The following is a 72,089-nucleotide window of genomic DNA, read 5'->3' as shown; positions in this document are numbered from 1 at the left end:
TGCATCTTGAATTCAAGTGTTTCAGTCGAGAAACATAGTCTCTCATAGACTCATCTTCTTTCTGTTTGATGTTATGTAGTTGGGCCATAGGGCTCCACCTATCACCACTGTGTGCAAAGCTGGGCACAAAAATGTTTTTTAACCTGGTGAAGTTAACCTTGTCCTCAGGCTTAAGGGTTCTGAACCAGTGATGAGCTTTTCCTTCTAAGGTCAGAGAAAAAGCATGTATCATGGTCACATCAATGACTGGTCCGCAGGTTTCACATGTAGATTCAAAAATCTCTACATGGTGCTGGATAGGATCTCCATTCCCAGAGAATTTTTGGACAAGTTTTGAGATGATATGGGGCTTCATCTGGGAAGGTCAAGGTTCTAAGGTAGAACCCAACTCCCTAGCCATCCCCCTACCCATCTCAGCAGCAATATTTAACAAGTCTGTCCTTGTGGCTCCATTAAGGTCCATGGCTGGATCGTTCCTAGGTCTCTGGGGAATCTCCCCCCCTTCCTAGACCTCGTCCCCTACCCATATTGGCTCTTCTTGGTATCTCAGGTTTGTGGACTTGTTCGATTGTGGTATCCTGGTGGTGAGATTCCCCAATAGTATCTTCCGTGCTTCTTTGTGTAATTAAGAGCTCCATATCTTGTAGTAGGAATGTAGGGTGATTGATCATTAGCTCTATGTCCTTCTCGGTATAGAGCTTGGTATAGAGCCGGTCCTCAACTTCTACAGCCAAGTTGGCTATGTTACCCTCTTCTTCTCTGGTTGTAACCCCTTCCTCTATTCTGGGTTCCTCATTGATGGGTTTCAGGTTTGAAATATCCCCATTGCCTCTACCTGTAGTAATTTCAGATTCCTTTCCTCGTGATTGGAGATGGTTAACATTATCTGTCTCCTTTCTCTCAGCTCTTGTCCTGTGAATATCAAGCTTCTATTTTCTTAAGCTCAATTCTCTTGCCTATTTCTCATGATAGCATTGGGATTGATTGTTATGATTTCAATTGTTTATTTAACTAACGTGGATTATGTTTATGAGTATAGATGGTGAGATGCATTAGGGTACTGATTGAGGTGTTGCACTATGTGAGGGTACTGACGGAGGTGTCACACAAATGGTGGAAGAAGCGATGGTGTGAAGACAAAGATCGTGTGTTAATAATAATATTTTTGAATTAGTATTTAATTGATCATTTATAGCCAATCTTATGGGGCTAGAGTTTATGTGCGTATGAGCACAATATTACTTAGTGTGCATGTGTACACAAGTGGATGAGAATATATAGGCCCATTTGTATTTTTTATGAGGCAATGTTTTTATCATGTGTAAACTTGAGGAACTTAGGATATGGTTATTTATATGTAAAGACAAAGCCTAAAGGTGAAATAGGTGTTATTTATGGCTCCATGGTAAAATCATGAATATGATTAAAATATTGTGTGTGGGAAAGGGAGCCACACATGTCTGAGGGGGAGAGATTGCACCCAATGCTTTGTTCTTGGTGTGGTTAAGTATTTTTATTCTTATTCTAAGTTATGGTGAAGTGATAATCTTGGATGTGTAATTTGCATATAATTGAGAGAGCTCACGTGATTGTCTTGGAGATAAGATCTTGTTACACATACATGTACAATGTATGTATGCATATACTCACACACACACACACACACACACACACACACACACACACACACACACACACAAAGAATGCATAGGAAGTGGTAAGATACCCAGACACTAGCTAGGAGGGTTGTTATTGGAAAAAGACCCTCTTCACCTTGTTCATGGCATGTGCAACCTACAAGATGTATCCCATACGGCCATTTTCCATCCCCATATTTGCATTTAGGGCTATGCTAGACCTAAACCACACATTTTTAGCCCAAAACTTACTCACTTATGTAGATACCATGCTCTATAAATTACCTCTTAGCTAACTACTAACTCACATGTTACAATTAGTAATATTTCATGACTTATATAAAAGTAGATACAACATGCAGTGTATACAAGATAACACTCAGAAGAAGTAGGATCTTTCATAGCACAAAACTTTAAAACTCAAATTTCATAATAACAGAGATAGAGAAGAATATTATATTACTAATGTGTAACAATAGATGGAAAAGCCCCACCCCCATGTACTCCTATGAAGGGAGCTTTGATGGTTGATCTAGAACTACTAAGATGGAGGTTGTATGATAGTAGAAGCTAAGGAGTATAATCGCAGATGAAGCATGTGGACAAGGGGATAGTCGTCTACCTTTATAGGCCTATATATGCACAATCACCATTAGATGACCATGTAAGTTCATGGATCATAGTGTATGCCACCATGTATGGTGTAGACAAGGTGTAGAATTAGCCCATAAAAACATATTAGAAACTCTACACTAGTTTTTCCACCTCTTGTGCCCATCCAAGCTCATGTTGGGTCTTGTTCGAGCTGGCACAATGTCGACACATGTGGGCTGTTATGAGATAACAATCCAATGTAGCATTAGCAATGTGCCAAATCTAATCTAGGCCATCTCTAAAATATCTCACCTCTTAGACCACCTTTTTATATGAATATAGGGATATCGTGTGCCTGGGCTACTCAACCATGGCTACCCCTCATAATGGGTGCCATACAAACATGAGCTAGTTGGTACCTAGATAATACATTATAAGGGTGGAGCAGTGATATCAAACACTAACTATAACCACATAACCAAAATATAGTAAGGACCTAACTTTCTTTCTCCCTTAAGAGCTCACCCTGTTGCCCAAAATTGCTTTCACTAGGATATAGTACTTTTGGAAGAAACAAGATCTTATAAACTAGTGTGATACTAGCATAGGATACTTGCATAAAATTACCACTAAAGATACCTCAAATAAAACAAGATCCTTTATATATAGATCTTACAAACTAGTTTGATACTTGTATAAAATTACCATTCAAACTACCTCAAATAAGAAGTAAAGTTAACTGTACTCTTGTACATAACTTCATTTCTCTTTAGCTAGTCTTGTACACTAGAATTACCACTAGAGCTACCTGAAATAACAACTATTGATTAAAACTCCTCTTTTACATAATGTCATTTCTCTTACCTAGAATGTTTCAAAAGAATTCTTTTTATAAAAATACACTAGAGCCACCTCAAATAAGAAGTAATAATTAACATTAGTCTTGTACATAACTTCATTTCTAGAATGTTTTTTTAACTACACTCAACATAATTATATAAACTATAAGAAAACAGTTCAAAAGTATATTTTTCCATGGTCATAGTTTAGTCATTTTTCAAGTTTAAAGGATATTTTAATCACACTACAAAAAATAATATAAGAAAATGTGTGTGTGTGTGTGTGTGTGCACATGCACATGCATGTACATGCATGCGTGTACATGTATGCACGTGTGTGTACATGTGGTGTGTGCATATGCGTGTGCGTGTGAGTGTGTGTGTGTGTGTGTGCTTGTGCATGTGTGTGTGTACATGTGTGTGTGTGTGTGTGTGTGTGTGTGTGTGTGTGTGTGTGTGTGTCTGTGTGTGTGTGTGTGCACATGCTCGCACACACACATACATACAAGTTTCAAGTGTGCGAGTATAGGATTAGTGTTAAGAGTGATTTATGTGGTGAACTTTTTAAATAAACCAACATTTTTAAATCCTTTAAATAGACCTACCGATGTGTTGAATGGTCGAGTCAACCTACATATGTCCAAGATTAGATATTGAATTTCATGAAAAACTAATGTATGCAAACCATCATCAATTAAATGAAACAAAAGATGTTCTCATGACTTCTAAATAATCTAAAATAATATTTCCAAGAATAATATTTGATTCTACACTGATAAATTCTCTTTTGAGAAATCTTTGAGTATAAACATTAAAAGTGCATTCATAATATTCAAACAATATACTGCAAATTAAGATTTGTATTTTTTTCATGTGCACTCAGTCCACTATGTTTTTGATTTTCATATTATCTTTTTTTAGAGAAAAGTTTATATTATACTAACCCCCTTTAGCACAGACTCATCTTTACATAAATTACACAAGAATATCAACAAAAGACTCATCAATAATGACTCCTAATTATTTTAGTATTGACTACAACAAATAACAGCCACAACAAAACATAAATCAAGACTTTGTAGGAGAAATCATGCTCCAAAAGGAACCAACAAGACATTAGTCAATTTAAACATGTATGCTTAGAATCTCTACATGTATGTATTTAAATGTATGTGTACACTTAACTTGTACACAAATGCTTGTATAAGTACACTTAACTTGTACACATATGCTTGGAGAAGTATACTCACTCTTGAAACTTATATGTGTACCTCTCTTAAAACTTATATGCATATGTGTACCTCTCTTAAAACTTATATGCATATGCTTGAAAGAGTACACTCGCCCTCAGAACCTATATGCGTACCTCCTGGAACTTATACACAGACTCTTGAAACTTGTATGCATACACATGAAAGTGTATGCACGTACCACTTGAAACATGTATGCATACACATGAAACTGTATGCATTCCACTTGGAACCTATATGCATACAAAAAAGGTTGAAAGAAGCATATCACTATGCGTACAAATTTAATTATATGAATACCATTATAACCTATCTACTACAAGCAAACTCGTGTCTAGAAATTAGTGCCTGCTATGAACCTTCCTATAAAACACTAGGCTTCCTTGAGGGAGAAATCACCAAATTCAACTCTCCCACTACAAAGAATATTGTAATCACTAGTTATTAGAATCCCATTCATTAACCCATATTAAGCTTTAACAAGTCCTTCCTTGATAATCCCTCTCACTAAAGAGCACCTCATTCCTTGAAAAGCAAATATCCCAAATGCAAGTGAACCTAATGATCCCAAAGATAGCACAACATTCCTTAGAGGGACTAACATACTTCCCCAAAATTCAATGTGTCCATGTGCATTTATGACCAAAGAGATCCCTAGTCCATGTACTGGTCTGAGTCCAAAATTCCACTTAGGGAAAACCCCAAAAAAGATACCAAGGATCTTCTACTCTAGTGCTACATCTACTATATCTTCTTAAGCCCATTTTTCTCTTCAACATTTTCATAATAATGGGGAGAGCTCCCATGATCACTCTTCCATGTTTCGCTTTTAACATTTTCACACCCATGTTTCTCTTCAACATTTTCACACTAATGGGGAGAGCACCCACAATCACTCTCCCATGTTTTCTTCAGCTCTTGTGGGAGGTTAACATGGACCCAGATAATTGATTTGCAACAACATTAAATATCAAGCATAAATAGAATAAACAATTTCTCACAAGATTGGGTCCAATTTACCCCCACACAATAGTGAGCCCATGCTTCCTCTTGGTGTACTTAAATATATTTCTTGAGGAAACGTGCTTTTATAAATATGTCAACTTCTTCAAGAATAGCTAGCTTCAAAAGTAGCTTGCTTTAAAAATAGCTTGCTTGAGCAAGCAAGCTAAACTACTTCAAAATTATATGTGAGTCTAAAACCATATAAAGGTGTATGTATCTTGAAGAATTAAATATGCAGAAGGAAGCTTTCACATGTCCCAAATAATATATACATCATTAATAAATATGGATGGTGCTTCCCGAAATGGCACTTGTTGTCACACAATTAAATATTATTTATCGACACTCAAAATTGATCATCTCAAAATATTCCTAACCACCACTAGCTCACCTCCATTATCCAATCAAATGATATGCAATTACATCAACTAAGCTAATCAATTAATAAATTAATTGATTAAAAATATAAACAACCATATAAAACTTATATCATCAAGACAATGCAGCCAATACTCCCACACATAAATCTGGATTCACCCACGTACACATAAAGTAAGCTACGATCACCCGGATTTAGAATGGCATCCTAATCTAAACCCATCTAGGAGATTTCATAAAAGTGGGAAACATGGGAATATATATTCCATGGATTAACTCTAAATAATATAAAATGTGGAAATATATATTCTATGAATTTATGCCTTATAACATTCCTCAGAGGTCACAAGCAATTGTCCTCAATTGTCACAAAAATCATAAATAATCATTATGGGCTAGTATGAAGGTGAGATGGAATCAAGGATGGATAGGCAATGAGGGCATAATCAAGCAGTCATTCCTTATAAAGTAATGGGTGTGTTTCTAATTGTAACTTCTTTTAAAACCGCAAACTCCAAAATAAAATCATATGTACTACCATCATCATGCAACACAGTAATATCATGACCATTAATTTTACCCTTCATTTTAAGCAATGAATAAAATGAAATAGGGTTACCTTGCATATCTCTTTAGTCAGGGTTACCATCATTATGTAGCGTGTCTTTGGACCAATATGGAGCGTAGTCACCATCGTTGTTGGGTACCTCTTCGATGTTGTGAATTTGAGCGATTGGTGGTTTGGTAGTCTTCCAACATCGAGAAGCAAGGTGGCCTAGTTGGTTGCACTTGTAGAATGTAGGGCAAGGTTTCTTTGCAGTATTAGTGTTGTGACTAATAGACTTGGGTTGAGATACACTATTTTGATCATTAATAACTTTACATTTTGATTGGAATTTGTGCATGCATTACTAGGTACTACCCAAGGCTTCTATTTGCATTAAAATTGTTAAAAGACCGTGGTCCAGCAGGAGTACCATAATGACGAGGAGAGGGTTATCAATTGTTGTTGAATCTTGAGATTTGACAATTATTAGATAAAGAAGTATTGAATTGATGAGGGGGTTTGTGCATGTTGAAATTAGGGTTGTAGGAAAGCACACAAAGCTTGGAGAAGAAGAAGCAAATTCTCACACAACACACAGTGTTTTAGATTGTGTCAATATACAAAGATAAGTTAGCCCTAGAATAATGGGCGTATCTACAAGCCGGGGGAAAAAACCTCCTAAAGAGGGAAAAAGTGCCCCGGCGGTCCTGAGTGTGTTCACACACATCACTGCCTATATATATGGCAAAAAATCCTCCCTGGGAGTGATGGTGTGAACGAGAGCTAGCACTCATGTATAGGGAAGTGCCATGCCCAAAGTAGATCAATCCACAAAGGGGAGCAAGCCCAAAGCTTTGTGGAAAGCTTCAAACTTCTCACGAGGAAGCGCCTTTATGAAAAGATCGGCGAGGTTGTCCTGTGTTGGCACATAGGCCAAGCTGATCTCTCCTGTTGCGCCTGGTTTATGCATGATGATTATCTAGAGAGATCTTAGGGTTTTAACAGTGGTATCAGAGCAATCTCTAGTTAATTGTTGTTGTTTTTCTTTCTTATTCTAATTTTTAGCATTTTTTAAAGTAAATTTTAATATTTACTAAATAAAAATATTATTTTTTTAGTTTATTTTGGTGATTACGCATGTGGATTGTCGATATGGCAGTTGGGACGTGTGTTTCTTCTATTCAATGGACGAATCGACGTTGCAGGGGAATTTCATGAGTTCAATACTATTTTTTTTAATTTTTTAAGTTTAAAATAAGCATTTATAGAATTTTTTTACCAAAATACTGTACATTTTATTACAGATATTCTTAGTAGAATGAATTCCCTGAATTTCTAAAAATTATAGAAATTCTCCTTAATTATTTAAAAAAAATTAGAGCATTTTTATGGTAAAAAATATATTTTTGCATTTTGGCAGGTTTTTCACAAAGATGCTATCAAATTTCTACCAAATTTCTACTGAAATGTAGTATGGGGCAGCCAATTGATACATTGAGTGCTCTCCCGTGTGTGTGGGATTCTTTTCTCCTCTCAAAACTAAAATTTTATTCAATTTTTCTTCTCTCGCATGAATACCTCTAATAGGGAAATTTAGATTAGTGTTAATCATAATTATGTAATTATGATTAACTATTAATCATAATTTTTTAATTAATCTCCTCTCTGTTAACAGAGAAGGAGGGGATGGAGAAGAATGAAGGAGTAGTTTTGAATGGATAAAGAAGAGAGGAGAGAGGAGCCCTCCTCTCTCTCTCTCAATTTTTGCAACACGGGGGGGGGAGGGGGGGGGACCGTCGGGCAAAAAAATGCGCCCCCCATAAAATCATTTTATAAGCTTTTTTAAATAAAGCTTATGGTATTTAAAAAAAAGATTTTTTTTTATTTTTTTTAAAAAAATTCAAAAAAGCTTGGAAAAAAAATAAGAGATTTTTTTAAAAAACAATCCTATGAAATTTTCTTAAATTTTTTCTCTAGGAGCCTTTTGGCTTTCCATTTTCTCGGGAAATCTATTGACCTTCCAAATTCTGGGGATCTTTTGACCTTTCAGATTCCGGAAACTTTTGACCTTTCACATTCCGATTTTTTTTGTCTTTTCATTTTTCCGAAACTGTTGGCTTTCCATATTCCGAGAAGACCATTGGGATTCCAAAATTTTTGGACCGTTCGTATTCTGATGCATTCGGGGTAAATTAGAAATTTTAAAAAAATTCATGGAAATTAGTGAAAAAATAGACAAAGGTTATTTTAATTTTTTTTAAAATTTCCTTAAATTTTTTCTCTAGGAGCCTTTTGGCTTTCCATTTTCCCAAGAAATCTATTGACCTTCCAAGTTCCGGGGATCTTTTGACCTTTTGGATTCCAGAAACTTTTGACCTTTTACATTTTGATTTTTTTTGACTTTTCATTTTCCTGAAACTGTTGGCTTTCCATATTCTGGGAAGACCATTGGGATTCCAAAATTTTTGGATTGTTCGTATTCTAATGCGTTTGGGGTAAATTAAAAATTTTTAAAAAAATCCTAAAAATTAGTGAAAAATTAGACAAAGGTTTTTTTTTTTTTTTAATCTGGGATTGGTGATTGGCATGTGGTGTGTCCATTCAAGCACCAGTGATCATTTAAATTCCTTTATATATCTATTTTTTACCCAAAATTTTAGAAAATCCATCAAAATTATAAATTTTTATTGGATTTGAGAATTTACAGGTGGAATTAGAAATTTCATGACCGATGGGATTCTCAAGAGAAATTAGAAATATTCTAGAAATTATTTTTAGAAATCTTAAAAATTGATATTTTTAAAATATCAATGGTATTTTGACAAATCTAATTGTTAATTTTTTTTTAAATATAGGTTTGGAATGCCATAAGATAGGTTTGGTGGAATATTTAAGTGTGGTCTATGCTTAATTTCCTAAGCCTAAGACAAATTCTATCATGGGGGTTAGCTGATCTGTTTGTTTTGGTGGATTTTATTGGATAGTTTCCAAGTTTTATATGGACTCATCGGGTTCTGCCTAGATCACTTGTGTCTAGGGGTTTTTAATGAGTGCTACACACATGTGTTTCACTTTCTTACTTTGGAGTTTTGCTTGAATAACACCATGTTCATATACTCCATATTTATGAGTTGGCCATCAATTTTAATGCTTCTTTTGGCATGATTAATGACCATTAGATGGCATGCATTGATTTTTATGATCAACTATGATTTTCATGGATTCAAGGTGCTTCTATGCTTCTATCCATGGTTTTATGAGGATCTTTTGGATAATATCATGTGCTTTGAAGGTAGCATTTGCCTTCATTTTTGCACGTAATTTTGGACTATGTTCTTGTACTCTTGTATATATTCCAACTTAGATACCTAGTTGCTTATGTATCTAGGTGAATTGGTATTTTGCTACCCCAACTTTATTGTGTTTATTGGGTAGTTATCATTAGAAAGGCGCCAATAGTTCAAATTGTTTTCTAATGGTGCACTCAGAAAGAGTTATTCCTTTATGTGGTCTCAAGTATATAGAGACAGATTTTTTAGTATGTAAAAGTCTAGGATAAGGCTATCTCATTCCTTTTATGCAAGATTTTATTCATATTTCCTAGATCACATACTAGGGCGTTCCAAATTGGTAAGGTATGTATGGGTGGTATCATGGTGATATGGGATGCTAGTTCTCCCTCACATATATTATCTTATCGAATAATTTGGGCTCAGGATTGTTGTCTTGCTTACATCACTTGGCATGTTGACCCCAACATTCAAAGACAATCTCATTTTTTGACTTCACTTGAAGTTGTAGTGTAGGCATTCTCTAGATAAACTTCTTTTGTCTATACCTTGCATGTTTTGATGAGTGTAATCTTATCGGCATTTTCTCGTTGAAATCTCTTTCTTTAGAGTTCAACATGTTTATCTTGTTGTGTTCAGATTAAGGAATTTTGGATTCTTCCTTGTTGGCATTTCTTTCTTTAAGTTCCTTCCTTTAGGTGATTTATACAGTCCACCTGATGATTTATGGATGTACATATGTGACTCATCAAGACGTTGATGACTCCCTATGTTGATATGGGTAACTCAGGACGCTGATAATTCCCTGTGCAGATGTGGGTACATCACCGCCGATGGATGCCATGTATTCCTACTTTATTTCGAGGAACTTTGAGTATGAGTTTCTCTGATCATCCATAGTCTAATAGGCAAACATAGCATGTGAATTAGATTGTAGAGGATATGCTTCGTGCCAAATTGGAAAAAATATCTTCCAATGATGGAATTTGCCTATAACAGTTCTAAACATATGGCTACTGGTTTTAGTCTATTCATGCTTATGTATGGGTATCAACCCAGGAGGGCACCTATTAATGTCAGTCTTAAGGACATTGAGCTTGATGCATCAAGGGATTTCTTGCATGATATGCAGGAAATGCTGATCCAAGCTCAGGATTCTATTAGGAGTGCTCAGGATAGAGCACGCTTTTATGCTGATATAGGGGATGCTCACCTTGGTCTTTTGAACCAGGAGCATTGGTTTATTTGAAAGTTCCTAAAGATTCTCAGACTTTGTCACTAGGAAAGTGCTTGAAATTGAAAGAGAAACTGAGAGGTGAGGATAACATAGTTACTCCTCAAGAACTCATTGAAGTCAAAGATTTATCCTATGTTCCACATGAACCTAAAAAGGTACTTAAATTCAAGGAAAGGAAACTTCGTAAGTCGACTAATCGCTGAGGTTAAAATTATGTGGAAAGATAGGGAAATAGAGAATTCAACTTGGGAGTCAGTTGAGAATGTTCAACACAGATTTCCTTCTTTTCATTATTGCAAGAGTGCAATGTTTTGAGAGAGGGGAAGTATGCTATGTGTACATTATATATTCATATACTAGGAGGCTAACCCACATTAGGCTTGTGAGCATGGGAGCATGGGAACAAGCTCTAGTGGAGCATGGGTTAGGGCTAACCTTAAGGGTTGAGGTTAGGGTCAGGCATCCAAGGTTTACACATGGGAATTGGAGACTCAAGAGTCACTTGAGGGTCCTCCTATATAATAGGGGCATGGGGCACACTCAAGGGATGTTCTCTTGTGTAGAGGATTGTATCTGGCCTCATTGAAAAAAGGCATTCCCCTTTCTTCTTTAGTAAATCCAACCATTCTTTATTCTAGATGAATGATTAATGGATAAAATCAAGTTTTTCATAACGTTTCTCTTAAATAAGTAAAAAATGTTTACATTAGAATGATTTAAATACTCTTGGTGAAATTCTAATTAATTTTAGAGAGTTAAAAATTAAAAAATGGTCAGCCATACAAAGGAGGTTATGGTGAAATTTTCTAAAATTGCGTAAAATAAATTTTACTTTTTATGTAATTCCCATCGTATATGTATTCTTAAAGTGTTATTTTTCATCCTAGGTATAGAAAAATGCATACTAAAAATATTTTATTAAAAAAGTGTTACTTCTTTAGAATTAAATTCCATAAAAGAAAGTTTTTATTTTAAAAGAGTTATTTTTCATTGGATTTAGTTTTTATGCATGGGAAGATGCATAAGAGAAATTCTTTTATTCTAAAAGTGTAATTCCTACTAAATTGGTTTTATGCATGGAAAGATGCATAAAGAATTTATTTTTAATCCAAAAGTGTTATTCTTATCAATTTTGATTTTATGCATAGAAAGATGTATAAAAGATTTATTTTTATTTTAAAAGTATTATTTTCATTGAAATTGAATTTACTTATAGATAGATGCATAAAAGATTTATTTTTATTTTTGAAAGTGTTATTCTCATCAATTTTGATTTTATGCATAGAAAGATGCATAAAGAAATCTATTTTTATTTCAAAAGAGTTATTTTCATCAATTTTGATTTTATGCATAGAAAGATGCATAAAGAATTTTATTTTTATTCCAAAAGAGTTATTCTTATCAATTTTGATTTTATACATAGAAAGATGCATAAAGAATTTTATTTTTAATTCAAAAGAGTTATTTTTATCAACTTTGATTTTATGCATAAATAGATGCATAAAGAATTTTACTTTTAATCCAAAAGAGTTACTCTTATCAATTTTGATTTTATGTATAGATAGATGCATAAAAGATTTATTTTTATTTTTGAAAGTGTTATTCTCATTAAAATGGAATTTATGCATAGTAAAATGGATAAAAGGTTTATTTTTAATACGAAAGTGTTATTTTTCTTAAAATTGAAAGTGTTATTCTCAATAAACCTCAATAATTTGATCAATTGAAATCGAATTTTGGTAATGCTTAGAATAAGAAGAAAATTTGAAAATCCTTAACTAGGTCTGATTGTGTTTGAATTGCAATAATACTTTTCCATAGCATGTTGAGAATCATCTCCTTTAATGAGTGTTATATCCTTTTGTATGGACTAAACTAATTTGAACCAATCAGATTGTTGAGTCGTATGGGCTAAAGCACCCAAATGAATATACCAATCATCTTGTAGCTCTTGTTGTGTGTGCTCCCACACATAAAAATAAAATCATATTTAATTAAAGTGATGAGTCATATGGGCAATCTGATTTAAACTAATCAAATTAATTAGCCATATGGTTTGAAGCACCCAAATGAACATACCACTCATTTTGCAACTCTTGTTCCATGTATGTAGATATAAACATTTTTTTGAGAAGTAGAAGCTTCATTATTTGGTTGGCTTGAAGTTAAAGCTTTGGGCATTGTTGGTTGGCCCATTTGTAATTTGGAGTCTTAGATTAGTTATTGACCCATCTAAGCCATCTTCTTCCTAAATTCCCTTTTCTAATGGATGGGAGTCTCACAATAGTTGTATGCACCTAGTTTTCTTTGTCCAAAACCTCTCCCTTTAATTCCTTTATAGCTACCTCTTCCTCTTTGAAAATGATTTGATGAAGTTGGATAGAATGAATTTGTAGGTTCATTACTAAAGTTACATTTGGATTTAGGCTCCTTAAGTAGTTGTTAAAATTACCTCTACTTTTTCCACGCTATTGTCTATTGAAGTTGGCTCTTCCTCCTCGTACCATTGGAAGTGCTAATTCTTACATCTTGATTTAGGATCCTTGATACAGGGTCTCAATAACTTTGCGATAGCATTCATTGAAGCTTTTTCCTATTTGTGCCTCAATAACTTTGTGATAGCATTCATTAAAGGAGTAATGTCTGGACGAGTAGAGGTGGTCATGAAGCTTTTTTCTCTTCGTGTCTTGTAAATTGTCTAAAAGTTCTCAATAACTTTGTAATAAAATTCATTAAAGGAGTAATGTCTAGACTAGTAGAGGTGGTCTCATGAAGGCTTTTTCTCTTTAACACTATAAGGAATCTCAAAATAAGGGATTCCTTATCAAGTCATTTATCTAACACTACTTCTCTACACTACATCCCATGTGGAGATACTCGGGTCTCTAATCGACTCTCCTTCTTACTTATTGATAATTGGGCTCCACCTTACTATGCTTGGGGAAAATCCGATCGAGAAGGTGGATCTTTACAATAGAAAAATATTTTTTTTCAACTGGTTGGGGAGATTTTGGGCTCCACCTTGATCTCTACTTGGAGAAAATATGATCGTGATGAGTAAGAAATGTATTTTTCCACATGATTAGGAGATTTGGACCATTACTTGCCTTAAGACAAAGACCAACAAAAGACAGTGATCTTTGTTAGGTCATCAACTCTTTCAAATTCTTTACAAATTTGTTCAAACATTTCCAAGTATTAGATTGGTCATTATTCCCTTTGAATTTGGTCATAATATTTGAAATATGAGCACGCTTTACTCCACCCTAATTTCTTCCCAATTGGTTTGCTTTTTGCTTACATATGCTCGTAACATGTCTTCCAAGACTTGGTTGACTCTCTTGGTTTGACCATCGCTTTGAGGATGATCAGTCGTACTCATACATAGCATGGTGTCTGATCTCTTGAACATGGCATGCCAGAAATAACTATTAAACTTTGTATCTCTATCACTAACTATATCGGTAGGTAAGCCATATAATCGATAGATATTCTCAATAATGAACAGTCATGGTGGCTAACTCAGGCGTAGTCACTGTCATTTTTGTTGGAATAAACTGACACATTTTTGTCAACCTATCCACGACCACCCAAACCGAATCGTGGCCTCTATTTATTTTAGGTAATCCAGCTATAAAATCTATTGAGATACTCTCCCACTTGCCATTTGGGATCTCTAGTGGACTTAGTAAACCACCTACCTTCAGGCGTTTTACTTTATTAAAACTGGGCACTTTTGGCATTTTAAGACATAGTCCTGGATATCCTTACTTAAGCCAAACCAATAAAATTGTCTCTTAACTAGTGCATATGTCTTCTGTATTCCAAGATGACTAGCACTTGGACTATCATGACACTCATAAAAAATACAATGCCTAATGTCTAAGTTCGAAGGTATACATACTCTACCTCTGTAAAGTAGATAACTGTTATTGATGGAAAATTCTTCCAATGATTTCTTCATCACTTGTAAGTGACATGTCTCCTTGAGACATTTCTCGAGACTTACCGCTAGTGGAAGTGTCTGTTGTTAACGAGGCTATCTTCCAATGATTTCTTCATCACTTGTAAGTGACATGTCTCCTTGAGACATTTCTCGAGACTTACTGCTAGTGGAAGTGTCTGTTGTTAACGAGGCTATCTTTATTTATTATCAAGGGATCCCTCTTCTCTATGACACTCCACACGTGGGCATAATGCGGATCATCAATGCACTTTCCCTTAAGTGATTCCAAAAAATCACTCTTAATTTGAGTAAAACTCAACTCATTAACCATTGGCATGAGAATCAGTGAATCAGCTACATTGTAAAACTCAACTCATTAACCATTGGCATGCGATTCAGTGAATCAGCTACATTGTAACGTCCTTTTCTATATCTCAATTGAAAGTCAAACTCCTGGAGCAACTCTTCCCATCCAGCTTTATGTCCTTTCAACTCTCTTTGACTAAATCGCCATTTGATACTCTCATGATCAAAGACTATCTCAAATCTGGCACCATATAAATAATTCCTCCACTTCTTTAAGGCATGAATTATAGCATATAACTCCCTTTCATAAGCTGAATAATTTTGTTGAGCTCTGTCCAACTTTTTACTTTCAAATGCAATAGGTTCCCCCCTTGTCTATTGCATCATTACTAGCATTCGTCTCTACCACACAAAAGGTTGATTCGAATCGACAACTTGGAGAATGGGAGCTGTAGCTATAGGCTACCTTAAGTTTTTTAAAACTTCTCTGTGCTGAGAATCCCCCCAAACAAAGGTCTTTCCCTTTCCTTTAAGTCATCATCGGAACAACTATCTTAGTATAATCTCAAACATAATTTCTATAGAATCCAGACAAACCAATAAAAATTTGTAATGCTTCTAAGTTTGTGGGATGTGGCCATTTCAATATGGCTTCAACTTTCGCTGGATCCATACCAATGCCGTCTTTTGAGATTATATGGCCTACGTATTGGATTTCATTACAAAGAATTCACATTTGATGTCTTTGGCATAAAGTGAATGCTTTTCTTGAGTAACTCAAATACTTGTGTAAGTATTTGAGATGTTCTTTCTTAGCGCGACTATAGATGAGGATATCATCTAGGAAAACCACGATAAATTTTCCTAAATAGGGTTTCAAGACACTATCCATGAGTGTCATGAAAGTGGCTGGAGCATTAGTTAAACCGAGGGGCATAACTAAAAACTCATAATGATCAAACTTTAGTTCAAAAAGCAGTCTTTTGGACATCCGCTTCCCAAATTCTCACTTGATGATACTCGGGCGATTGAGTTCCATAGAGCATATAAGAGGTGAGGAGGGTACATCATGTTCACCTTGCAAATGCACTTTCTTATCATCTACTTTAAACTCAAAAGAATTATGCAAATAACTTCTAGACAAAGATGAACCAATGTTATATAAGCACTAACGAGTCCTAGAATAATATCTGCTTGAGTGATATGCATAACTTGAAGAAAATCCAAATGCATCTGATGACATTGAATAACTAATGGGACATCACGAACCACTGTATCCATTACATCTTTATCATAGTCGTTAATCAAAGAAACCATATACTTATGGTCACTTGAACTTTCCAGCAACTTTAATTTCTTGACTAAAGTATAGTTCAAGAAATGTGGCACTATCATCAATCATAACTCTTACCTTGTTACCCTTAACATAACCATACATTTGAACCAACTCATGTGGTCCAAATATTGGCACCCACATCAATGATGTGGCATAATACACATGAGTAGAATCAGCATGGTAGACTTGAACATCTTTAAACTTAGGAGAAGTCTCTAGAGGGAGCAGTTGAATAGTGTGCACTTGCTTTTCTTTACTTTGATCACCCATATTCTTCTCATTTTCTTTAAGTTTAGGACACTGTAGTTTACTATGACCCTTTCCCATGCAGTGAAAACATAAATTTTCTTTTTTAGCTCTATCAAAATCCTCATGCTTCAGAAATTTTGTGGTCCTTTAGACTTCTCAGATTGGTCGTTCTTTTGGTTAGGTCCCTTCCTCTTATTTTGACCTTGATGCTTGGAACCCTCGAACACACTAGGTTTCCATTGTGCATTCTACGCACACTTTTTCTTTTTGACAGTGTCATCATCAAAAATTTGAGCAAACTTAATTGCTTCTTATAAAGTTTTTGGCTCATTTTGCTTAACTTGATTCTTATAGTTCGAGTCTAATCCGCAAAAAATCCATGAATCTTTTGAAAGTCGTCCTTTCCTTTCAACTTAAGAATGATTTCTCTATAATTGGAGATATACTGAGTCAATGTGAGATTTCTCATCTCACAATTGTCCCATGCTTTCCAATTACGATCCATCTCATTCTCAAAAGAAATTCTTTCATGAATGCACTTTCAAATTCAACCCATGTAGTAGGCCGACTTCCGAACTCCAAGCTCATCCACCACTTGTATGCTTTACCTCCTAGAGTTAAGATCACTTCTAGCGCAATTGATGCAAATCCTACCACTTTTGTAAAAAAGTGTTGAACGCATCCTTATTGCGTTCCTTCTCCTCCCCATTAAAAGTTGGAGGTTCCATACCTCTTAGAATAGCAGCAGCATCTCTAGAATGAGATGTACCAACATTCATGGAGCTACTGGTATCCCTCCCATTGAAGCACTTATGATGGTAGAAGTTTACATATTATTCTTTAACTCCTTGAGAGAGAGAAGTATCTTATCGTACTTGGCCTCAATGTCTAAAGTACAGGACTCTAGAGCCTTAAAATATTTAGTACTGACCAAATGATCATCAAAAGGTCATCGTCTATCATCATGACGTCAGGATCAGCCCACTGCCTTTTCCGTGTGTCCGCCGACAAAGGACTTCGACCTCCACTTCCAAACTCCTTAGGGTTAGTAAACTCCATATGGACCCTATAAATGTGATGCAAGAGAATGAGCACATATGGACCCTATAAATGTGATGCAAGAGAATGAGCACAAGAACCAACCTCAAGTCCAAGCTCTTGGAAATTAATCGGATTATTAGCTCGAAGTGAAGTTGTCGATGCAATATAGAAATCTAAAAGTCGTAATTGAGAAGCACCTTCCAATCTTCGTAAGAAAAGCTCAAAACTCTACTTGAATACTCCACCGCATGAACAGCCACTTAGGTGCAAAGGTATAAACCTTTGTAAGGCTATAAAAGAAATTTGATTTTCTTTTCTTTCTTTTTTTAACAAAAATCTTTGCATTGAAGCTGTAATGCAACCCACCACTATCAAGCCCTGCCCAGATGGTATTCACAAACCTCTCACCACTCCATGACTCTATCATCTCGGATTAGCCACCTTCAACGGAGATTGGTGCAGAACAGGCTCTAGAACAATAGGTGCCCCAAACATATGTAAGTGCAAGGTATGAAGAAGCTACATCAGCACAACCAGAGGCCACAAAGGAAGACCACGAAGTTGAAAAGAGAAAGAGAATAGAGGAGCCTAAAAGCCCCAACAAGAAGAGGCAAATAGAAGACAAGGGCATAATAAGAGAAGATTCCTTCTTGCATAACTTAGAGGCTGATGGATTCCTACAGGAAACCATGGAAGGCCTCGACAACATGTTGGAATTGTAATTCAGCAAAACAGAGGGCTCGGCCCTCCACAAGTTCCTCTATTTGGGAATAAGAGCAAAAGGTATGGCGATGTCAATTACTTACTACTTACATGCTCCATGACAGGAATGCCAACCTATGGAAATAATTACAAGAAGTGACGGACCAAGTGCAAGCACTTAAGGAGCAAATGGATGCAACACACACAGTCAAAAAGCTTAAAAACAACACGAGTAAGAAAATAGATTCCAAACATTAGAGGAGCACAACAAACTACTCAGTAAGACAGTGGTTTAGAGGATCAAAGAAAACATGGAGCTCAAAGCACAAGTAGACCAAGCCAAGGAGTAGCTTCAAAAGGAAGTGGCACTTGTAAGAGGAAAGGAAGAACAACATACATAGCAACTTAAGGACGCCCTTGCCACGTTCCAAGCCAAGGAAGAAGGGTTTAAGGGGCACATCACTTAACTAAATGAAGCCATTCTTGCAGCTAAACAAAGAGTGGTCAGCCTTCAAACCGAAAGGGAGCAGATAAACAAAGCCCATGCTGACAAACTCAAAGCCTTAAATGAGGCGATCCAAGCAAGAATTGTGGAGATTGATCAAATGCTGGCTAGCAGGTGTTTGAACATGTACATCAGTAGTAGCTGGAGCTTGGCAGTGGAGAGGCTAAAACAGATTGAAGATGCTAATGCACAGGCCACCACTGTAAGAAGGGCACAAGAAGAGGCTACAAGAAGATATGAGAAGATGGCCATGGGGCTAGAGAGGTACGAGAGGCTGCCATCGCTGACCTCCTTTCCAACAATGACTCAGGGATACAAGAACTAGAATGCCAGCTTGCCATACAACAAAGGACTCAAAAGACTCAAAGGACTTAGAGGATGGACACAATTGATGAATTACGACTCCTCATCGAACACACCTTGGAGATAGGTTTGTTGCCAGTAACTCCTCGGGCCCCTCCTCAAACTCTAACATTGTTTTTATCTACACTAACCCTCTCTCTCCTTCAATACGAGATTAACCTCATAGAAGACCTTAGTTTTTTAGGAGACCTCAAACTCATTCATCAAAACACGGAAAGAGATGCTGACCCCACCATCATAATGGGAATCCTTTGGGGGGATATAGTACTAACTGACCTAGCTAATATCTTTTTCTACCCCTTACATCCTATAGTGCTCAACCTTCATAGTTGGTGTCGAGTGCTACAACAACAATCGGACATCTTGGATGACAGTGTCGATAAACTCGACCTGTTTATGCCCGATGATATCCCAATAACACCGGCCAACTACGAGGTTATTGCAGGAAGCTATCAATGGATCATTAGCCCACGGGGATGGATAGAGGTTTATAATACCCATCAGCACCAAAATCTTTCAAAATCCACCTTATATCATCTTTTTGGTATTATAAAACTTTATCAAAATATCCATAAGCATTTGGAGTCTATGCTCACTATTGTGGTTTATATTTTTGATAAAGAACATATTGAATATCCTAATATAACCATATAAGATATAAATAAACTCCAAGAATTTATGAAAACTAACAAGCCCACCGTCCCACCCCCAAGTTCAAGAGAGGGTCAAGAAGAGACACAAGGCTCCTCTATTTCAGCTACTTATCCTGAGTTCTCTTTAATCGTATAAGTAAATTGCAAAATCCCTTTTCGAGTGTAGTTCCTACTAGCAAACCTGAGCTCCACCACAACCGCTTGATGAGGTACGTAATATCCAACCTCAGGATGACATTGAAGCTTTTACTGACATAAATGTCCTTGAGTCCTTGATAGATGCAGAATACGAGGGGTTCATCAGAGCCAAAACTCATGTTAAGGTGTTGATGCAAATCACACCATTTGAACCCACCCGAAGGATCATGCCCAATGCTTATTCTATAATGGAATCACGAAGGTAGCCTTATGTGCCTTACCCTCTTCGCACACCAATGCTAGATCTAGAAGAGATTTTACCAATCGGGGGAGAAGGCACATTGTGGGAGAACATGGCTAAGCACACAAAGCTGGCAACCCCCCACTTAGCTGATCTGTTGGAAATCTAGATTATCACTTTTATGATTGGCCTGTTTCTGCAAGTGGCACAAGGCACACCTGGTTCATACAAGGGGAGGCTATACAGCCATCACCATGATACCAATCCCCGCATTGAAGATTTTGGTATATAATCGGATTGGCAAAAGGAATATCTGATGATCCTTGAATATAGTCATCATCAGTACCAGTGCTCCTTGCCAACCCAACGAGTGGATTTGCTCTACATGCCCATCAAGCGAAGGCTCACTCCACTCCAATTCCATGATGCAAAGCAAAGAGATTCTCATGTCTGCTACAATTTTTCGCAATTCTTGCCATCTACCTTCCTAGATATTACAAGCCAACGACAACAAATTCTCACATGGATACGAGAATGGCGTAGAATTCTTGATCCAGACATCATGGTTGCAGTTGATTGTAGTCCTTATCGATCAACCAAGGGAAAGGTATGACGGATTTGAGGTAGAACAAATTCGCTTTGACATGAACAGAGGCCCCAATGAAAGAGGCATGATGTTGTATTATCATCGCCTAAGGTGACTTCCTGACTATATGCACATCAAGTTTGAAGACATGGTGGACACCGGGTTGTGGACTTCACACTTAGCATTCTGAAGAACCTTGAAAAAGCTTCAATCACGTTGAAACTTCTACAGACACGAGTTTGGCGACCGGGTCTTTGGACCTGGGTAAAAGGTTCTGAATGAGGACAGAACCTACATCAGGTAGGGGGGATGTTAATCCCATTTTGGATTAACAAAGATGCTCCTCCATTTGAGGACATTAATAAGTGTTATGTAAAGTCACTATAAACATTGTACATTATGAGACACTAGCCACCCACAGCCTTAAGTAGTAAGTTTTAGGCACCCAAGTGTGAATAAGGGCCAGATGTATAAAAGGAAATTTCTTATAATGAAAAGACACAATCTCCCTTTGTGCTATGAGAACTCTTGTGCTTTGTCTTGAGAGAGAGAGAGAGAGAGAGTGTGAGAGTGTACTCTAGTACATGTGCCTCTTTTATGCATGTATGTGTGAGAGAGAGTGAGAGGTCATTTGCCTTGCATTGGTGGTGCAAGTGATTCCGCGGTGACAGCATGGAGGTGGAGTTTGGAGGAGTGGAGCTTCCAAAGTGAGCTTGGTGAGCCTCAAGGGACATGAGCTCGAAGCATTGGTAAGTACACAACGATTGTTATGTCTATTGCTTCTCTCGTTTGCAGTTGTGTGGAGATTCCTCTTGAGAGGTGCGGTAGCCCACAACAAGTGTTCCATACTCCTTACATTAAGAGAAGTCGAATATTAGTCCACCATGTTGGGAAGTTAACCCTAGTAAACTTCTCAATAGACCTGTTGCTTCTATGTGAATCCATGCTTTGGTGAAGGGGTTTTGGTGAAGGGGTTTTGCAAATATTAAGAGGTGATATGGATGTACACAAGTGATATCACTTTACATAGGTGAGGGTGTGAGCTATTGACATGGCTTATGTCATATGCTTTAGAGGCAGCATATCAAAATGCAGAGGAGGTTGTAGTTTGTCAAAAACACAAAGGAGGTGGATGAGTGTAGGCAGTAGGTGGAGACTTTTTCAGCGGTGTCATGAGGAGGTGGACCATGTGTGGGTGGCATAAACACTGTAGAGGCAGCACAAGTGAAGACTTTTTCAGTGGTGTTATGAGGAGGTGGACTGCTTGTGACACTACAAAGGTGCTACTACTAGCAGTGGAAACAACAAAATCAATGGTGGCAGTAGTATCACTACCACAATATAATGGTAAAGACGATGGTAGCATCAACATCAATAGCGAGACAATATCATCAGAAGTGGCAACATGGTGTTAAAGGTGTTGAAATCATCAACATCAACAGTGGTCACAATAGCAAAAAGCAACCTTAATGATGATGATGATGGGGTGAGTGTAGAGCTCCGAGGAGTCCAACAGAAAACACACCATGGGAGGCAGTAAAAAGAAAATAGCGAGACAATATCATCAGAAGTGGCAACATGGTGTTAAAGGTGTTGAAATCATCAACATCAACAGTGGTCACAATAGCAAAAAACAACCTTAATGATGATGATGATGGGGTGAGTGTAGAGCTCCGAGGAGTCCAACAGAAAACACACCATGGGAGGCAGTAAAAAGAAAATAGCGAGACAATATCATCAGAAGTGGCAACATGGTGTTAAAGGTGTTGAAATCATCAACATCAACAGTGGTCACAATAGCAAAAAGCAACCTTAATGATGATGATGATGGGGTGAGTGTAGAGCTCCGAGGAGTCCAACAGAAAATACACCATGGGAGGCAGTAAAAAGAAAATAGCGAGACAATATCATCAGAAGTGGCAACATGGTGTTAAAGGTGTTGAAATCATCAACATCAACAGTGGTCACAATAGCAAAAAGCAACCTTAATGATGATGATGATGGGGTGAGTGTAGAGCTCCGAGGAGTCCAACAGAAAACACACCATGGGAGGCAGTAAAAAGAAAAATGCAGAGGTGGTTTAGCTTAGCTATAGTACCATATGCATATATTATGAGTAGTCATTGTAATAAAATCAGGTGTCTTATGAGCCTAAAGTGCCCGGTCGACCACTTTTTGAGTGTGAACACTTATGCACATACTCTCCCATTGTGCAATTGAGTCTTACTCTTGCTAATCCTCTTGCTAATCTCTCTTTCTAATACATGCTAGTGAATGTTATGCTAGTGAGTGTGTGTGAGTGATGTGAGGTGAGAGGAGGGATGGGTACCCGTAGTGCAACAACGCGGTGGTGTGACAACACTCGTCGTGGGAGGCATGGTGGAATTGCTTCTCAAGGAGTTGTAGAGCTTGGAGACCTCAAGTGTTACGAGCTCGGCCATTGGAAAGATCCTCACGACAATTGCGGGTCACCACGTAATCTCTTGTTGGATGTGTTTCAAAGGGGGTTAGGGTGAGCCATAACACTTTTGGTGTCACTCCATCCCTTGGCTTTTTCCATCATTTTTCTCTAATCTACACATTACCCATTGTCCATTATCTTGATTAATGGTTTCCCATGAAGAAGATGTGGATTTGATGCTGATTTGGTGTAGAATAGCTCTCCTTTTTGTTTTTGTAAAGAATGCTTTTTTCTTAGTTTTTAGCTTAATTGATTAATTTTGTTGTTGTTAATGTGGTTTTTCATGTTCTTAGGACTTGCATATAGAGTGTATTAGGTTTAGTTTGTATCCATTACATCAAACAATGCAATAGAATGTAATTTTTAGTGAATGTTAGCTCTCTTTAGTGTTAGACATAGAATTGAAATCATTAATTTTAACTTAATTTGTGTGTTTTTTGTTGAAATTATTTGCATTAGAGTGTTATCAAGCATTAAGAGTAGCTTAATACTTCAAAAAATTTCTTAAAACCATAAATAAAACCCTTGAATTTGACTAATTTCTCTTAATGGACTGTTTTTTGTCATTAAGGGTGATTAATCTTGTTCAAGAGGCAAACAATTTAGAAAATGTGTTAACTGGGGTCCAAATTGATCATGTAAGTAGTTGAAATTAGTGTTTTTGAGTGTTTTGAGAGCATCTACATGCTTCAAAACACCTAATTATATCAATTGGAGGAATTTAACTCTCATTTACTTAATTTTACCTTAAAAGAAGAGATCAAAATTAAGAGTCTAATTAATCTTCTATTTTAGATTAATTTACACATTTGTTGATGCACATAGCTTAGCATTCCCTTGCTCTATCCAATGATATACTCAATTGTGTGAATTAATTAGGGACTAGTGGTTAATTAGAGTTTTTGATTAATGTAAAAGAGAAAAAGATTGGTGAAAGAATTAATCTTTGATTAATTCTTAATCACTTTCTTACTTAACTCATAAGGCTAATGAGCATTTAATGAGTAGATGCCCATGAGTTATAAAATTATCCATTTTGGGAGTCATTTATGAAAGGTGTAAGGGAGTGTCATAAAAAGGTTAACTTTTTTTATTCCCACTTACCTTTTTGGAAAAATTTCCATATCTCCTTAAGTTAAAATTCAAAAAATATCCCCCCCAAATAAGGAAGTTCGTATTTCTCACTAGACTCCAAAAAATAAAAATAAAAAAATGGTTCATGCATGAATCATTTTTTGTACTCTCATGCCTTAAGGTCTCACGACCTAGGGATCTGCACCCAAAAATAAATAAATAAATCACGTGAGCCATATGGCTCACACTGTGAACCATTTCTACACTCACGCCTTAAGGGTTCATGTCCAAGGAGTCTGTACAAAAAAATATATATACGGTGTGAGCCACATGGCTCATGCCGTGAACCATTTCTGCACTCACGCCTTAAGGGTTCACATCCTTAGGAGTCCGCACCCAAAAAAAAATTAAAAAATCCGCGTGAGATGTGTCTCATGGTTCACGGCCTATCTCATGGCCTAAGGTTCTCATAGCCTTAGGGTCTCATGGCCTAAGTATCTCACGGCCTCAACGTCTCGCGGTCGAAGCGTCTGATGACCTAAGCATCACACCTTAAGACCTCATGACAAAAAAAAATCAAAATTGATAAAATTCATGAATTTCGCTTCACGTCGTGAACTGCACCCTAATAGTTCATGACGTGAAAGGAGGTCCGTCGGTATTTTAAAAAAAAAAGAGACGCTGAAAAACACCCCTGTTTGCAGGCTCATATCTCCTAAACCGTGAATTCGATGAAGGCACTCTAGTGCTCATCAGAAAGCTGACATCAAGCTCTTCAAATTTGGTCTTGGTTGGCCGAAGTCAAATTTGATTGTTTTGGCCTCCGACCCAGCAGTCTCAAAATTCGACCCAGAAATCAAGGCAAAAACAGCCCAAAATGCACAAAATCGCTAAAAACAACGCAAAAAAGATTGCGAACCATATTCGGGCTACTTTTTGAGGGTCTAAAAAATAAAATCGCGAATGACTCAGAGAGACAAAGCTATAATACTCCAAAAATACTACAACTCTCTCATACAGAGTTTTTCCAAATTCCTTTTGAAACACCTTAAAAAATGTGCTGCGAAACAGGGAAAAAATTCTCGATTTTTTTTCCATCTTGAGACAGTGATGGAAAATAGATTTTAAGACCTCTTCCATTTGAGAAGTTACTCGCATGCACTTTTTTCGAAAAAATATCCCTAAGGTCATTCACGTGCATGTAGCGTCTAAGTTAATTAGGGTAAACAAACACTCGTTTGACCCAACGAAGAGTACACCAGGCTTCCTAAGGCTATAACGGGCTGTGAAAAATATAAAAAGCAAAAAAAAAAAACATGTGTGCAACTCATTTAGAAGAAGTTAGGCAAATAGACATGGCAACAATAGAGGGACTATGTGGGCCGACTCCCTCATTGAACCCAATGGCTAACATCTTCAAGCCATTGAGATCATCTCATCAAACACAACATCCCTGCTTACCCTCAGCTCACGTGTAGCAGGGTTATAACACCTGTATCCCTTTTGCTCAAGGGAATATCCAATAAACACACATTTTTCAGCTTTCGGGTCCAGCTTAGTTCTCAGCTCATCTGGCACATGCACATATGCAATGCATCCAAAGACTTTCAGATGAGACAAATCTGGTTTTCTGCCAGTAAACCTCTCCTATGGAGTTACATCATGTATGGCTTCAGTTGGAGTCCTGTTCATGATGTATACTGCTGTAGAAACAGCCTCAGCCCAATAGCAATGCGGCATATTCTTCTCTTCCATCAATGCTCGCGCAATCTCAGCAATGTGCCTGTTTTTCCGCTCAGCAACTCCATTTTGCTGCGGAGTGTATCTGCATGTGAACTGTCTCCGAATACCATTCTTCTTCAAAAATTCAGAGAACTCATTGGAGAAGTATTCTCCCCCTCCATCTGACCTTAGGCACTTGACATATTTCCTTGTTTGCTTTTCAACCAAAACTCTGAAATTCTGAAAGTGAGTGAACACCTCACTCTTCTCTTTCATGAAATATACCCACACTTTCCTTGTGTGGTCATCAATGAAAGTCACATAATACCTGCAGCCTCCCATAGATATGGTCTTCGTAGGACCCCATACATCTGAATGCACAACATCTAGTGCATTTTTGCTCACATATCTGTTACGTGGAAACACATGCTTTGTTTGCTTCCCAAATTGGCATGCTTCACAGATTTTATGCATACCTTCCACTTTAAATTTTGGCAGCCCTGTCACAATTCTTTTTGTCTGCATAGACTTCAATCTCTGCACATTCACATGTCCAATTCTTTTATGCCATATGTCTGTGTCTGCAACAATTCCTGAACCATTTGCAAACATCGCAGCACTCATTTCAGGCATGTCTACATTCAATGTAAACATTCTGCCCACTCTGTTGCCTTTTGCAACCAACCTGCACTTGTCTTTAAAATCTTCAACATAACATCCATCAGGGTTAAACCGAACCTGCAAACCCTGCTCAATCATCTGGCCAACTGAAACCAGATTCTTTGTTATGTTCGGTACATGAAGTACATCTGCAAGGTACTCCACTTTGCCATCCTGCATAGACAATGGCACATCTCCAACGTGGGCAATTGGATGAGCCGTGTCATCCCCTGTTTCCACAAAACCTGGTCTTTCCGGGTTTTTCATCTCCTTGAACCACTCCCCATGACTCGTCATGTGGTTCGAAGCACCTGAATCCACATACCATACATTATCTTTTTGTGCTCGTCAAAATTTTCAGACATGGCATTCACGACATGCTGCATAACAAACAACCTTTCATTATCCTCATTATTTCTGCTTGAGGATGCATAGTTGTTTTGCTGCACTTTCCCATTTTGCATGTCAGCCTGCTTCTTATAACATTCTGCCTACACATGTCCAGGCTTACCACAATAATAGCATTCACGTGCATCATTATATTGCCTTTGCCAATTTCTACGGCCTCTTTGACTCCCCCTGCCTCTGAATTTGCCTCTTCCACCTGTGTGTTGTTGTTGTTGTTGTTGTTGTTGATTCTGGGACTGTTGTTGCTGCTGCTGCTGCTAGCCATAATTCTGATTACCTGTTCGGCCACCTCCTTGACCACGTCCACGGCCTCCTCTACCTCGTCCTCTTCCTGAACTCGTGTAGAAGGCCTGTTGCTCTGAACTGTTTTTGCTTTGTGAAGACTGTTGGTCTTCACCCAAGCTCTTCTCTTCGATAATCAGCATAGACACCAAATCTGTAAAGTTGGGAATGTTTTCCCGAGTCTGAATGGATGTCTTGAACGCCTTGTATTGTGGCCCGAGATCACGTAGACAGACTTCCACCTTATCATCATCATCTATTGACACACCAATAGATGCAAGGGATTCCACAATACCCTTTATCTTCAACGCATAGTCATTCACCGACATGCTCTTTTTCTCCACAGTATGAAGTTCATTCTTCAACTGTATCTTACGTGCCTTGGTATTTGTTTCATAGAGCTTTACCAAGGTGTCCCACGCCTCCTTGGGGGACTTGGCATCCTGAATGTGCCCAATCATGGTGTCCTGTATACTAAAATGGAAAGCTAATACATAACCTTCCTGGCTCCTTGGTTCCAGTGTTTAAACTCTTTCACATCTGTAGAGCAGCAGTCGGATTTATATCTGGTATCTCCGGTGCCTCTTCATGCTCACCTTCTATGTAGTCCCAATAGCCTTTTCCCATCAGGAAATTCGTTAACCTGAACCTCCAAGCATGGAAGTTATTCTTATCTAGCTTCTTAGCCACAATCTGTGTTATGCCATCATTAGACATCTTGCCAAACACACAATTTTACCAGAAACTGCACTCTGGTTTTTCTGCACAAACTGCTGTATTTTCTGCACAGCAGTACTGTAGTACTCTCAAATGTCACAACCAGTGACTTCAATGTGCATACATACACCCAATGGCAACTGTAGACCTCTTTGCAGCACCCACAGTGTCTACACAGTCAATCTATCTTCCTTCAGTTCTTAAAACAGAGTTCTGCAGAGAATCGATGACTTACCCGCAGTGCTCGAAATCGCCTGCTTTCTAAAAAACGGAGGTCCAGACGCGCCCGAAACGCGTTTTCGGCCTGGAAATTGTAGTCTGATAGGACTGTATAGTTGCCCTATAGCTTTACTCCCGCGAAGAAAGCTCCTCAATCAGAGATCGTTTGCCGGTGCCTCCCGTAGAGCTCCCGACAAGGGTGTAGTCACCAACACAAATAGGGAAGAGTAGTTGAAGCTCTTACCCTCGTACCGCTTCCTGTGGTTCTCTTGCTTGCAGCTCAGCCCTTAGTACGGACCAGGCTCTGATACCATGAAAAGATGCAGGGGGAAGAGAGCTTGAGCTCTTGCAAGCACACACACACACTCACAAAACCCTAATAGAGAACACACAAGGTGAGAGGCTGAAAATCTTCTTCTTCTCTACTCAACACTCAACAACCCATATACAAGATAAGAGTACACATAATATGAAAGGTACTCAACCAATACATACACGGGTTCTCTATAGTGTGAACCCGACTAAATGAGCTGGTGCTATAACTATGCCAGTCTCTAGAGAGCCTGTCATCCCACTGGCCGCATATCACCCAAGATCTCACCAACCATGCCAGTGGTGTAAGAGTGGGGCCTATCCCCCAGGTGGGTCATCAGTGTCCACCGCCTCACTAGATGAGCTCGATATCTCAACACCTCCCACTTCATCCAAAAAGAAAAATCCAGACAACAAAAATCAAGGTATCAAAATGTGGGTGGAGAAGTAGCTACTTGTTGCTCAAGGCTACTTCGAAGGTGCCAATCAAATATGGGTGCCTCGACAATCAAAGCCTCTTCCTCAACGCAACACTTAGGGGCCAAGGAAAAAGAAAAGTACTCCACAACACCATCCACAAAAGCCTATGCAAGTTCCTCAGCAAACATCTCAGCGTGGGTACCCAAAAGATTACTGCAAGAACAAGGGTACTACCAAGGAAATACCAACTCTTGGATTTCCAAGCACATCACAAAATCCCCTAAGCTTGCACAAAGAAGGAAACCTCAGCACCAAAAGCATCAGCCACACCAATTTATAATGTTCATCAAAGATGGGTGCCTGTGCACATGCTTCAAAAACAGGGATATTATGAAGGTAATACCGTCATATGGTTGCCAAATTCGAACAACGTGAAGAAAGCCTCACCACCGACTTTAACCCCAATGGCTTCACCTAAATTTCGACAAGAATGGCAACCCAAGCAACACCAAGCAAGTCACTCAACCACTCTCATGCATTCAGCACCTACACAAGAGCTTGTGTGTTCAACCACTCTTGTGCATTCATCAGCACCTACACAAGAGCTTGTGTGTTCAAGCAACCCCAATGGTAACCAACTAGCAGTCTTACCTACTGCCTCGACAACATTTGAGCCAAAAATCCAAGAGTCAATTCCCACGTCTACAATGGAGACTTATGAGGGCATCAAAGACAAACTTACAATGCTCTTTTCACCCCTCTGGATGTGAAGCGTAAGTGCAGAAGCTATGCGGTAAACATAAGAACCTATTCTCTCAAAAAAGAGAGTAGCCACATGCACCTGTTGCTCTCGCAAGGTGGTAACCAAAATTTAAAAAAAAACACAAACACAAACACAAGAAGGGAGTCACACATCTGGCCTACTTAAAAGTGGTAGAATATCACAAACAACTCCCAAGGATCTTAAATAGCCATTCCATTTTTGTTAAGCTTATAACTTACTATTCTTTTGGCTATGATGTTAATGTAGCAGTAGCTACTCTATGAGTACAAATCCATACTCATGCACTTGAGGAAATTTGTACCAAAGCCTCACCAATCAACAACTTCTAGGTACATATCTGGATGGGAGGGCCATGGTGGGCGAAAGCCTAGTCTATATTAGCCTCACAAGTCGACGTAATTCTTTCAATCCTTGCTAACTAGTGGCTACTTCAACACACAGAGCAGTTCAATAAGAGTCTATATGACTTGATTCTTGTACTTCATATATATTTTCTTCATAAGAGTACTTATATATACATAAAAGCATAAAAAGCATATGAGAAGAAGCGTGCATGAATAGGTCCTACTTAACAACATTTGACAAGAATCTTGCCACACGAAGGGACATCATCGAAGGACAATTTCTTTAAATGATGAATGTCACTTCAATGAATCAAATGAGGAACTGAGAATCACTATCTCGTTCTGATGATTATGTCTACGTTCCTCCAGATCCTTCCCTCTCTTCTCTCCCATTATTAACATCTCTTAGTTTTCCCACTAACACAAATCACATCTAACCTTGCTTATGATTGCCAAAAACAAAGTGAGTAAAAAACCAAAAAAATCTCAAACAAATATATCATCTTATGTTTTGTTAATAAGAGGGTGTTTACACCTAGAGTGCTCACACTACTGGACTCACTATTAGACTTTGAAAATATTTAATAAATACCTCTAGGCTCACGTTGGGGGGACCACACTCACGCCACATATGTAGGTTCAGGTCATGTCTATGTAGGCTCACATTATGTATGTTTAGACTCACATGACATCTAAATATTATGAGGAACGTGGGCTCATGTGGCCAACCAAAGAGTTGTTTCTGTTGTTTTAGACTTGGTTTTTCTTGTTTGCCTTGGTCTCTTACACTTGTTTGGGGGGTGTTTAATGTTTCTACTCCTAATGAAGGGGTTTCTACAAGTAATGAAATGCTTAATGGTTGTTTTTTTGGTTGATTTTTTCTCCTCTATTGCTACCGAATGCATGCAATGCAAAAACAAGAAAAAACACAATTTTCCACAGTCTAATACACAAAGATTAGGGCTTCTATTGGAACCTAAGAAATCCCTTGACGTAATGCAATAAAATCCAAGCCTTTGGGCCTACAAATCATACAAATGGCCAATCCTTCCAAAATATGTAAATCAAATGTCCTAAAAACTTCATATAAAAATAAGATTCAGAACAACAAAATCTGAGGCTCCAAAATCTTATGGCTTTTCGATGTGATCTCCTAATGGACACATAGCAATATTGAGTAATCGTAATACCTTGATATGGATCAGATTCATAGTTGAGTGCTTAAGCTACTCTACATGTTGCCCTCACGTGGCCGTCGGGGGGGGGGGAGGGGGGGCACATATGTTTAAGTTGAAAGCTTACATAGCTTTATTGAAACATGTGTTGTTGGGAGGTTTACCTTAGAGCCATTAAATGTAACTTTGTGGTTGTGGTGGGTGTGTTAGCTCATCGTTGAGATCCTCATCATCTAGATCCTCTCCTCATTTTGTTGTCATCCAGAGAGTAGCCAAAAGAGCTCCATGGCCATAGGGTGTGGAGGAAGAGATTGAACTGCCTTGATGGAGGAAGAGATTGAACTGCCTTGACGGAGGAAGATATTGAACTGCCTTGATGGAGGAAAGAAACAGATTCCCACACCATGGATCTGTCCCACAAGAGGTGAAAGAAGAGGGGAAGCTCATCTTATAATCAACTCAAGTATGAATCCATCTAGCTATGTAAGAATTCAAAAGAACACAATAAAGAGAGTTCATAGAAGAGGAAAGAGAGCTAATAAGTATTATATTACAAGGGAAGTAAATAGGAAATAGAGCTAATAAGTATTCTATTATAAGGGGAATGATTATGCATAGTTGTATTCCAACCTAAGTATGCATCCATCTACCTATGTAAGGATTCAAAAGAGCACAAGCAAGAGAGTTTAGAGAGAAGAGGAAAGAGAGCTAATAAGTATTCCATCTACCTATGTAAGGATTCAAAAGAACACAAGCAAGAGAGTTTAGAGAAGAGGAAAGAGAGCTAATAAGTATTCTATTGCAAGGGGAATGATTGTGTATTGTTGAATGTCAAAATTACCTTATCAAGTGGCTAGTGTTTACACTTGGCCATCCATAGTACATGGCTACTATGTCTAGCCTTAAGAAACTATATATAAAAAGTTACAGACTTTTAACCAAGGTAGGATGGGCCAATCAAACCATGTTATAATTGGAGTGTAACAATTAGCCATGGAAGAGATAGCCTTAAGGAATTATTTACACAAAGTAATAGACTTACCATTTAGCACGATAAGAACAAAGTAAGGTTGCTTAATAAATTCTAGCACTATCTTATAAAAGATAAGCATCTGTCTATAGAAAAGTAAGATAGAGAAGCTTCTTAATGGAAGTAGGATGGGCATGTGATACCATGTTAACGACAGTGGTTAATGACTAGCCATGGAAGTAAGATGTTTGCTCGAGTGGTTAACAATTGGCCATGGAAGAAGAGGGTGGGGAAGGTTGGTTGCATCAAGTTATCGATGCGAGAGAGGAGAATTGAGGGTAAAGATCAAATGAAAAGATATTAAAATGTGGTAGAGAGGAAGCTTGTGTGCTGATGAGCATGGATATCAAAGTGGTTAACAATTGGCCATGGAAGACGAGGGTAGCGAGGGTCGGTTGATCAATATAAGAGAGGAGGGTGGAGAATGTGGGGTTGGAGATTGGAGTGGTTAACAATTGGCCATGGAAGAAGAGGGTGGTGAGGGTTGGTTGCATCGAGTTATTGATGCAAGAGAGGAGGACAGAGAAGGTGAGGGTGGAGATTGAATAAAAAGATACGGAACTGAGGTAGGTAGAGAGAGAGAGAGAGAGAGAGAGAGAGAGAGAGAGAGAGAGAGAGAGAGAGAGAGAGAGAGAGAGAAAGAGTGCGATTGATGAGGGTGAGAGTATCCATGGGGGGCCGACAACCTGCTTTCAAGGTATCCATGGTTGACAGGGTTGAGAGTATCCACATGGAACTGATAACTTGTTCGCAAGGTATCAAGGTCAACCACCCATGAAAGGACTAGATCCAGCTTCTTTTGGTTAAGCTCTCGGATAATGGGGTATCCTCTAAGGCATTAGCTTCCAGCTTTTTGATTTATATGCGTGCCTCTAAAATGGTGTCCTCTTTGTGTTGGAGGATCTCTTGGTATGCTTCATCTCTAGTTATCCACCTAGCAAGTGCTCGCTTGTAATTTTGACAAAATTTTGTTAGGGCCTTTGTTGCCTCTTTAGTTGCCTTGATGGCTTCTTTGGTGTCTTTTGTAAATGTATTTGTAGCTTTCGCTAGTTCTCTTCTTCTTCTTTGGATTTCTGAACCTCTTTCATGAGACTTGCCTTTTCATTTGCATGTGCCTAGCCACTACCTCATTCTCAAGCTAGTTGGCTTCCTTCATATGTTGCCTCAGCTACTACGACCTTGTTCTCAAGCTTGTTGCCTTCCTTCTTGCTTCTTTGAGCTCGGCTTCTAATTTGGTAACCTTTTCCTTGGCATTATATAAAGAGGTTGAAATTCTTGAGCTCCTCTTGGATGAGCTCATCGGCACTTAAGCTCCTCTTGTTGGTGGAGCATGTATCTCTTGGAAGTCTCGACCACATAGTCGAAGAGCTCAACCCATTGGTGAGTGATGCATGGGGTTGTATGAGCTAATATGTATAAGCACCATGTGAGATGAGATGGTTGGGAACAATCTATAAATTCCTTGAGGGTTTAATGGAGGTGGTCTTTGGATGGACATGGAGGTAGGATACTTATAGAGGCAAAAGCTATGGATTTGGGTATGATTTGGGAAAGAGTGAGGAATTGGTCAAAGAGTATGAAGCTTGCTTTCTCCCATGTTCCTTGTTGTTGAAGCTCTTTCTTTGGGTTGCTGGCCAATCTCTGCTTGGGCTTCTTGTGCCTCTTCTTCTAGTGCTCCTTGTGCAAAGTACTCATGTGCTTCATAAACTTCATCTTGTGAGCCAAGAGGGTCTTCTTCTTGAGTAGGTTGTGGAGATGGAACCCTTGCTTCTTGAGCCATCTGTAAAGTGGAAACCACTTATGTATATAACTCTACAAGAAACCCTTTTGTTGATTAAAACCCTCCCACCTATGAATTTTTATAACCTATATACACCCCTTTTGTAAATTATAAAAGTACCCCTTTTGTATGGAAAATTTTGCTTTTTGAATTAAAGAACCTCTTACGCATATATATGTAACTCCACAAAAAACAAAAACCCTTTTGGCACACGTGCTATCTTACATATTCGTTAGTGAAACCTAATGGCCATCAAAATGTAAAACAAATATAAATTAGAGTTTCATCACGTATAAGATCAAGGTATTAAGCAACTACTACACATATGACCACCATTGGTGTGAACATGACCCTAAGTTATATTCAAGCTCAACCCCATGCCCAAGGTGTTTTTGCTTATAAGTGTTTTCATCTAGCTTTGCTTGAGTGCCTATCACATTAGCCACTGCCACATGGCCTTTACTCTATTTCCTAGGATGCCAACCTCTTTGCTCTAGCATCGCAAATCAAGCTTCACCCGCTTTTTGCAATATTTGGCATTGGCATGCCCTTTTATAAAAACTTCGATATCATGATAAGTGTGTAAGTGGCATGTCCTTTTGTAAAAGCTTCAATATCATGATGTGTGTAAATGCCGATTAACCTTTTCCCTTTTTCTTAATCCACTAGATCCATTAGGAAATGGGAAGTGAATTACAACATATAAACAAGCTGTCTTTTTTCTGTCTTGATCTTTATCCACATACATTGGGGTGCATAATGTGAGCTCGTGATCGGCTTGACAAGCGACTAAGAGGCTAACTAAATACATGAAAGTACAATGTGTAGTGTGAATATTTTCTATGTATATGAACATATATATTTACAAATGCTAAATGTTTTCTCCCTTTTTTAATGTAGGTGGCATGCTAAGAAGCTCATGGCCATATGGAGGATGCAGAGGGATGGATACCTTAGTTAATAACACCACTGATGAAATAGATGATGATGACGTGGATGGTGTAAGTGTGACTAGATTGGTTCACACTAGTGGATAGACTATTAAATATTACTCGTGTTCTTTCAAGATTGTAAATTCAATTTGAAATTAAAGAAATCTAAATTACGTGTAATTTATGAATTTTTTTGACTAACTTAACAATTTATTCTAATTCTTGAATGAGCAAATTTCATGGGATTTGATAAAGCACGAAACATAGATAAATTTCATGGGATAGCAGGAAACATATAAGACCAAACGCTCTTGAAATATAGATGAGTTTTTTCACTTTCTCAAGAGGCACTTTACTTAAAATTCATGTGAATTTCAAAACAACAAAAAAGGCTATAGTAATTTTTTTCAATTGCAATTTTCTACCTTAAAAAAACTATATTTTTATGGTATTTTGAAGGGAATATTTAAGGAGAACCATTCAATTTGCAAAAGTGTTGGAACTTGTAAACTACATAATTGGCGCCGCCTACAGTTCAGCTTGCTGTAGCTAATTAGTGTAAAATTTGGACTTCTTCTTCAAAGTTGTAGCCCATAATGCAATTTTGCTACCCACAAAATCTCATTAGAAGCTGACTTGTGGTTGGTGAGATATGATTTCTCGCAAAAAAGCTATCTTGACGATACACACCTTGAGAAGTGTATTGAGAAACAATAAAGGTGTGAGATTATTTTGTGGAGAATATGTGGGGAGGATTTCTTTAGGTTCTCACTCTCTCTCTCTCACTCTCTCTCTCTCATACACACACTAAGGGATACACGTACACACTGAGGGATACACGTACACACTGAGAGAGAGAGAGAGTGCGAAACCTTGTGTGTGTATTTTTTTATAGAGAGAGAGAAGGGGTATGCTATTCTCTTTCTTTACAAACACACATATAAACATGTGCATGTGCACACATATATACATACATACAAATGCACACATATATACATGTGCATGGAGAGAGAGAAGGGGTATGCTATTCTCTTTCTTTACAAACACACACATATATACATGTACATGGAGAGAGAGAAGGTGCATATATACATGTGCATGGAGAGAAGGTGCATACATACATACATATACACACATATATATATATACATAGATATATATATATATATAGAGAGAGAGAGAGAGAGAGAGAGAGAGAGAGGAGGAGGAGGAGGAGGAGGAGGAGGGGTGGCTAGGTGACCTGCACACACGAGTTACATACTGGCACAAGCTAAGGAATCATGAGAAAAATGATGCTGCGGGTGGGTACGCGTTACCATCAACCTCCCAAAATCTCCTTCCTCCTATCTACTCCACAAACACTAAAGCGACAATAAAACCCCACACGCACAAAGGCCAACTTTCTTTACAAAGAAAAAATAATAATTTGTTCGTTAAAAATAAAAAATCCCAGCAGCGGCGCCACCTTTCTTAAAGAGTTGAAGAGGCCATTAAATTCAGCTATTTAAAAGCCTGCTTCGAGAAAGACTAGAAGAAATAGAGTTTCTGAGAGAAAGCATGGTGAGTTGGTAGCTCACGTTTTCCCTATTTTTTATTTCCTCTATGAGATTTTCCGCTTGCTTGTTTTTTTTTTTTTAAAGAATTATTTTTTCTTTTTCTTTGGGCACTCTTCTTTTCTAAATCTAAATTTTGCTTTCACAGTTAAACCCATTTTTTGGGTGTCTGTGTGTGGTTTTGATTTTGATTTTGTTTTTGTGTCTTGTTTTTGTTTTTGTTTTTGTTTTTTTTGTGCTTTTCTGCTTTTTGGGCATTCTTTGCATGCTGCCCAACCGTCACCCTCCTTGTTTTTTTTAAATGCATTTTGAGCCCAGCCACCAGCTCTTCACCTTAGTTTGAGAGCTGTACAAAACCTTTTATGCTTCGTGCCGGCTAAGGATTGTGGCTCTCCCCCTAGCTAGCCTCTTCTGGGCTCCAACACAAGCACAAGGTTTCTCTTTAATTTTTTCTTAATTTGCCTCTAATTGCTTGCATTTAATCAGGTTGTATAAATGCAAGCTTATATCTGATTAGCTACCTTGAGTACATAATCTGCCTATATTTGCTTTCTTTGAGTAAGTGAGCATATATGCTTTCTAACTATATGTAACAATTGCTTACATTTAATCATTTCATCTAGTTTTAGTTGCTTCCATTTTATTTGAACCTTATGCTTTATATAAGCGCAGTTATCAATGCAAATAACCACATAATCAACAAATATATATGCCCCAATGTCTTGCAGGAGAAGAGCTCAAACATGCTAATTTGATGGGTCCACATGAGCAGCTTCGATACTTGGTAGGCGGGAAGGGCGTTGATTATGTCATTTACTGGAGGCTTAGTGATGATCAAAGGTACAAAAAGCTCTATAAATACCGTCAGCTACTTTGTTAAGAGAGATTCCCTTTCTGTAAAACCACGTGTACATAGTTGCAGAACTCCTTTTGGGTACTGCCATGTATAATACGGCATTCTAAACATGCCTTAACTGGGCACATACTTAAACCCCCTTATATGTTGCAGTGTTTATGGTACCAAATGGTATGTTCCGTACCTTTCAGTACTCTTGTGTGAAGTGAAAGCTTTAAACCGAGCATAGTAGATACTAGACATTTTCAGGAGTCCCCTCACCATCTCATACTGTATGGATAAGGAAGCATGCATTTTTTTTTTTTTTTGGGGGGGGGGGGGTGGGTGGGTGTATACGGGTCTGTTTTGTGTGCTCCCCACCTCTTTGCACCTGCATCTGGCACTCTTGAAGTAACTGTCCCCTCATCATGCATAATTGGCCAATGGATGTATCGTACCAATAGCTTGAAGCTATAGCACAGGCATGCATGCATGTATTTATGCATTTAACTTCTCCTCTGTTGGTGGATCCAATGATGTATGCATTCCAACAATCCCATGGGTGTTCTTACAGGTCCGTTGAGTTGACAGGTTGTTGTTGCAGTGGCGCAACGGCACAACTCCTACCAGAAACAGAATTCATTTCACCTGCAACTTACTTGGAAGGCCTAAAGTGCCCCGACAATGCAGTCCAACATGTCAAGCTCAAAGTTTGTGAATTTTTGATGCAGATACCATTGTCAATCCCTCTGGATTCTGGGTAATCTAATCTAAACATGCCTACTAGGCCTCGAACTGTGATATATCATAAGCTATGAAGGCATTTTCTTAACCATAATGTAATACTAAACTCTGTGTGTGTGTGTGGAGTGGGGGGATTCAAATAATATTATGCTAATGTAATACTAAACTCTGTGTGTGTGTGGAGTGGGGGGATTCAAATAATATTATGCTGTCGAATGGCGCAGAATACATGGTCAGGTGTTGTTTACGGGCCAACCACGGTGGGTTAATCTTACAAGTTCTGACACATGTTCGTCAAAGGTATGGGCTCTCTTTAGACTTCAACTTGTGATGCCATAAGACAACATTCTAGGCTGTATGGTTTTGTTGCCGCTTGTGTGGTTTTTACCGAAAAAGTAAGGTGTTGGAGGCTGAGATCTGCAGGAGGTTTCTCAGGCCAAAGTCTATGTTCCTATGCCAACTGGACTTATTGAGCTTGGTCTATCGAATCAAGTGAGGTTTCCTTTACCTTTCTCAATTGTCTATTGGATTAAAAATGCATTCATTGTTGGTAGATTTTGGTGCAGCAAAAATCATGCCCTTTGGGCCCTTTAGGTTGATACTGCTTGTTAATGGCAAGTCAAAGATAGGAAGGAGCAGGCATGACATATGATAGGAGATTCAAAGCCTTTTTTATTGGTCTAGCATAGTGCCCCTTTTGGTTGAGATCTCCCTACCTTTTGGTTTGAGATCTCCCTTTGTATGATTTTATATTACTTACTAGAAGTCTCTAGGAAGCAGTGGGCACGGAGGCACATTCAAGGGCAGCCGGGCTATTTTATCAGCAAGCGTAGGTACATGCAGACCAACAGGTGACAAGTAGTAGGGGATTCTTTGGAGCGTATAATCAAGGCTCCTTACCCCCATTTTGTGGCGATCAGCATTACGAAGACCTAGAGGCAGCTCGGGCAGCAGATCCTGCACTATTTATGCATGACCGAATGGGAGCTCACTTTATCACTTGTGGTGCGGTTGCTTGGGCATGGTAGAGGATCCTGCACCTATTTACGCACAACTGAATGGGAGCTCACTTTATCACTTGTGGTGCGGTTGCTGGGGCAAAGGAACCGGGCCCCACACCTTGCAAGGAGGATTGCAAGGAGGACATCACAGGCCTGGCACTCCTTTTGGAGTATGTCTGATCTCCCAAATTGTCATCAAAATACTTGAAAGGCTGTGAGGAAGAGGCTTAGAATATAAAGGCATATGAAAGAAAAAGAAGGGGAAAAGGCTGTGTCTAAGGCTAAAGGAGGAGGTGGTTTTAGATACAAGTTAAGCACGGAGGCTAGGAGGCTAACAAGGCTTTCAGCGAATAGGTTTATGACTGCTGCTAATCCTGCAGCTTAAGAGTTTGGGTTTGCATAATGAATCGACTGTATTGTGTTGTCAAGATTGCATTCTCGAGTTGTCAAGATTGCTTAGAGAAGGCAGCATTAGAGTTTATGACTAACAAGGCTTCTATCGAATAGGTTTATGACTAACAAGGCTTCTATCGAAGAATAGGTTTATGACTGCTGCTTATCTTGCAGCTTAAGAGTTCCAGTATGCATAATGAATCGATTGTATCATGTTGTCAAGATTGCGTTCATGAGTTCTCAAGATTGCTTAGAGAAGGCAGCATTAGAGTAATTTCCCAAGAACTTAAATAAAGTCAATTTAGAGATTGCTTAGAGAAGGCAGCATTAGAGTAATTTCCCAAGAACTTAAATAAAATTAATTTAGAGATCTCAGGCTTGTGCCGACTAGTGAGAAAATTAAAGATCAATCTTCTTAAACTACTTTTGGATTCAACCTGCAACTTGCTCGTACCATCAAACACATCTCAGGTTATGAAGGCATCTGTTTTTCACCATACATTGAACACTTATATACATACATAACCTAACAGACTATACATTTGCTTGTCCACGTTTTTGTGTGTGTGTGTGTGTGTGTGTGTGTGTGAGAGAGAGAGAGAGAGAGAGAGAGAGAGAGAGAGAGAGAGAGAGAGTGTGTGTGTGTATTAAACAGCTACGAAATACCCAAATGGTCAATGAGACTGAAAATGAGTACATGTTGTCCATGAATAACTGGATGTCAGAAACATGAAAAAAGAAACATTTACCAGATAGAATGGGCCCACGTACTACATGAACCCGTGTATACAAAAAGAGAGTTAAAGCTCATCCTTCTCCTGAATAGTGTACAGTGCAGCAATGTGCACCTCCTGTGGTGGACATGAACCTGTGTATACAAAAAGAGAGTTAAAGCTCATCCTTCTTCTGAATGGTGTACAGTGCAGCAATGCTCACCTCCTGTGGTCGTACCTCTCTAGTCTGAGGATGTCCTGGATCTGCAGCTGGCGGATGTAGGGTCCAGATCTCTGTGGGCGGGGACGTCCGGCTCTCTGGAGGGACTGCCTCTCTGTAATAACTCCCAAGGTGCATGGTATACAAAAAGAGAGTTAAAGCTCATCCTTCTTCTGAATGGTGTACAGTGCAGCAATGTTCACTTCCTGTGGTGGTACATTTCTATGGCGTCTGAGGGTGTCCTGGATCTGCAGCTGGCGGATGTAGGTTCTAGATCTCTGTGGGCGGGGACTTCAGGCTCTCTGGAGGCACTCTCTGTAATGACTCCCTGGGTGCATGGTGCCAGAGGGTTGCAGGCTGATTTTGATATGTGTTATCGCTCTCCTCAATGAGACTTCAGAGTTATTATGCAAATTAAACATGCTCAAATAGATGTCTTGGTGTTAACTACATTTGCAATCTGTGTGTGTGTGTGAGCGTGCATGTGCGCACCCATGTGTGTGTGCACACATGCACACACCCATGTGTGTGCATGTGTGCGCGTCTGTGTGTGTTGCCTGTGAACTGGAACTTAAGATTTATTCCTTTGGTTGCTGGCAAATTGGAATGTGTTCATATAGATGTCTCCATTTCAACAATATTTCAACCTTGATGGCAGGCCATAGAAAATCCCTCACTCATTCAACTAGTGATGGATAAATGCGGGGATATATGGCTGGGAAGCAACACAAATCCCTTGGTCGAAAGTGAAAGGGTGGCTTTACAAGGACAACAATTCCAATCAGGAAGCAACAAAGGGTCTTTTGAGATGAATAGCTTCTTTGGTGGGGTGAACATGGCACCAATGGTAGTCAGCATGCCAGAATCACCGCTAACTTCAGGGTTTGGTAAGGACTTGCAAAATTTCCAAGGATTACTTGAAGACAAGTCTATGAAGAAATACCACACAAATGTAGGTATTTGTGGAGGGAATGGAGACCCAAAAGGCTACCGCTACGATGTGACTTCAAGTGGAAACAATCAGTTCCCTTGGACGCCATCCACAGACTTGGGCACGTGGAGTCATGAAGCTCAAATACATGAGAATAATCTTTCTATCCAAATGGGTTCACAGAAGCTCAACTTCTCTGGGCAAACAAGCCAAGCACCATCCTTCTCAAGCCAAAAGCAACGGCATGACCTTTTTGAAGGGATAGGTGACTCTATCCATCCAGAAAGAGCCATGTTGCCGGCTGATCAGAATTTTCCTGATATCATCATACCTGTGGCTTCAAATTATCCTCACCAAAAGTCTACTTTTATTGACTCTCCCCATGCAAGTGGTCTATCAAAGGAGGTTTCCGATAGGGACGTGAAGCAGGAGATGCGTGCTGACTCATCTGATTGCAGTGACCAAATGGAGGATGATGAAGAGAAAGGAGTTGCGAGGTCGGGACGAAGACATTTGTCCAAAAACCTAGTTGCTGAGCGCAAACGGCGGAAGAAATTGAATGAACGCCTCTATTCCTTGCGTGCATTGGTGCCTAAGATCACTAAGGCAGGTGTTTTTTCTACATACTAAATCTTGCCAGCAAACAAGCTAGGAATCACTACAGGTCTGCCTATTTTGGGTTTGTCGTTGATGTGAGTGCTTTTGGGGATGCATGTCTGGATGAGTTTTCTTGTTTGTGTGGAGCAGTCTGTATATGCATAATGGTTGCATGTGCGTGTACGTGTTTGTGTTTTTTTTCAAGTTTGAGCTCTTTTGTTTAAATAAATGTGTGTGTGCATATTTACATGGTGCATGTGTGCATGCAGTTGAATGTGTATTTGCGTGCACGCGCGCGCGTGTGAGTGAATCTGTGGGTATGTGTTTTCAATTTTGAGCTCCTTTGTTTTGATAAATGGGTGTCTGCATGACTGCGCATGGTGGTTGCAGTGTATTCACAAGCAAATGTGTATATGTGTGTGCATTTGACTTAGAGGTGTTTGAGCAGATGGACAGGGCATCTATTCTTGGAGATGCAATTGAATATGTAAAAGAGCTTCAACAACAAGTCAAAGAGCTACAGGAAGAACTTTTAGAAACAAGAGAAGAGGACATGCAACAGAATCGTGCCTCTTCGCTGCAGCAGGAGGATGGTAGTGGTGGGCATCAAATTGAAGAAAATGGGAATATAGTGAGAGTAGATGAAGTCCAATGCTCATTAAAGACGGACCAAATAAAGATCTCCTGTGAGATTAATGACAGGAGAACTGATGACTTGAACCAGCCTATGCAGGTAAGAAACTGGCCAGATGCAATCTTAGGCTGTTTACAGTAGCCTGCAAATTGCTGATGGCCTCGATTTCCTGCCTATGAACAGCTGTCCCCTATGTTTTGACAGCAATGACACAGGTGGTTTATTATGTATAAGAGGGCCTTAAGTAAGTGTTTGCTTGTCAAAACTATTATTTGTAAGTTGATGTGACAAGATGTTTGTCAAAACCATTGTTAAAAGATGTAGTGTCAAGACCTTACAACCTATGGCTTTGCCAAACTTAAACTTCTTAAGGGCCCTAACAAATATAACCCACCCATCATTGCTGTTAGAAGATCTGTTGGGTGGCCGTCATAATCATTAAGATGTTAACTGATCAGGACTTGTTTTTCGGTTTTCAGGTGGAAGTAAGTAAAATGGATGGACACATATTTAGCTTGAGGATATTTTGTGAGAAAAGGCCTGGTGTTTTTGTCAAGTTAATGCAGGCTCTCGATGTTCTGGGGCTCGATGTCTTGCATGCCAACATAACCACTTTTCGAGGACTTGTTCTAAATGTCTTCAATGCTGAGGTAATGCTTCTAATGAACAGATCATGCAATCATGTTAAATGACATTTTCTTCATGTTTTGCAAAGAGTCTAGATTATTGTTTAGCACAAGAGGCCACTGCTGCAAGCTCAAGTCCTTCAGTTCAGGTTTAATGTGGGCTGTGTTTGGCTGTGGGCAAAGAAGCCCCTGGCTTCTGTATGTTTGCAAGAACCGGCTGGCTGCCCTGACCATAAGGGTACTCCTTTCCTCGATTATACAACACAGTTGGGGTAATGCCCCCTGCGTCACTCAGGGCATGAAAGGATAGATCTATTTGAGTTTTTTTTGGCACCTCTGGGACAGCCATTGCCCATGCACACTTTTCCTCTAGCTGATAGCTCACATTGGGGCCTTGCGGTGGGTGTTTGGCTAGAGAGTATGGGACAAACTACCTCATGCTGGAGATACGGTGCACTGAAGGAGTGGCAATTTTTTTTAAATGGGGTGCACAGTAGGTATTGCAGTGGATGGTGCATACACAGGATAGAGCTAACTGTTCATTGTGATCGTTCTCATTGGTACTGTGAGCTGATCCTGTAACAATCTTCTTAAGAAACTATTCGGGTGTTGCTGGTGTATTCTTGTGTGTTACTTCTGTATTGATTTAAGTGTTGCTAATTAATGTTTCATGCTAGTGGTATTCATTGTTGTTGTGTGTACGACCAGTGAAGAAAGAGAGGCAGAGTAGCCCTGTCTTTTCTTACTGTATGACAACTCGTGAGGTATACCACCCAAGAGTGAACCCCCTCTCTCTTGTGAAGCAATCAGCACATCCCTTTAGCACGGATAGGCAGCCAAGTCTGCTAACGCGGTCATGGTGGAACACTCGTGAGTATCAGGAGCCCCGAGTACTTTTTGCATTAGTCGGTTGAGCTAGTCTAGAAGGTTGAAGATGCTTGGAACATACGTTCCCGTGGGAGTCCAACCAAGAGCCCCCTCACCCTACATTGCTACAGCAGAAGAAAGCTAGTCAAATTTGTCACTCCCTGTAAACCCCCTCCACGTCTGTCCATGGCAAGCAGCCATTAAAAAAAAAAGAGACTTCTTTAAGTAAAATAAATTCATACAAATGGAGATCTCAAACCAAAAGGTAGGGAGATCTCAACCAATCGGGGGCACTATTCCGCCCTAAAATTCCCGTAGGAGTGGAGGAGAAAAAAATACCATGGTATCACTCTCATAAATCTGCTGCGTTTTGTTTGCGCAGCTCTAGAAGATCCCTGTATGCAGGCCCAGGTGGCCAAAAGAGTGTGAACGATGTCACTCCATATACTGCAAATACACTGGCTGTCATAAACATGAATACCCTTGAAGGCCTCTGAGCATATGGTCTTCCAGATATGCCACACCGTAATGCTAGCAATAATCTACTAGGTGGTGTCAATACTCGGTGGAGGTGGTGTGCATCGTAACTGGGGGATATCTTGAAGATAACATCTCTACAGACAAATATAACAGGATCTGTGCCCCTGCCCTCAAAAAGAAGCTGTGGCACCTGTAAGGCCCAGTCACTGAAGGTGCCGATGACCATGTGAAGCGCTTCTTGGCTATGTGTGTAAGTCGTGGTCTAGACTAGGAGGATGCCCAACTACCTAGTGCTTTCTTCCATTCACTTGTCAAACTTCCCACCTATAGGGGCTCAGCACTGAAGATGCCGATGACCATGCTCCAACGCAAAACCTTCTTCCAAATGCTCAGAAGAAGGGGGACTACCTGTTGCTCGGCTGAGATGCCAATCCCAACCTTACACCCGAGGTATCCAACCGGGGGTCCTTGGGGATCCACTGAAATGACTCAACTGGGCGCCAAGCCGGGGTGGGTGATGATCCTACCCAAAAACCACATGACCTGTGCCAGTTGATCTGAGCTCTGGAGGCTAAGGAGAAAGACTCAATGGTGAGGGAAAATACATGAAGGTTCCCCTCCCCTTCCGAGAGGTAGATGGCTGTGTCGTCTGCGAACTCCTGGTCAAGTAGCTCCTCCTGGGATTTGATGGGGAGGTGGAGACCCTGGAATCCTGTTCCTGCGCGGAGAGAAAGCTGCATATCACCTCCGCCACAAAGAGGAAGAGGAAAGTGGCGAGGGGGGCATCCTGGTCTGACTGATCTGGAGATCGGAAACCTGTCCCCTGTGGTCCCCTGGATGAGGATCTGAGTGTGAGCTGCCAAATACAAGGCGGAGACACCTCTAATCCATCCAGCCGGAAAACCCATCCTAAGCATGGTGCCCTCTAGAAAAGCCCAATCAACCCTGTAATAGGCCTTCTCAAAATCCAAAAGTAGAATTGCCATGTCCTCCTTGCGAAGCCTAGCTGTAGCTGTCGCCTCTCAAAAGGTGAAGATGTTATCCAAGATGCTCCTACCCTGAATGAAGCCGGTTTGGGTGACATGGATGAGGTCAGGGAGATGAGAGGCTGCAGGCATTAGCTGATGGCTTTGGTGAGGATTGTTGGATATCAATGCTCCACCCTCATATTAATGTTACAACCCCAAAACACGAGTGATTAGTACAAACCCGCTAAGAGGGGTGCAGGCTAGCTCACCACCCAACCGTAGGTTAGCATCCGTAAACCTCCCTCAAGCTAGAGGCTAAGGCTCCAATTCCCACGAACCATTTCAGTCAGCATTGGTATACCACCAATGCCTGCGTGCTGAGGCCTTCGACGTGACCATCCATGATCCTTCGAATCCGATCATGTTCCTAACAGTAATCCTGGTCCATCATTGGCCATAGATTGAATAACTATGAACAATAATAAGCCAAGTCTCACTTATATAGTGGCTACTACTCCTAAAATTAACTGTCCAGTCATAAATAGCCAGTATACTTGGTATTATCCATGAGCCTTAGTCGCGTGTATTAGCCTGTTTCCTCTAATCCTAGGGCTCCCCTAACCTACTGGATTAGACCACTGATCCTAAAGATTAGTACTAGGTACGTAACATACTTCCCCTCAAACGTTTCCACTCTTGGAAACAAAATCTTTCTAAGAAAGAAAACTGAGAAACCTATGGTGTAAACTAGCTCCCAAAAGTCGAAGACATTGCTAGTCTTGGAAATAAATAGGGGAAACTCAAACTACATCTAACAATTGATTCCATAATCTGGTTCACAATTCATGCATTTTCCACTCATAACTCTACCATAGGAACTTAGTAAATCTGTAGCCACTGTCCCTACAACTATCTCAGTGGAACTAAAACAGAATAACTCGAATGAGAATCGTGAGGAACACAACAATACTCAATCCAACTCTCGAGGAATTGGACAATGTGACATCATAGAGACCATTGTCGTAGCCAATCAAATTACCTATCCTATCAAGATTGGGTAATTCCTCATACCCAATGGATAAAAATAACTTCCCTCTTTGAGAACCATAGAACTATCAGATATCTGGACACTCGTCATAAATGACCTTTGAAAGTGTTCCTATTAGTATTAAGACTGTGTCCAAGCTAGAACACCCATGATATAACTCTCCTACTGTACCATATCCTCTACTAAATGCATGACTGTGAAATTGGCTGTATAGTAGGTCAATTCTTTCTAGGACTACACCTAGAACTACATCTTCAGGTTCTAATTCTCAAGGGAAACTTGGGTTGACACCATTACAAACATAACCTGTTCAGTATTATCATAGGCAGATCCTGACCAATCAAATGATCTCTAGTTGCTGAACATGTGCAATGTCCCACCATAACTAATGTATCCTCTCTGCTGTGTGAAAGACTGAGAACAATCATCATGAGTAGGTGCCTATGATCTATCTCAGTCGACCTTTGACTGCCTTTGTAGGTGCTTCCTAGGAGGGTGATGGGGTGCCACTGCTGAATCTCCAAACGGTCACCACCCTCGTTCAAAATCAAGTGAATCAGCCCCTTAGAGAGTCTCTCTCGCATGTGACTTGAGGCCATGATCTCATTGAAGGCAGCCACCGCACCCCATGTAACATGCGGAAGCTTGGAGGGAGATCGGTAACTTCAATGCTAAGAAATCAGCACACTTGTCGCGATGAAGTTAACGCACAAAACTGAATGTAGATGTGCAGAAAAATAGAGAAAGAGAGAGAGGGAGAAGAGGACACAGTATTGGGTCCTGAATACCCTCTGTAGGGCCCCCACCACGGATGGTGAATTTGCTTTTATTAGAATGATGCAAAACTGAAATAAAAGACTGAACCTGAACCTTCTTGGCTGAGGAAAATCCTCTCCCCTTGACCTTCAATCCTTCACCCCTTCTGCGTTAGCTTTTCCTTGGCTGTCTTGGTCCTTTGATTAGCTTCAGCACTCGGTGAAATATGAGATGAATGGACTGAATCTATGCCATGGGTATTTATACCCCTCCAGGGTGCTGGTCGGCTGTCTAAAACCCAGGCGGCTGACTGAAAATAGTCCCACGACTAGAATATTCAGCATTTAATGCTAAAAAAGCTGCGCATCTCATAAATGGGGGGCTGGCCACCATGTGCTTCTGTCTCTGGCTGCTGGGTAGCCTGTGTGGGCTGCCCCACACCTGGCCGACAGCCCTCTCAGGGTTGGATACCATGTCGCCTGCCTGTCCAGGGGCCCTAGGGCTGGCCTACAGCCCTTCCACCCCATCCCATGGCTGGTGGGCACAGCCAAGGCCTTCCTGGCCCCTATGGGGGTGGTTCTACAGCTCCCCCATGCCCACATATCTGTCCTTGGGGTAGCCCTATGGGCTGGCCCCATTCCTATATGCAAACTCTAACTGTCTACATAGTGGTCTGGCATCCAGTATCAAACCAGATACGCAGAACCACCGACATCATTCCATAGGGAGACTCACAGCGTGGACTAGCACGGTTCTAAACCTCCCTTATGCCCACATTTCTGACCTTGAGGTAGCCCTATGGGCTGGCCCCGTTCCTATATGCAAACCCTAACTGTCTACACAGTGGTCTGGCATCCAGTATCATACCAGGTACATAGAACCACCGACATCATTCCAGAGGGAGACTCATAGCGCGGATTGGCACTGTTTCATGTGCAGGACAATGCACACCTGACCTTGGACGCATGTGCAAGGACAATGCACACCTGACCTTGGACGCATGTGCAAGACAATTCACACCTGACCTTGGACAACTGGAGTGGGACCTTGGCCAACTCGTCCCGAACTAGGCTCACATGGGACCAATTTTCCACCCCAGGCCCTGCACCTTTTGTACAGATATGTCTACGTGGCATCCAAGTGCGGGATGCACGTGACACCCCAGCTTTGCGATGGTGAGGGCCTGCCGTCTCAAAGAAATCACGGGTGACCTTGTCCCATGCCTGAGTCCAAAAGGAGGCCCTAGCATGGTATTGATACTCCACCCTCATCTCCTCGATCGATCGGATCTTTGTGCCGGTTGCCTCCATCTAAGACTCCACCCATGGACTATCTGGGATTTGCTCCTGCAGCTGCTAGAGGGAGGCTAGGCCCCTGGGAAGACTCCTCTCCTGCTTTCTGAGTTTGTCTTGAGTTGCACTCTGTAAAAGCATGTTGATCTCTTGCAGTCCAGAGTCGAGCGCCGGCCGTCGCCTCTCTTGGCCTAAAAGTGAGGGTCTCCGAGATCTCCTCAACCCTTTTGGCGATCTTTGGGTCCTGGATCAAGCAGTTAGGGATGCAAACACTCTGCTGATGCTTTTGTCTCCATGTGTCCTTCAAGAGAAGGATGATTGGTGAATTTTCCATCATAGAGCCTGCAAGAATACCAATGAAACCACCTCTATTGCAAGCCCGCTCATCCACATAAAAAGTAAGGGTCTCCCAAATCTCCTCAAACCTTTTGGCGACCTCTGGGTCCTGGATCAAGCAGTTAGAGATGCAGACACTCTGCTGATGCTTTGGTCTCCATGTGTCCTGCAGGAGGAGGATGACTAGTGAATGATCCAGCGTAGAGCCTGCAAGAATACCAATCAAACTACCTCTATTGCAAGCCCACTCATTCACATAAAATTTGTCAACGCACAAGAGGTTTGGTCCCTGCAGGTCTGATCTCGAGAAGCGAAGGCTTCTCGGTGTGCGGACAAACTCTGGTAAGTGCCATAGATCTTGGCCCCTCAAGCAGAGGACCAGTTCCTCCCAGGCCGTGTACTCACTCCCTGTAATAGCATCCAAGCCCCCTCCCTGCCTGTCCTCTGGGTCCTCCAGCATGTTGAAATCTCCACCTGTGCACCAAAAATTTGCATGGGGAAGTGCTTGTCTCACTTGGGCCAGAACTCAGTCTGCCCCACCACCCTATCGGGTACATAAATGTTGAGGAGACCCACACTGTCCTCCCCAACCTTGAATGTTAGCCACTGTGCCCTCCCCCTGAACAATGATGCCTAAATCTAGCACTAACGGAAGCAGCTGCTCATTGACCGAAATGCACACCCCTCCTTGGTTCCCCTCAGGGTCAAAAGCAGGGGACCAAAAGGTATGGCTGCGTCCGAGAAAAATCTTCTTGCATCTGCGGGTGCGCCTTGTCGAAAGGTGATGTTCCTGCAAGAACAAGAAATCAATTGGGCCGCTCTCTGAAACTCCTAAAGTAGTACCCCTCTTCTACTATGGAAGCCCCTCCCCCATCCCATGAACATTCCAAGAGATGATCTGCATAACTAAGGATGGGAGGAGTGACACCTGCCCAAGACACCCTCTCCATGGAGGGTCTTCAAAGTCAGTTTGGAGGGGGAATAATCACAATCTGTCTAAGGCCGGATGTGGGCCAAGATCCTGTCCTCTGTAAAGCTCTCTACTCTGGCCTTGTAGTAGGCTTGTTGTGTGCTCCATCCGCCGCAATAAAGGAATCGGAAGAAGGGCCTCAAAGGGAGAGTGATTGCCACTTGGAGGAACACATACAATATCATCTCCAAGCTCGGGGCGTCAATGTCTCCATCCTAATATCGGAGGTAGGAGCCTGCTTGTTCCATGGGGCCAGGGTCCAGAATTGGGTGATGATATTGAATAGACGGAAATCTCCCAGATGCTGAGCTAGGGGGACTGCTTGTTGAGAGTGGATGGCGGAGGAGGTAGACTCACAATCCCATTCCCCGTCGGGAGTGATATTGAGAGGGAAAGAGAGGACCACCGCTCCACTGCCTTGGGTCGGGCCAGGTTGCTAACTTTGGAGGGAGTCGGGCCTGGCAGGGGTTTCTGGGAATGGAGAGGGGAGGCTGAGGGAGGGGTGGAAGAAACAAAGGGGGGAGAGGGGGAGGAGGGCTCTGATGGAGGCGAGAGGAGGGGGAAGGAACCACGACCATGACTGTAGGGGGGGATCACGATCGGGCTCGAGGGAGGAGTGGCACCAAGGGGGGGTTTGGAGGGGGAGGAGAACTTGGGGGGGTGGGGGGGGAGGTGGGGGCACTCGCTCTGGAACCTCGAAGGACAAGCCAAGATCTGCAGGAATCTCTTGGGCAGGGGGTCGCCACATCATCCATCTCCTAGTTAGGAACTAAATGCTTATAATGATTGCCAATGGCACTGTTACCTTGGGGGAGTCACCTGCATGGCGATTTGGGTGGCGGCCCTTTTTTTGGGGGCGGGGCGGGGCGGGGCGGGGCGCCTAGGGTGACAGACTACCTATACCAACAGCTAGTGCCCCTCCTCTTGCTAGGCTTGGGAGGGGGGATGGGTAGTAGAAGTCAGCTGGTAGGTGCCTTCACCCTTGTCTCTAGCCGTGCGTCTCCTACTCTTGCCGGTCGCACCTGTTGAGGCCCCGAGCGGTTGTCAGGGAGGGCGTCCTCTGTGAACCTGACGCCGAGGGCAAGATCGAGCAAGGTGACCCATTTGCCTGCAGATGAAACACTGGCCAGAGAGACCAACGTACTCTATCCACCGCTGAAGAATTGGGTTGCCTTGGAGGCTTGGGAGCGCAATAACTTGTAGAAGATCCTCCGGGGAGGCAATGTAGACTTTGATGGACAAGACGCCCACTATCTTGGCCACCACTAATGCAGCCGTTCCTGTGGACTCCAAAACCTACCTTATCGATCGTCCAATTGATCGAATCAGTGGGTGATTGTTACGTCTCGACTGGCCTAGGATTAGGGCTAGGGATGTGTGCTAACCTAAGATTAGGGTTAGGGTTAACCGAGGATTAGGGTTAGGGGCATAGATGGGCGTGCGGACTTGGAGGGTTCACACATGGGCTAAGGACGCTAACAAAAAGAGGTCTAGATTAGCTAAGAGCTTATAATTGATAGCCTGGGGCTAAAAGCTTATAAATAAAGCAGAAAAGCTAATAAATAAAGTAGGCTTGATAGTGGTTTGTGGAGATCTCACATTGGTATCAGAGCCAATATTTGACGCGGAGAGAACCCATGGATGTGAGGGATTGATAGGTTGACGCGTGGGGAGTGCACAAGATAGTGCTATTGCTAGTCACTTTTGCCAAAAAAGCCATGAAAACTCCAAGAAAGGGATCGGACTGTTTTCCTTGTGCAAGAGTCCTGGCATCTCTTTGCCTATGCTTTTTGCCACCCTATGGTAGACATGGATGTTGGAGAGCACGTGGGAAATGTTGCAAGTCATTGTGGAGGTGATGTATGGGCTTGAAGTCCTGGCTGAGTCCCATCCACGTGCATAAAGTGCCGGCTCTTCTATGTGTTCAGGTTTCTCTTTGTCCCATGAGCGTGGCACACAGGTTGCTTTTATTACGCAGCTATGAGCGGCTAAACCCAAGCGTCCTGGCTGTTTGCAGCTATGCATAGGCTGGATACATGGTATCCATTGCCGACTGGGCACATACACGCTAGCCTGGGTGCTGGGATCGGGTGCATATGATCATGCTCTACGCAAAGGCTTGCACATGGGCAAGGCACTGGGCAGCATGGGCGGCATGCACACAGCAAGGGGCACAGCTACAGGCAGCGGCAGCGCATGTGGTAGGACTGGGAGCAGCATGGGCAGCGGTTTAGGCAGGTCGCACAGGTAGGCAGGGGCAGCCTGGACAGTGCACAGCTTTGCAAACGTGGCATGTGGAATTGTGCGAAGAGAGAGAGGAGTGAAGGTCGCTCCTGAAACGCACGGGCAGAGAGAGAGAGAGAGAGAGAGAGAGAGAGAGAGGTCACTCCACTTGCACAGGAGAGGAAAAAAGCATGAGTGTGCTTTTGAGAAAAAAAGATAAATAAAACCGTGAGGTTTTTCTTAGGAAAAAAAAAGCTTAGGTTTTCTTGAAAACCCTGTTTTTTAAAACAAAAGAAGGAACGATGCTTTTTTTCCAAAAAATGGAAGGGTTTTGTGCTATAAGAAAAACACCAAGGACACTTTTTCTCAAAAAGCAGGTTTCTCGCTTTTTCTCGAAAAGGGGCACGTGTTCTCCTGCACAGGGGAAGACTACGACTCTCAAGGTACTCTCTTTGTCATCCGCAAACTCTTCTACCTCGTCACACCCTTCTTATCCTAAAAGTTTTTCTCCTAACCTTTCACTTCTTTCCAGCCCAGAACCCGTTACCTTAGTGCCACTGCTTTTCTCCAAGTTAGCACGCACCATTCATGTGCACTGGATCTATATGGAGTCAGTGAGCAGTAATCCCGTGAAGTCATCCGGCACAGTAAGAACATGGAGTCTGTCGGCGATGATGACTTTGACCAAGTGATCGGACAAAAAGAGGGTACATAAGCTGAGACTCCAACCCAGAACCTACCTAGCATATGTGAAAACTTTCATGCTAGCCATTTCACCAAATAGTCATTGCTACTAGACCTATTTTCGATTGAATATTTGAATCTTAAAAACATGCATGTCTACCTAGTTTACCATCCCTACTTCAGTAATTTTCCTAATTTAGCACCCTTAATTTAGTAATCCCTAGTTTACCCTTCCAAGTTTACGAGACTCCGTTGCCGAGTTTACCAATTTCCCGAGTTTACCAATTTCTCTAGTTCACTAGCCCCACAGTCACATCAGTAACCCTAGTTTACTTCTTGCCGGTAACCCCTAGTTTATCCTCCGTAGTTTACTAGGATTGGATTGCCGAGAAATAGCAGCAAACGGCGAGATCATATGTGAGCATATATCCCATCTGCCATGGCCATTTAAGGCCCTGTGTTACTTAGTCGCGGGGCGGGATGCGTTGGTACATGCATTGTAGAAACGGGGAAAAGGGGTGTCTAAGCACGGGCAACGTGGAGGAGGTGTGTAAGAAATGGTACACAATCCTTAGCCGTGGTCATACTAATCGTACTTCATGGAGTAGAGGAATGGGGGGGGTAGCATCTCACCTTCTGTCACATGCACTCTGCACTCAGTGCATGGTGACAAGATGGCTCATCATCAACAGTGCAACATTTGTACATTATTAGAACCCAGTAGGATGATATTTGTCGTATGCCATGACCCCATTGTATATCCTCATCAGTCCAAGATAAGTCAGGCACGAGCTACGTAGGTCATTCCTCAGCCTTAGCGGGTTAGTCAATCAGTCAAGTCCCTTAATCCACTTGGAGAGAATCATTCATGTATATAGAGTCAGTAGAAGCCTTAGGGTTTGCATCAGAAAGCACTCTGCATCCTGCATAATATGCATTCATATGCCTGTGCATCATTTAGAACATCCTAGAAGCCTTGGGGAATTTACTAGGATTTATTTGGTATTTTTTCCATATTTTATGGTATTTATTTAGCATTTATGGTCATTTATAAATATAAATGTTATTAAATAAATGACCAGCCAACTTGACCAGTCCCTAGTTAGTATAAATAGGCTTCCATAGGGCTTAGTTCATCATTCAGTCTACATAGAGCTAGGCTCCTTCATCCTCAGCCTTAGGAGCATCCCCGCCTTCAGCCCTAGACTAATCTAGCCCCATTGGAGCTTCTGCGTTTGCTTCTCCAGCCAGGAGGTCTTGCGTTTTGCTTCCAATCAGCATCTACAGTTCAACGCAGCAGTCCAACAGCATCAGCAGTCCAATGTAGCAGTTCAGCAGCTCTACAGTCCCTTGCAGATCTAGGCGCAGCCATACAGTCCATAGGCGCCTGCATTCAGCACTCTTTCAGGCCCCAGATCAGCATCAATACTTGCGTTTTTGCACATAACAGAGCCGACTGCAGTTCAGTCCAGTCCAGCTTGCGTTTACAGTTCTACAGCAGTCCTACCTGCGTTTTCAGTCCTGCATCAGTTCTACAGCAGTTCCTCCACCTATGTGCATCATCCACACATGCTTCAGTCATCTGGTGAAGGTAACACATCATTCATAAGCATTCTTAGCATATTTACATAGCTTAGAATAGTCCACCGCAGTCCCTTCTCAGCCTCAGGTGTGCAGCCCTTCCTCATGCCCTTGGGAAGAGTGCATAGGCTCGAGATCCGTTCATTGAGGTGTTTCTACAGCCGTGTACAGTTCAGCTAGGCTTCCGGTCCTCCGAGATCTTGCGTTTGGCTTATCTGCAATCCACAGTCATTCTCTCTAAAGTAATAAAGCAAATACTATCTCGTTATCGGGATAGGGGGCCCTTGAGTGGGTAATTTGGGACCCAATCTGGTGTACAGTTCTCATATATCTCTCTCTCATCTCTTTAAAGTTTGAAGTATTAAAATGGATTGCTAAACTCACGAAACTCAGGATACAGAAGACGGTGTGAGCATTTGTGTGACAGGATCCTCCAATACGAAGACTTCCGCTGCATATTACACCTTCCACATGGAGAGAGAGAGTTTAAAAGAAATTCGTTACAAATTTCTCAAAGGTCAAACAACAAGAGCCCCCAGCAAACACTGGGAAATGGAAAATGGCTCCAAGTATACCCACTACATCTCACAAATCAGCCACGTACACAAGAATTTAGTTTTTGCAGAGAGACGACAAGGGACACCCAGCTTTGTGACAGAGCCAGTACCACAGTAAGCCATCTGCTTCATTGCTGCATTTCGCCTAAGCATGCCTAAGCTCTCATCATTACTTTAAGCCCAGTAATTGTTCCAACTTGAGCTGCCTTCTGTTGGAGGTGCAAATCTTGCATGGGTAGTGGGGATGGACGGCTTAAGGGTGCAAACTGACAAAGACCCTTTCATTCCTTCCCTTCTCCCTTGTGCAAGGCTTAAGTCTACTCTTGGATGGCTAAGGGTGCAAATCGGCAAAGACCCTTCCATTCCTTCCCTTCTTCCTCTTCTACAAGGCCCAAGTGTTCCCATTTTGGTTAACACTTCCCACCCAACCTAAGATAAGATGAGATTGGAGATGAGACGATGGCACAGGGATTTAAAATCAAAGAGGATCTGTCAAGTGTGTCCTATTGGAGTGCAAAGGACAGAACAGCCCACCTTGCTGGAGTGCATCGCACAGACACCTTTCCGTACACATTGCCTTTATATCATCGACCATGGAGAAAACGTCCACTCCTTCCTTTGCAAGGGGGAAAGACCCTTGCCATAGCTGCATTCATAAAAAAGGTGCTCCGACACTGAGAGGCACTGCTTGGTTCTTGCTGCACACACACAAAGTATCAACACCTAGTCATCTCTGTTTTTTTCTGCCCCAAAATGAGCAGAGTACAAACACTGCTACAGCAGTAGAAGAAACACAACATAGAGAGGTGCTTCCTCGGTGGCTGGCGGCTCTTGGAGGAAGACTACAGTGCTTCTTCTTTCAGATAACATTTGTACTGCTTTTGATTGGGTCTCATAGGCCATATTCAGCCTCAGCAGACATTAACTCTCTCTCTCTCTCTCTCTCTCTCTCTCTCTCTCTCTCTCTCTGCACGTGTGCATAGAGAGTGGAGAGAGTTTCAAAGATGTCATGAATAAAGATAAGTACAGTTAACAGATACCAAACTGGATTTTATTTTTGATGATGTGCAGATAAGGGATAAGGAGTTGATGCAAGCAGAGCAAGTGAAGGAGTCTTTAATGGAGATGACTTCTTTGTGTGAATCTCGTACTAACTGCATTCTGGGTGATTTGCCTTTGGACAAGGATCTTTTAGCTCCAGTTAACATCTAAATTTATGCATATAAACTTGGGACTGAATCATACAAGCAAGTCCCTTCTTTATGAATCTATTAGATGATGGCATTGAAGTTGAAAAGCTAATGCTCAAGCTAGAGTTTTGGAGGTTTGGTGGGGTCTTTGTTTGTATATGTTGTGTTTGTGAAGATGATAGAGGGATTAAGAGTATGATGGATTTTAAGAGCTTAGATTGGTGCACTGATTTCCCTGCATATGGCATCGAGAAAATATAAGGGGGATTCACACCTGTCTGTGGACACAAGCCTTGGGGATCGTGGCAAAGAATGATTTGTTTAAAACATGTGTCTGGTCTCTCTAGAACACAATGGGCATTCAACAGCCATAGCATACTGTGGGTGAAAACAACACTAAAAAGAGACCCATGTAGATCCGAGTATCAAAAAGGCGGCCTCAAAGTTAGTGGTGGAGGCATGGCCACAGGGTGGATAGTGTCATAGAAGAATGGAGGCCCTTAAGGCCTAAATAGGGACACGGCCCATGAGACTAAATAGGCAATATCAAGAACTATATGAAATTGCACTGGCACACTTTGGTTTGCACGGGGATGGGCATGGAGCGAGCCTTTTGGAGCAAGCTTTTTTTGACAACCATTTTGTCTCTATACCCTTTATTACCCCTGTCCTCCCCCAACCCAGCCCAACATAAACCAGCCCTCATTCCACTCTCCTCTCTCCTCTCTCCTCTCTCTCTCTTTCCCCGCCTCTTCTTCTTCTTCTCTCTCTCTCTCTCTCCCCTCTTCAACCACTCTCTCTCTCTCTCTCTCTCTCTCTCTCTCCACTTCCACATATATATATATATATATATCACTTTCTTTGCTCTTTTCTCTCTTTACCTCTCTCCATCTACATGTCTTATATATATATATATATATACATATATATCGCTTTCTTTGCTCTTTGCTCTCTTTACCTCTGTCCATCTATATCTCTCCACTTATTCTCTCTCTCTCTCTCTCTCTCTCTCTCTCTCTCTCTCCACTTCCACATATATATATATATATCACTTTCTTTGCTCTTTTCTCTCTTTACCTCTCTCCATCTACATGTCTTATATATATATATATATACATATATATCGCTTTCTTTGCTCTTTGCTCTCTTTACCTCTGTCCATCTACATCTCTCCACTTATTCTCTCTCTCTCTCTCTCTCTCTCTCTCTCACACACACACACACACACACACATAAAGGCCATGATCCACCCGAGTTCAAGTCCCACTATTGGTCGTATATGCCCTCGTGTTGCATTCTACCGACATTAATATATATATATATATATATATATATATCTTCTTCTTCTTCTTCTGCTCCCCCTCCCCCTCCTCCTCGTGTTTGTGCTCCTCCTCCTCCTTCAAGCAATAGCTATGTTCGCTATCTACCCATGCAATTTTTTATACAAAGAAGCTCATACTCTCTCTCTCTCTTATATACATATTGATGGTATTAAAGAAACATTTATTGATCCTACTTTGATACACATATTGATGTTATTACAAAAATATTTTTCTCTTCCATTTTGATACACTCAAACTTCATTAAATCTTCAACGTTCTAAAATCAAGAGAGTGATGTGTCGTTTATTTTAATTTCCACATTACAATAGTACACTAAGCACTATCTCGTTTTTTTTTAAAACCTTTTTTTTTCAATGCCTATTCGAAAGATAACTTTTTCATTGTCGGTGTCATAGCCATATACACACCAAGTTCCTATTGCAGTACTCAATTTCAAATTTCATTGATTCTTCGAACGATCCTTCTCCATTCATTTTCTCTTAAAACGACGACTTTGCTTTTAGAGTTCGCTTCATACAATCCAAGATTTCTTGATCTTCTTCTTCCTTGCTCCTTCATCTTAGCTAAGATCATATAGATGGCAAAAGGTAAGAGAGAAAATCAAGTTAGCAAGCCTTGTGAATTAATTAACTTATAGATTAATTAAATGTAAGGTAATAATAAATTAGATTTCTCAGGTTGAATTAATAAATATTAAAGAGATAATATCAGAACATAGAGAGAATTGTTATTATATATTAATGGTTGGTATATCCTTAAGTTGAGGATATGCGAAGGCGTAAATGTAATTAAAGGTATGTGAACTTCTTAGTCTCAAATGTGTGTTTTCCATTGGAAACATGGGCTTGAAAAATAAGGTATATCCAACCTTAATATGAAGGGAAAATTTTAAAAGGGTAAAAATAAGAAAATAAGAGTATATACATGCATTTGTAGACCCTCTGTAACTCAAAAATGGATTTTGAGTGGAGGCTCTAACATTAGTTGCATGGAGGCTAACATGAGTGCATGGAGGATTGTATGAGATTCCTCTTCGACACTTTTGGAAGTCTTTCTTGTGCATGATGGGCTACCCTCTTATCTATATAACAAGGTTAAAGGGAGGGTAAAATATGACATTCTTCATCTCTAGAGAATGATGTTTTCAAACACACCTTTGTTATCATATATTTTGCACATTCATAATCATCGAATTTGATCTGGGCCAAACTAGAAACTTGTACGGCTACTCGTGGGCTTTTCGATGCACAAAAACAGAGTTTGGGAGCTCTAATTATGTAGTTATGGTGGGTAAAACACTGGTTGATAGATTTTTGTAAATTTTTGCAAGATATGATTTTAGTAATTCTCTAATTATTTATCATTATTAGCAGTTGAGGTATGGCCCCAGCTTCTCTATTAATTGTCAATTGTGAGATAGTTTATTGATTAAGTATTAATTAAAGATAAATTAAGATTATAGTAGAGATTGTGATAGGGATTGTAATAAGGATTATGATGGAGATTATAGATTACTATATGAGTTAGGATGAGATTTTTTTAGAAATTACAATCCCTAAAAAAGGACTAAAATTAATTGAAACTCCTAGTAGAGTGTGGTATCATCCATGTCATGGACCCTATTTAAGAAGCTCATAGGTTATATAAGATGAATTGTAAAAAGATAAGAATTGTGCTATGGGTTTGATTATCTAAGATAAAGGGGTTCTCAATGTATAACAGCTTGTGTACATGATTGTGTGTGCAAGTGCATGTAGGGTCATGGTAAGGATTACATGCACGATAGATTGGACGTAAGTCACTCCAACATGTGTTTCTATGAGTAAATATAATATTGTAGATGTAAAGATTCATGTGAAGTAATATACAAGATGAATTATATGAAATAGAAGAGGGATGTGAAACATACAAATAAATGCATGGATAACATATGAAGTTATATATGGTTTTGACATTGAGACATCGACTTAGAGAACTATATGAAAGGCTTAATATAAGTAAATAGAATATTGTAGATGTAAAGATTCATGTGAAATAACATACAAGATGAAGTATATACTCTTGCACATGGTTAATTATATATGAAATAGAAGAGGGTTGTGAAATGTACAAGTAAACACATGGATAACATATGAAGTCATATATGGTTTTGACATTGAGGGATAGACTTAGGAAACTATATGAAGGGCTTAATATGCCATAAATGATAGCTTTTATAATAGGGAATGAATCTTAACCTATGTATTGTGGAGCATACAACTTAATGATGTGGTCCTCCAGAATAATGATTTCTCATGATAATTGGAATGATTGGATACACGTAACCCTCATCATATATGCACATACAAAAAGATATGAGGAATAGTAATGTATGTAATGATTAGCTGAACCTTGGGGGATGATGCTAGGGTTAGACATATGTTATCTTAGGTTAAATTGCATAAGGGTTTTTTTTTTTTACATTTTCTCATCATGACAACTTTTAGTACTATTATTACATGGAGGTATGAAGCAAGGCATTCTTAAGGTATGATTAAGACTAAATTCAATAAAAGGAATGATTTCATACTATATATGGATAGTGTATATGGATGCATGAACTTAGGATGACAAGGCCAATTAAAATAACTAGGACATTTTGGGAGCTCAAATTGAAGGGCTATACTTAGAGCCTATGGAGGTCTATATTAATGATATTCCCTTGTGATTCATGCTACTTTTCTCTAAGAGAAACATGAGATATAATGTTAAGTAAATTCTTCTAATCGTAGACTAGGCCATAAGGCCACAATTAGAGGGTTTGAACACTAGGGCTCTTTGGAGCAAAAGGAGTTAATCATATCAACTTCCAACCATAAGAACTAGATAGATAAGCTTCATTGAAAACATAAGAATAGAGTCACTAATGTTGAGATCGGGCATTTAGAGATAGGAAGAAAAAGAAACTAGCCTAGAGAAAAACATTTTACTTCTAATATATTAACACTCTAGTAAACCCTAGATCAATAGAGAATTATCTTCTTATGAATGTGTATGGGCTAAGAAAACTCTTATGGAAGTTAAGCAAAGAAGATTAATAGCAACTACCTTTATGTGTCAAATTTGTGAGACCTTAGTAAAAAGAGAGAACTAAAGCAACCCTAGAATTTTGACTAAGCATAAATCTTAAAGATAAGAAAACTACTAGAACTTCATGTGGAGAAGATTGAGACCCAGGTATCTAAATGTAGAAATCTAAGTTAGAAAATTTACTACACCTTAGCGGTTTTGATGCTACACAAAACACGAGGGTGTTATTTGAAAGAAGTTGATCTACTTAATTAGGAAATTATGAGTTCTATGATTAAAGTTCTCATTATAAAGTAGGACTTTATTCTAGTCTCTTATGTTTTAAAGGAATAAGATGAGTAAGATTTTAGTAATTCTTGACAAATGTTATGGACCTAAACTTGGATCAAGTGTCTCGTTATTAAGTATTGCCTTGAGTTTATCTAAATAGGTTAAAAATTGATGGTATTTGAGGTTGGAGTAAGTCTCTTGAGAGAATGACATATGACTTTGACCAGATCTTAAGTGCTCTTTCATGTTCTATTACTGATCATTGGAGGTTGTGGAATCTTCATGGGATATAAGCCTAAAGAAACCAGAAAGAATATATGGAATAGAGTCCCATGTTGTGTGATTGAGAAATTATGAAGATATCCTTAGAAAGGGATTAACCCTGGAAAAAATAGTAAGGTAACCAGAAAGACTATATGGAACAGAGTCCCTTGTTATGTGATTGAGAAATTATGAATATATCCTTAGAAGAGGGATAACACTAGAAAAAATAGTAAGGTAATCTTGACAGATCCTTGAAGCGATTAGAATATTTATAATTAAATTGAATCATGTGGATGAGACTCACCAAGAAGGATAAAGTTATTGTGCCCCTCGGTTGAGATGGCTTACTTGGTATAACCATGGATAAATTAGTTGGTGAAGTTCTCAATGAATTGTGCATTAAACTTTCATGATGTTTGTAGGATTTTTTAAGAGTAGGTAATAATCACTCTTTAGGTTTTTAATTAAGTTTAAAACTTGGATGGGTAATTCCAAAGTGACTTGGAAGGGTAATTCCTAGGCTATGAGAATATTAAATTCGAATGGGTAATGCTCGAGTGACCTAGAGGGTAATTCCTAGGCTATGAGAATATTGAACTCGGATGAGGAATGCCCGAGGGACTTGGAAGAGTGATTCTTAGGCTACAATGGTTATGTTTGATGTTTTATTTTGTTAAATGTATGTTGTAATGGATTTAAGTTAACCAAGTTTATAAGTTAATATAGATTATAATATTCAAATTATGAATTGTTTTAAGAGATGAGCGTGTCTGTATTTGAAGTGTGCATGATACGCAAGTGTCAGCTAGGGTTCTTGGGAGTAAAACCCCTTATACCCAGGCATAAAACCATTTTAATTGAAACATGAGCTCCATTAACCCAGTGGTCAGGAAAAAGGCTAGATCCATGGGATTGGACAAGGCTACGTTGAGCCTATAAAATTGGTCTAAGTAGAAAGGAGCAAACACTAGAAAGTTGGTGGCAAGGTGGACCCGATTTTGTGGGTACTTTCTAATCCAAGGCCAAATTGTATTCTAGAACGATAAACTTGGGGTAAAAAATCTAGGTTAAGAATCGATTTAAAAAGGATACATAGGTTACCTTCATAATCGATGTCATGTTGCCGCATGATGGGGCCTGCTTGTGAGAATGTGAAGGGAGAAAGCTTGGTGGAATCATACACGTTTTCTTATATAAGGATTGTTTCAATTAGACATTAATAATCTATTGCGATGGCCAAGCATTGTTATATGAGGCTCGAGTGAGTCGTCACTTTACTCTTGGTTTACTTTCCACCCACCACTGCCATATTATTGTGTATATGGAGGGATAGGGGTCTTATAGGTAATATTAGAGCATGGTTTCCATTTGTGAATATAGCATCCAAGGTTTTTAGGTCTTAAAATTAGTTGGATCTCACCTGGTAAGATATTTTTAAGTGTCCACCCTAAGAAAAGGAGGTTGTTAAATCAAATGGTGGTTGAACCTAACCTTTTTAAGGATGTACTGGACTAGTTGTGTGATGATAGAATAAAGAAATAATCAAGATATCAGTTACTCATATTTTTTTAGTTCATAAATCATTAAAGTTTAATTGAGTGATTTCTTATCATATGAGGATGACATATGAGGATGAATCAATCATCTTTACTAGCCCATAGATGTTGTTCGAATATCCTCACATGTTGAGACACTCATCCTAAGAAATTGTGCTTGTATCTTGTGGATACACACGCAAGATATTCGTACAACAAATATAAGGAATAAGATTGGGGGTAACCTTTTGAGAGAGGTACACAAGGTGATCTTATTAGGAAATTAGTGAAATGAATGACAAGAAGGATGGATTGAAGCACTGTTTGTTAGAGACATTTTTAGGTCTCATTGTTGTTTTGTATGTTGTAAATTATTAAATAAGGTTATGACACGTTCATTGGGTAGAGACCTGTGAGGTACCAACATAGGTTTGAATAGTTGATGTGTGGATGTCATCCGTGGGATGCCTCACACCATGGCGATCATTGTTGTGATCCTTACCCCATCACAAACGAACATGGGTCTGAACTTGGATGTGTAATTCCTAGGAGATGTTATACCTTGGATGTGTGATTCCCAAGGGTGAATGAACCCTTGGATGTGTAATTCTTAATATGCTTGCATGTTGGTATCCCTTATGCCTGGGCATTGGTATGACGATGTTGTGCCCTCAGAGATGTGTAATTTCGGAGTGCATTGAATGTTGGTATCCTAGATGCTATGAGAAGTGCTCTTAAGTACATTGGAAGCAAAAAAATTAAAATTATTAAGAAATAAATGATAAACCATGATAAGTAGTTGATGGTTTTGGGCTTTACATGCATGGTAGTCTTATGGTAAATGATAAGAAAAGGGTTAAGTTTTGAATTATTTTCTTTAAATTATTAACGAGTTAATTGATACTTGAGATTCAATTTATTTTTAAATATTGTATAATCCTCTTAAATATTGCTTATTGAAACAAAATAAGATTGAGAATCCAAAGAAGGAAAGAGGGTCAAATTGTTTGAAGGCTCTATCTTCAAAGGAAAGTGACTCAACTACCCAATGAACAAAAAAAGGCTCGAGTATTACTGTGACCAAGGGAGACTTGAAACTTTACCCTTTCATGACTTTATTGAGATGGTAATTTTAGATTGACATATCCATGACTAAGGGAATATGTTAAGTTAACCAGCCACCAATAGACCTTGAAGATAACAAATCATTGTGGATCATTGCTTACTCCAGTCCATTAAAGTAGTTTAAAAAGAGTATTATTCTTCCTACTATAAAATGTGAAACTAGGCCATGTGGAGGAGTTGGTTCTAAGGAATAGAATTATTAGTGGAGGGAGAGTGCCCTAGATAAAAAATGTTAAGCACTATACTGGATAGGAGATCTCATGAAGTTACCACACTTATGTATGAGAATAGACCAACTGAATAAAAACCTTTTTATTTCCTTAAGAGAGAGTGTATATCAGAGAGATTTTTTTTGGATAATTTTTATACAAGAGGAATGCCTCAATAAAACTTAGATAATGATGTTAAAGACACCCTTCGCACAGCCCAACTAAAACTCTTGAAGAGAGAAGGAAAGAATTTCGGTGAAGAAGTAGATGCTTGGATAGAGTCCATGGGTGTATTTTGATGTGGCCGGATACAATGAAAGAAGCAAGTTTTCCCTCGCCCACTTAAACATCATGGGGAATGCCAAAATTAGTTAAAAGAAATATTGTCTCAGTCCAACCATTGGAACTTGAATTAGTTATCTTGGGATAACATGAAAAGGACACCTTTGCGAGGTTTTGTCCTCCTCGAGGATTTAAGGTCTGAGGATAAAATGAATGAATTTTTAGAACTAACCTAAGAAGGAAAGACCTTGGAAGAATACCATGAAGCTTTTGCTAAATTTCTCTGATTTTCTCCAAAATGGATGAGATAACTCTTCTCCATTGATTCATTTGGAATATTAATTCGCCTTTGATTAACCTAGTCAAGAATGTAAAACCATCGTCCATTTTTGAAGCCATGGCGGGAGGATTTGCCAAGTTATTCGATAGAAGATGTTCATTATAGTCTTTAGAGGACACCACCCTTCTTAAAAACGGATGAGATAACTTTTCTCCATTGATTCATTTGGAATATTAATTCGCCTTTGATTAACCTAGTCAAGAATGTAAAACCATTGTCCATTTTTGAAGCCATGGTGGGAGGATTTGCCAAGTTATTTGATAGAAGATTCATTATAGTCTTTAGAGGACACCACCCTTCTTTAAAAAAAAGTTTCCTACCTGAGGCAGTAGAACACTTATGACTAAGAGGAATAGTGAACCAAAACAAAATCAAAGTCAAGAATTAGGGACAAGTGGATCAGAGAGGAGGATGTTTTCTCAAGCATCTATCATGGATGTGCCCTTTTGACGCCTGAACAACACATCATATTTTTTTAAAGAAAACAAATGTATTATATGCTAATAACATGATCATTTGATGAAGAATTACCTAAACCAATTAGGATTATCCCTAAATAGACCAAGAGGGAGGCCATTCTCTCATATAATTGAATTCAAAAGAAGAACTCTCCCCCAACAAGTATCCTTCAAGAGTAGACACGAGGAGTCAGCCACTTTCAAGATTTTTCCAATGTAATAAAAGAAGAGAAAATCTAAGGTTCTAGAATTATCTCTTCATTGTATAAAAACAATGATAGAATAAAGAGAAGTTTTGTTTCCCTACAATAAGTTAAATTATATAATTCTATTGATAGAGAAATATACCACGTGAATGTCACTAGTCTTGTAGGGTGCAAAGAGCTAAAGAGACAAGGATGTCTCGAATTGTTTTAAGGGGGGGAGGATGTAAGATACCTCCTATTATTTCAAGAAAGAAATAAATAAAGTAGATTTATTATCATCATTTATTGTTTTAAGGGGGGAGGATGTAAGATACCTCCTATTATTTCAAGAAAGAAAGAAATAAAGTAGATTTATTATCATCATTTATTTTAAGAGGAAAAGATTAAAGAGAAGGGGTCAAAAGAGGAACACCCATGAGAATATTGATTTGGATGTAAGGTTGAATTAATATATGGAATTATTTTCCAAGAAAGCTGGACAAGATTGGTGTGTACAAAATTTAAATGGAACCCTCTCATGTGCACATCACAAGAAGATTAGAGAGAGAAAATCACATTAGCAAGCCTTGTGAAATAATATAATTATAGATTAATTAAATTCAAGGTATTAATAAATTAGATTTCTCATTAAATGGAAAGTGTTTCCCTCCTAGAGTTAGAAAAATTCCCCTTGGAAGATAATGGATTAGTGTGTGATCATTAATTTTTTAAGGTTTAATTAATAAATATTGAAGAGATAATATATATTGGGACGTAGAGAGAATTATTATCATATATTAGTGGATGGTATAGCTTGAAGTTGAGGAGATGCGAAGGCATACATGTATCTAAAGGCATGAGAGGTTTTTCCCCTCAAATGTGTGTTTTCCATGGGAACATGGGCTTGAAAAATAAGGTACATTCAACCTTAATATGAAGGGAACATTTTAAAAGGGTAAAAATAGAAAATAAGAGGGTATACATATATTTCTAGATGCCACTTAACTCAAAAACAATTTTTGAATGGAGGCTCTAACATGAGTTGCAAGGCTAACATGAGTGCATGGAGGATTACATGAGATCCCTTTTTGACACTTGGAATCTAATATTATTAAATATTCAAAAAATATAAAATTAATTATTGTCATTTGTGCCACCGTCCAACTCTATAATGGTTAAAGTTCAATCAGTTCATTCTTTATATGAAGCAAATTGTATAATGTCCTTGGAATTTGTACCATCCTTTAAATAAAATCTTCTCACTCTCTCTCATGCTCTCTATCTCTCACTCCCTCTCACTCACTCTCTCTCTGTCTAGTTCCAACACGCTCCACTAATCTAAGTCTTGGCAAGTGCACTACTCGAGTGTTTTATGATCCATAATTACTTGTATCCATTAAAAAGATCTAATGCTCGGGTTTCTTAATCACCCTTTCAGCTACAATGGTGTATGCCAATACAAGGACAAGTTGATCCTTTTTGCTTTATGATCCATAATTACTTGTATCCAATAAAAAGATCTAATGCTCGGGTTTCTTAATCACCCTTTCAGCCACAATGGTGTATGCCAATACAAGGACTGGTTGATCCTCTTTGTTATGGCCTTTACCACCTCGCTCCTATACTTTCATGTTTGCACCTGTCGAGTATCTTGCTCCCTTGCACTATCTTCCATCTCTGACATGAATCTTACCCTCTATAGTGCGGCTACCTCTATCTCTATTAGATTAGTTCCCTTTAGTATTGGTCCCATAGATGACAACCTCATTGGAGGATTTGTGATCATTGTGTAGATTCTCCATGTGGTCTACGCTAGTGTTGCAAAACCATATATATTGCCTCCATTGTCCACTACTCTTGTAAAATCCCCAATTTTCTACCTAGCATGTGAATTGCCTCTCCCCACCTTTATACATTTATATGTATATATATAATGGGAGGAGGTGGTTAGCACCTTGCCAACCACCCCCCCACGTTTTCTTGCTCTCTCTTGTCTCCTTCCCCCTCTTGTGTCCTTCCCCACCACCCTCCCTCCCTTGGTGGACCTCCCCGCACCTCCCTTGTCTCTTCCTCCTTAACGGCTACTACTACTAGGCCCTTCCTTTGTCTTCTTTGTTCCCTCCCTCTTTCACACGTATGCATGTAGACTAGCCATCCCCCTTCTCTCTTATTTAAACGTCCCTGTTCAGCTCTCCTCTCCTGGCACATAGTTCTCCCTCGAAGACTAACCTTTCTCGGCAACCCTCACACTCCCACCCATAGTCTCGCTCCTTGTTGCGAGAAATCCCCTCACGCGACCTCCCTCTTTACGACTCTCACTCACCTACACTCTCCACTCCCTCGTGCCTCCCCTTGTCACTCACCTACACTCTCCACTCCCTCGTGCCTCCCCTTGTCACTCACACTCTCCTCACCACCCCCTTGCCAACCACTCTCCCACCCACTCTTTCTTACCCGCTCGCGAGCTACTCCCTCACCACCCATGCCCCCTCACTCTCTCGCTAGCCACTCCCTCACCACCTATACTCCCTCTCCCTTGCCAGCTCTCTCCCCCTCTCATGCGCTCTCTCTCCCTCTTCCTCTCCCTCACTCACCCTCTTGTCAACCCCCTCGCCAACCCCTCTCTCTCACTCTCCCCCCTCTCACGTCCTCTCTCTCCCTCACTGTTAAAACCCTAAGATCTCTCTAGATAATCATCATGCATAAACATGCATAAATCAGGCATAAAATCATCCACATGACCACCCCTGAGCCCAAGGGTGCACACATAAATACAATGAAGTACCACATACCTTACCTTGGTGTCCCATACCACCAAGAGATATGACATCATTCTAGCAGCCACTCAGCTCTCTAGTATGAAATGGCAAGAATGTAGATACAATCCTCTACACAAGAGAACATCCCTTGATGAGTGTGCCTCATAAATACAATGAAGTACCACATACCTTACCTTGGTGTCCCATACCACCAAGAGATATGACATCATTCTAGCAGCCACTCAGCTCTCTAGTGTGAAATGGCAAGAATGATAACATCATATTCATTTTAGAGAAGATAAAAATTATAAAAACCATTAAAATTAAGCATAAATGAAAATTTATGTATTTACTTACTACCATTCATCAATTAACTTCAATAGCATTGAAAAGCCATTCCAATTAAGCTTCTCAAGCTTGAGAGGGGTTGAGAAGAGAGAAAAAATTGAGAAATTATAGAAAAATATCAAAATTCACCCTTTACCTTACAAATTGCTTGATTCTTTGATCACGATAGAGGCCCCCAACCAATCAATTGGTTTGGCATGTTGATGGAGCCACCAATGGAGATTGAAGAAGGAGGGAAGCTCCAATTTCTTCAATTTGGGAGAGAATTTTAGAGAATAGTAAAAATTATCATTATTTCAGCATATATCTAGCATAGTATATTTCTCTTATTTTTTCTACAAAGGGCTCAGCTTCTATTTATAGGAGAGGGAGGCTCTAACCAAGACCAACTGATTTCTATCAGTTTGGTTGAATTTGGACCAGATTTGGACCTAGTTTGGTTCCTTTTTTATTCGGTTTGATCCAAGAGAGAGAGGAGAGATAAAAATATCACATTATTTTTTAGTTTAAAACTCATTCAAGCATGTGAAGTAGGCACCTCCTTGAAGGGACTCCCCTTCCTTACACATTTGTCAAAATGGAATCATTATACCCAAAATATCTCATTTTTTTAGTAATACTCATAGTTTTTTTACTAATAACCCTTGTACATAGTTAACTCTTCATCTTATGTGAGTATTTACTCATTTTTGGGAGGATTTTCTTTATTTCTTCCATTTATCTCCTCCACACATTTGGATGAATCTGATTGGCCCCTCAAAACCTTAATTTAAAAGTTTCAGAAAATCTGGATCCCCAAGATAAGGCCTTTTGAACAGATTATAATTCATTTCGAATGCACCTTTTGAAAATCTTTTTGAACTTCTATTTTGGGGGAACTTATTTAAATACAAAGAGATATTTTTCCATCCAAAAATATCCAAAATCTGAATAATCTCTCTCTAGAATATTTTCTCTCTCTAGGCCAAAACAGGTAGAAACAAAATCTTTTATATTTCTGAAGAGGGATTTGACTACAGGTGGGTAAGTGGTAAACCCAACTCCACCCACCTGAAGGACAGTAAGGGCGTGAAGACCGAAGTTGGTGTTGCGCTAGCTAGAGCGTAAGTCAACGAGTCCCGTTTACAGGCTCCCCTCTGGTGACGGGGCATGCACGGGGAGATGCATGGGCGCAGCTACTGGGATCATGGTATGCCAGGTTCCTGTCATGGTAGGAAGTAGCGGCCCTCTACCATCCTCAAGATGTGGCTACGCCATCATATTTATACGTACGGTTAAGAGTCTAGGGGGCAAAATGGCTGGAGCACGGGAAAATAACGATCTCCGCCAGAGGTTTTGGGGATTTCCTCAAGGCTCCAGGATGTTTTGCAAGCCCCATGTCCCCAAAATTGTATGGCAGGTACTAGTCGTATGGCGGGTGTTAAGGGAAGCAGAAGCTTTCATTGAAGGGTAGAGATTCGATGGGTTAAGAATGAGCCAGGGGAATATACAAACCTTTGTCGCATTGTGAGTGACCCCAACGTCGTTCGGGCGGCTTATGAGCGCCCCAGGTCAACCCCTTAGAATTTGGCTCTAGGCGGAGACGAAGGAAGGGAACCCCATAGTTTTTTGGCAAAACTGGAGTGGGTAAACCCTCGAATCTTTGATCGATGGGTTAATGAGACTTGCCAAGCTATTCAGGATGAAAGTTTCAAGGGAGTTCAACTCACTCGACGTGTCGTGATATCAGAGCCTGAGAAAACTGGAAGGCCGCAATGCATAACTTCACCGAGGGACGGGGTCGTGTAGGAAGCTGTTCGAATAGCTCCAGAAGGCATGTATGAAAGTAGCTTAAAGGATTACTCGCATGGGTTCGGGCCGAACAGAGGGTGTCACATGGGACTAGAGTTTATAACAAAAAAAATGGACTGGCATCTCTTAGTTGTTAGAGCTTGACATCAAGAAAGGTTACAATTCCATTGATCAGAACATCCCTAAGTCTTCCATTGAACGAAGGATGGAAGATCCTGGGTTCATGCTTCTATTAGACCATCTTTCTGAGGTGAGTCTATTGGGGGTGAGCGAGGAAGGCCTAACCCGAATGAAGGAGTACCACAGGGGAGTATCATTTTGCCCCCTCTATGTAACATCCACCCCCACGAGCTAGACGTGTTCATTGATTCATTGGTTAGACAATATGACACTACCAAGACCTGTAAGCTCCGCAGAAGGAATAGGGCATATCCCCGCTTCTTGAAGAGGATTGGGTTATGTTCTACATCGGTACCCCTTTAGGGGCTTTGTCTGGGTGGGGAATCTTTGCATTACTACACCACTTGTTGATACAGCAAGCGGTTAGTAGGTTCTAGGACATGGTTCTCCAATTATGCTATCCTCGGAGATGACCTAGTAATAGGTTCAAAGAAGGTGGCAAAGCAGGACTTGTGTCTGCTCAAGGTGATTGGGGTCGAAGTTTCATGGCACAAGTCTCTTGAGTCATCAAACGGTTCACTTGAGTTTGCTTTGCGATTCAAGCCAATCACTATGAGACTAGTGGATTGTGCTGGCAGATTGCTACTGTTAACTTTTGTCCAGTGGATCAAGTTAAGGGATGATAAATTAAAAATCTGAAAAATTGAAATTCCCATGGAGGACTGTTCAGATGGAGAAATTCAGTTTGATGGACCATTATTATGTTAAAGATATGAATGAGATATTCTAAGTGACTTGTGAACTGATAATGCATTCTATATGAGTATCTTTATCCCTTGATTCTATGGGGAGCCAACCTCTTTAGAGAACCCCGTAATCAGTTGAATCAAAAATCGAATTGAATCATAAATAAAGAGACTTAACAAGAATTTTTGTATTGATAGGAACATGGATCGAGGTCGTTGTGGTAGAAATGTTAACCCCCAACTCGATGAAGAACAGCTCGACCTGGATGTTCCATAATTTGCAGCCTGGACCTTTCATGGGTGAAGGGGAAAACTTGGGTGAGGCTGTGGAGAAGTGGATCGAATCAATGGAAGAATACTTCGATGTCAGCGTTGGGTACAATGAGAAAGCAAAATGGCTCTTGCAACGCTGTAGATAGTGGAGACAGCTAGAGTGGCATGGATAAACCACTGTGAGACAAACCGTCTCGACCGAAATACCCAAACCTGGACTGATCTACAAATTTACCTAAGGATGAGGTTCTGTCCTCCCAACTTCTTTGGCGCATGTTGAGATCCTTGTGAGTGAAGATCCACTTTAAGCTCTGATGATCTGTGTGAATCTTTGACCCAGTAGGTAATGTCTCCACAACTTTCAGGGCATATACTACTAAAAGTAGTTCCAGGTCATGGACAGCATAATTCCTCTCATGCGTTCTGAGTTTTCGGGATTCATAGGCCACTGCATGACCTTCCTGCATGAGTGCACCTCCCAGGGCGTAACCACTGGCATCAGTTATACTACCTCAAAGGGTAGAGAGAAATCTGGCAGCTTTAGAACGAGATTGGTTACCAAGGTGGTCTTCAGCTTATCAAAAGCACTCTGGCACTTGGCAGACCATTG

The 72,089-nt window shown here is 40.1% G+C and overlaps 1 protein-coding gene across 2 annotated transcripts; it reads left to right on the top strand.

Moving 5' to 3' along the window:
- Positions 1 to 36,650: 36,650 nt before the first annotated feature.
- On the top strand, positions 36,651 to 56,542 carry LOC147604720 (transcription factor ABORTED MICROSPORES-like). 2 transcript variants are annotated; one of them, XM_086794943.1, is made up of 9 exons: positions 36,651 to 36,723; positions 37,445 to 37,556; positions 38,126 to 38,311; positions 38,520 to 38,595; positions 38,719 to 38,787; positions 41,281 to 42,159; positions 42,599 to 42,883; positions 43,264 to 43,434; positions 56,244 to 56,542. In XM_086794943.1, exons 2-9 carry the CDS (start codon positions 37,471 to 37,473, stop codon positions 56,382 to 56,384), a joined length of 1,893 nt encoding a protein of 630 aa, XP_086651069.1. In that variant the 5' UTR covers positions 36,651 to 36,723; positions 37,445 to 37,470; the 3' UTR covers positions 56,385 to 56,542. The 2 variants fall into 2 exon arrangements, with proteins under 2 accessions (XP_086651069.1, XP_086651068.1); XM_086794942.1 differs by lacking the exon at positions 36,651 to 36,723 and adding an exon at positions 36,991 to 37,150.
- Positions 56,543 to 72,089: the final 15,547 nt, after the last annotated feature.

This window comes from Cibotium barometz, chromosome 61, assembly GCF_041138505.1.
Source record: "Cibotium barometz isolate CiBa-2024 chromosome 61, ASM4113850v1, whole genome shotgun sequence".
NCBI lineage: Eukaryota > Viridiplantae > Streptophyta > Polypodiopsida > Cyatheales > Cibotiaceae > Cibotium > Cibotium barometz.
This window is presented reverse-complemented; position numbering and strand designations above follow the sequence as displayed.

Coding starts and splice junctions, on each gene's coding strand:
- LOC147604720 (XM_086794943.1), top strand. CDS start 37,471: ATGGGTCCACATGAGCAGCTTCGATACTTGGTAGGCGGGAAGGGCGTT. Junction 38,312..38,519: donor TCAATCCCTCTGGATTCTGG/GTAATCTAATCT, acceptor CGAATGGCGCAG/AATACATGGTCAGGTGTTGT. Junction 43,435..56,243: donor TAAATGTCTTCAATGCTGAG/GTAATGCTTCTA, acceptor GATGATGTGCAG/ATAAGGGATAAGGAGTTGAT.